At 40.4% G+C, this 72,089-nt stretch overlaps 3 protein-coding genes and 1 long non-coding RNA gene across 5 annotated transcripts; 3 read left to right on the top strand and 1 right to left on the bottom strand.

The window, feature by feature from the left end:
- Positions 1 to 24,688: 24,688 nt before the first annotated feature.
- NPVF (neuropeptide VF precursor) lies at positions 24,689 to 28,240 on the top strand. The gene is made up of 3 exons (XM_040548549.1): positions 24,689 to 24,860; positions 26,608 to 26,980; positions 27,889 to 28,240. The coding sequence occupies exons 1-3, from the start codon at positions 24,720 to 24,722 to the stop codon at positions 27,894 to 27,896; spliced, it is 522 nt and encodes a 173-aa protein (XP_040404483.1). The 5' UTR covers positions 24,689 to 24,719; the 3' UTR covers positions 27,897 to 28,240.
- Positions 28,241 to 39,268: 11,028 nt separating this feature from the next.
- On the top strand, positions 39,269 to 63,275 carry C2H7orf31 (chromosome 2 C7orf31 homolog). The gene is given in 11 exon segments (XM_040550420.1): positions 39,269 to 39,402; positions 47,075 to 47,250; positions 48,656 to 48,658; positions 49,130 to 49,199; positions 54,069 to 54,098; positions 56,129 to 56,313; positions 57,497 to 57,527; positions 58,668 to 58,846; positions 59,068 to 59,159; positions 62,545 to 62,758; positions 62,809 to 63,275. Coding segments are annotated over 11 exon segments (1,581 nt in total).
- Positions 63,276 to 65,976: 2,701 nt separating this feature from the next.
- Positions 65,977 to 69,687, bottom strand: LOC121065815. The gene is made up of 4 exons (XR_005817335.1): positions 69,326 to 69,687; positions 68,382 to 68,503; positions 67,715 to 67,887; positions 65,977 to 67,235 (listed from the first exon to the last, which is right to left on the bottom strand). It is a non-coding gene; the product is annotated as an uncharacterized LOC121065815 (long non-coding RNA).
- A 148-nt stretch (positions 69,688 to 69,835) lies between these two features.
- On the top strand, positions 69,836 to 71,882 carry LOC121065814 (cytochrome c). Of its 2 annotated transcripts, none has more exons than XM_040548905.1 (3): positions 69,836 to 69,855; positions 70,305 to 70,481; positions 70,664 to 71,882. In XM_040548905.1, exons 2-3 carry the CDS (start codon positions 70,313 to 70,315, stop codon positions 70,810 to 70,812), a joined length of 318 nt encoding a protein of 105 aa, XP_040404839.1. In that variant the 5' UTR covers positions 69,836 to 69,855; positions 70,305 to 70,312; the 3' UTR covers positions 70,813 to 71,882. The 2 variants fall into 2 exon arrangements, with proteins under 2 accessions (XP_040404839.1, XP_040404838.1); XM_040548904.1 differs by having other exon boundaries at positions 69,836 to 69,973.
- The last annotated feature ends 207 nt before the right edge of the window (positions 71,883 to 72,089 follow it).

The raw sequence follows: 72,089 nt of genomic DNA, 5'->3' as shown, positions 1-72,089 counted from the left end.
TAATAATATTTGAGACTAAAATCAACAAGCAGCACGCCTGTAAAATGTATCCAAAATGAAAGAGGCAGGAAGCGTCCATTTTCTATAAGCAGCTAACATTTCCCTGTCTAAACAACCAACGCCATCACTTCAATTTCCTTCTCCAGTTTAAAAGAAAGACACATTTCCATACACATGACAGAGTAAGTAGGATTTCTACTATTAAGAAAAATAAAAGTCTTCAGACTATTCCAGTTGAACTCTGACCCTACATTTAATTATATTCTTTTTTTTAAGGAACATACTTTCCCAACAGAAGGCAGAATTGCACGAAATTCCATTCTCCTTCACGGCAGTATGAACATGGACTAACCCCGTCACTACTAAGGGGACAGAGAAAGTGCAGTAGCAGAAATTTACATGAAGAGATAAAAGTCACTAAAATTATTGTCACTCAGTTTCCTACTTAAGACCTGGTTCCCAAATTCAAAAACAATTTTGCTCAGTCTTAGACCCATTATGCACTTCTGTACTTTACTTATCAGAGCCCTGGAATAAATATTCCTGTTCTCAGGGAGTACAAGACATGAGGATACAGAGAGCTGTAAGCTAAAATGGTTCACAGATGACATTCCCCTCCACTTCTGTGTTTCTTTCACATAGTCAAACCCACAACAGCTGTATGTAACCCATAGCTGTTAGGTGTATCATTTCTGAAAAAGTCATGGCATGTTATTGCTGACACCCAAAACTACAATTTACTGAGTTAATTTTCTCCAGCATCAATAGCAGATTAATAGTTTATTGGGAAGAAGCAAGAAGCCCCAAAATTCAGTTATCCTCCTCATCAGACATAAAGCCACAAAAAAAAATCCTTTATTATCTTTCTAGGGACTTTTGAGGGTGAACTATGTAAAACATATTGAAAATATAAGACTTGTGGCCAAATCTTCGGTTGCATGGAATTCAGCCTTGGAGCAGCTCAGGGGAAGAGGAAAGAAGGCAGCTTTGTGCCAATTTCCACCTCTTTTTTCCTACAACGTCCTGGACTGTTTTGTATTACACTGTTGGCAGAGCTCCTTGCAGGGACTGCCAACCTGGTGGAGCACCAGGGTATGTTTTATGCTCCAGTCCTGCCTCTGTCCTTGAAAGCCACACTTCTCACGCACCTCTTTTAACCTCTGCCCTGCCTCTCTGTGGGAAAGCAGTGAGCAGACAGCAGACAAGTGCCACTGCTGGCCTTTTGCCGCCTACACATACTTCTGCACTAGGGCCCAGGATCTGAGCTCTTCTTGAAAACTCTGTCCTTTAGGCGTACCCTGTAGATGTAGGAATACCAACACACTCTCAGAAAGGTGTTAGTGGATCTTCTAGCATTGGAAAGGCTCCTGAGAAGTCTTCTTTTAGGCTTTGCTATCAGCCTGCTGTCTTTTAATGCTGCATCTTTCCATAGTAAGGGACTTCAGCAGCAAGAAAGTAAAGAAGTGAACCTGGATTTTTAAAATTTCACTTCAGTTCTCCATCCGAGCTGGGCTCCATGAGCCACAATACCATGGTGCAGTGAAACAGCCTCTGAAGTTGGCAGGCTTCCACCACCAGCCCACGTATGTGCAAGTGTTTTTTCAGGCTTGTTTAACAAAAGTTGCAATTTCTCATTTCTTTCCTCTTCCACTGGATCATAATTTAAGATCTATCATTCAGGACTGCCTGATCTTGAGCCATGTGCATATATCACACAGAACATTAAAACCTGACCTTTATACACAGGATAATAAATACCTGTGAGTCACTTACAAGGTAGTAACTCACTCTCACAGTTCAGCAGAGAGTAAAGGCTGAATCTCTATATGAAAACCTTCAGTTGTTGCCAAATACGAAGGGGCTTATAATGCTCACTACTTTTCATGGGGAAGCCAATAAAGAAGGTTAAATGTATTTCAAAAGTGTGGTGATACATTAGCAAATAGAAATGGAGCCGTGTAGTTGCCAAAACAACTGGAAAATCCAAGCTGCTCTAATCGACACCTGCATAATGCAAGGAATTGCTGGATTTGTGTGGGAAGCCAGGAGCATCTTCAGCCAGCTGGGTTGGTCTGACTTCAACACAACAGGCAGTATGTCAGCCAACATAGTCATCTGCCAGCTGCTTTGTTTTTACCATCTGAATCAGCAGCCTACGCAGTGACATTGCTGCTGCTAGACGGAGAGGGGGTTTGCAGGGCTTCTTGTCTCTCAAGATCTGCTCTTTGACACCTGAAGCACTCCAGCTCTCCTGAGGGGATGGCTGATCCAAAGCTTGTGAGCAGCCAGTGGGAGTCACGGGCAGGCTTAGCATCTGCACATGTAGCCCTCAGACCAAAAGGAATGGCAAGACTTGCATTTTTTAGGCTTCCATCAGACAACACTCTGTGTGGGGTGAGCACAGGCATAACCTTCAGAACACAGGGCAAGAAGAAATATTAGCATGATTTAAAGGGACAGTCTCCGATGGCCAGGTCTCTTGAAACTTTCCTCCGCCTCTTGATAGCTATTGTTAATATTTACACAGTGAGCTCCTGAATCAAAGAAGAGGAAGGAAAAAAGAAACCCCAGTGATGTAAAATCAGTAACCAGGAACACCCAGAACAGTATTTTGTGCACTCATCAGCACACAAATTCTATACAACATTAATATTCCTCGCTTCACATGTTAAAATGGACCGAGAAGCAAAAGAGTACAGCCAGTGCTTCTTTGCTCTTCCATGCATTTTTCCCTGTTGGAAGCAAGGCAGTGGCAACAATGGGTGCTGGTCTTTTGTGCCACCTGAGCCATCATTCTTCTGTCTTGCTCTTGTTCGTGCCATGCAAATATGAGCTGAGATCACCAACTATTCTCCCATAATTTTGGCAGGAAAGTGGTAGAGGGGGAGTTACTGCTGCTCGCTTAGCAGTGAATTACAGGCTTTTGCCTCATAATTTATGCTATCCTGAGAGGAGACTCAAGAAAAATTAATTTACACAGCCTAGAGAAAAGACTGATAAGGCGCCCCTGTCATGGGTCATGTGTTGATTTCATTTACACTGGTGTAAATCCTACAAACCTTGACTGAAATCAGGGACATTATGAAAGGCTTATAAGGAAAAGGAGACTTTGGTTCACAGTCCCTAAATACTAGCAGTGAACAAATTTGGAAGTCCAGGAGATCAATATTTTCAGTATTCAGGATGGGAGCGAGGAAAAGAAATAGCACAAAGTGAACAGAAGAAACCTTGAAGTAAAATAAAGGGATCCTCCTTTGAGAAGGGTCAAGGAGATATTGATATCACCTGCTGAGGGAGGAGACAAAACCACTTCTATTTTGTTCACACCATTACTAGCCAGGTAACCTTGGAGGGTTTTAGAGAATTCAATATTGACTAAGCCCCGTGAGGCAGGCCATAACACCAGCCTCCCCTGTGACTCACAACAATCCTCTTCTACCTGCACACAGGGCGCTCGAGGTCCTTGCTCATAGATGCTACCTGATTGCTGAGCCATAGCTGGCATGCAGCAGGGATGGCATGCTGGCTGCTCATCTATTGTGCCAGGGGTGTCAGGACTGAGAATGAGCGCATGAGCCATCTCCTCTCAGACTGTTAACCTGCATTGCCTTTGTGCACAACATAACGGGCAGAGTCTCCACAAAGAGCTATACAGTTTGTTTTCCACATCAAGGTACAAAATGTACCTTTTCTTCCTGGAGGCTTGAGCTGTTTGTTTCCTTCTGTGAGTGCCTTGCCTTCACCTGTCAACAGAATGGGATCCTTTGGTCCAGGCAAGCATCAGTTTGAAAAGACAGCCCTTGGCATTAAGAGGTAAAGACATTTTAAAAACTAATGGGGAATTTTGCTTCGTTAAGTAGCCCATAAAATTAAGAATCATTGAGCACCAGGGAGAAGACACCAGAATTAGTCAACGTTATAAATGCCTGGTTTCACAGAGGAGCACATAAAGGTTTTATACAGCTCTACCTGCTGATCTGCTGGCAGATATTGCTGGATGCAAACTACTCTCTCTGGTCTCTGGAAAGACTCTTCATTCCTTTCAATACCACTGTAGCCAGCCTCTTTGTATTTGGAAGGGCTTATTCTGCATCTCAGTGATAGTGCTGAAGTTACTTATTAAACAGTAATATAAGAAAGCCTTCGACACTACCAAGCTGGTGTCTTGCGAGGTACAGAGGATTTTACATGAAGCTGTGCTTATAATCTCCTGTCTTAAGAAATTCCATAAAATCCACAAATGTATGCAGTACAACTTGTTTCTCTCAGACTGAAAATAGAAGCACCATGAAACAGAATCAAACCATTAGCAAGACTATTACGCACATGTTTTTCAGACTGCAAAAGTCAACTCTTTCGGTGGTCCCGTAGGTAGCTCTGCATGATGCTTTCAGCAACAATGCTGAGGGAGGGAAAAATATTTAATTAGGAATAATCCTTTTTTTTTTTTTTTTCCTTTTTGTTTTATAAGGACTTTCCTTTACTCAATTTCACCCAGAGAGCATATGGGTCCTACTCTGCCCTGCTGGAACATATGTATATGTATAAGTTCCAGCCATTGCAACACAAAACAGCTTTTCTGAAACAACTGTAATACCTATTATTCTTTTATGGCATGCACTCAGTACTTAAATAAACAACCAAAAAAAAAAAAGTCATTACCATTCATAATTCATTCACTATTTATTCAAACTCTGTTGTAGTCTTGCTGGGCTACCATCTCTTTAAAATGACTCTTTTGTAAGCTGGAATGCACTATCTGCTGGCACCCCTGCTTTCTTTTAAGCATCTAATGCAAAATAATAATGATCTTGTGAGCACAAATAACATTTACAGCATCCGAGAAATAGTTATAAAGCAGTTAAGAGAAAATGCAGACATTCCTGTTCTAACCATGTTAGCCCTTTACTATTCTTCTCTTCATTCTGTAAATTAACATTTTTTGGAGATAAAAAAGACAAATTCATAAATTACTGCATTTGGCAGTGGAATCTAGCAATGGTGGCAAGGCACAGCTGGAGAGTTTGAAATGTGGCAGCTTTCTTCTAGGCCATCATTTTTGTGCTCCTTTGGGAATCGCTGCTAAATGTGGCTACTGCTAATGTAATGAATATGAATCCATGTAAATCTCAAATGCAGACCTGGGATCTGTCCCCCTGTGGGCAAAAAGGAAAATGTATTGTTTTCCTATGCAGATTTTTGAGGGTGTATGTGTGCAGGACTCAGACCTCACCTCGGCAGCTCACCTGCTCTTAGGTATCATCCAGGTACTATCGAACTTCTCATTTTTCATTCTGCAGCAAACGAACAATGCACACTCCCTCTCTTTTGAAGATCCCTGGCAGAATAATACACCACCTGTTCAGCCCCCCTTCCTACCCCCCTCCTTACTAATTAAGCTCTGAAACTGTTTCCAAACAAAATTGGATTTCTTTTCTTCTGCTCTCCCTGCCTTCATTCCCTGACTGCACCTTTGTAAACATTTTTGATCGGGTGTGAAAGGCACAGAAACAGCCACAAAGAAGAGGACCTGTCACTGCAGCCAAAGCCATTAGTGCTGCCTGGTCAAAGCTGTCTGGGCTCATACTGAGTGACTATGTGACATGCCCAAAGGTAGAGAGCAACAGAGAGCATCCCTTACTGGTGTCCCAAGGAGTCTCAAAAATAACGGGGTGGACAGGACAAAGCTTCTTGGCTCTTCTTCTGACCTGTGAAGGCTACTGGTTGACTCACTTTGAAAGTAGGACATACAAACAGCTGACAGACATTTTCCAAAGAGGGGGTGGCCGTGTTAAGTGTGTGTATTCTGAGTTTGTTTCCACGAAGGAAAAGGCAGTTGGAATTTTAATCCATGCAACTTCTTCTCTGTAGTCGTACAGTGCCTTGCACAATGGGTCTTTGTCCGTTGCCAGGGTACTACTGCAATACATACCATAAATAATCATTGTAATAACAGTTATAAAGCTAAGATTCTTTTAATGGTCTCTAGAGCTGGAAGTTTTTCTGGGTAATTGGCATTTTTGAAAATCAGGTCACCTAGTTAGGTGCCTAATTCTGAATGCAGAGTCTTATTTTACCATTCATTTCCTTTAAAGCATAAGCCTCCAACTTGGCTCATGTAGATAAATATTAAGTGAAGGGGAAGCAATGGAAACACTTGTCAAAATAAACCAAGCATAATTATTGGATTCCATTCACAAGTTTTTGGAGAGGAAAGACTAGGCGAGCCATCAAATAAGAACAGCTTCAGCCAAGATCTACAAGTAGAGGGACATTGTTCTGCTTGACAGTTCTTCACTGAGGTGATTAGAAAGCCTGAATGATGACCCTTTGGGCTCAGATATACAGTTAGGGTATTGCACATCAGCTGAGCTATCAGCACACTTCCTGTGTGCGTGGCCTTGCAAATACAAAATAATGTGACTTGGCTTCACTGCCTTCATTGGGGCTAATCAAAGTCACGTTGTCTTATATTTGCTGTCACTAAAACCATACATGTAGATACCAAAGGGCTTAGACAGACAATACTGGCAACTACTGCAAGCAACAGATTGATTGCAGTTGGGATGCATATAACCAAAAGCAGAGCTATTTCTGAGACAGCTTGGGTGCCGTCCACCTTTCCATAAAGTACAAGTCTCGAAGTAAGCAGAATTGCACCTGAAAAGTGCTGTTTTTCTCTCCTGGTTATGAAGGGAGCCAACTCAGTCACCTCAGATGGATAGATGGACTCAGAGCAAATAACTTTACCCTGTACGAGTCCTATTCTGTGCATCTTAAGCTCTCAGATGATCACTTATCCTCTAACCTGAAAGTTCAAGTTTGGACTCCTACATCCAAGTTCATCCAAGCAGAGCAGAATATAAAAGAATGTAATTAAATTGAACTTTGGTTCAGTCCAAAAAGGAAGTGCTATCTGGGTTCAGACCCTTTCAGGCAACCCCAGATCATATTTCTTTTCTGGGGTACCTCCAGGGCAGAATTGAACTAGTGACCAAAGGACAGGCCATGCAAAGGGAGCCTGCATTCGTCTGTCAAATATATTCCACAAAAATGTTTATTAACCTAGCTAGGCTCTTGCTCTGCTGAACTTCCAAGCACACTAAATCACAATTCTGTCACATCCTGATGCAGGAGCCAATGCAATCAATTGCAGCTAATTATACATCCAACTTGTGAGTTTTTAAAAGAGTTGTATGGAGCTGATCACAATGTATAGCTGGAACATTGCTGGAAAGCAGGGTTTTGGCAGGGTTTTTGTGTGAAGACGTGGTTTGAAACTAATGAAGAAGTGCAAATATAGTTTCAAAGCAGAAATTTGGTTTCAATATTTGTGGTTCTACTCCTACTGAAATTAATAGCAAACCTGCCACTGACTTCAGCAGAACAGCCAAGGTCTTTGTTCCATTGAAACTCCAGCAGCAAAATACAAGAAATTCATTTTAGCTATTATATTTTGGAAGGCTGACAACAGCCTCATGAAGAACTGAACCTACATCTCCCAGGGAGACACATAACACTTAAATCACTAAGCCATTCCCTTTGATATCCTTGCAGTATTATAAAATTAATCTTTTGTAGCAATTAATTAGAGTAGTTATGAGGAAAGTCATGCAGTCTGAGACTCACATTTATTGCTCAGTGTGGCCTTGTTTGTTTAGTCAGATTCCCTTAAGCCATTAATAGAGCTTTATGTTAATTTCCTTAATGCTTCCAATCAGTATGTTCAGAGTTACAGCTCCACTAGGGCTTCACAGATTATCCCAACATATAGCACAAATAAACAATAGATACTATTTCCCCATGCATGTCAATCTTCCCTGATACACTAATGAGATTACATCTATGCCAGTCAAAAATGGTGGCAATGAGTAACTGAAACTTCTCAGATTGTGACTGAATTTTCTTACTCATTCAGCCCTGAAGAGGTTAAAAATCAAGAGCTGCCTGGTTTTATTGCTGAAACTGCAAATAAGTAAAGAAATCAAGTACATTCTTCAGCCAGATTTCTTTTCTCCAAAGGTATTTCTCTGGAAATGCTTGAAAAGCTGGGTAAAGCACAGTCCCAATTTTGCTGAAAGGAAGTGAGCTAAGGGTAGATCCTGAAAATGCCAGACCTAAATACTGAACCGGAATTTATTCAAATGCCTTTCATGTCTAATGTATAAAGCCTGGTTATTCCATCAAAGTCGCTTTGAATCAATCCTAGGTGCTTAAATAAGAAAAACCCTAAGCTCATGCAGGAGATTTTGAGCTTATGTATGTAACCCAACAACTGCCCCAAATCTCCACTGGTCTCACATTCCAGTATTGATATGGAAACAGCCTGTCATTTGTCTCAGGATGCCAGAATATGATTACTACATTTGTTACATCTTCCTAAAGAAGTCAGCTAATGGAAAATTAATGTGCCAAAAATAAATTACTGCACTCCTAAAAAAAACAATCCAACAAACAAAAATCCCTGATCCAAAACCGTGACAATCATTACACAGCGGCTGCTTAGTGCTCTTTGTGTTGTGTGTTTTCTTCTTCACACTCCAGAGTGGTGACTAACAGCTGCAGAGCTGGAGCAGTGATCCTCGAGCCCTTCATTTCTTCAACCTTAACTGGCAAAAACAGGAGTTTGAGGCTTTTTCAAAAAGCCAGGAAGCCCTTGGAACTGCCTGTAAATGGCAGACTGAAAGCTGTAAATCTCACGTACAAAGAGACGAGACGCTCCACCCCATGGGAGGAAGAAGCTCCTGCATGCACACAACAGGTCTGAGCAGAGCAAGCAAAACCTCCAAGCTGCTTCAGGCACCAGGAGAATGGACCCCAGCATGGGGTATCTGACCTTCCCACCCAGACATTTAGCCACTGGATCTGTATGTCTCTCCCCATCTCCTCAAAACCTGCTAACCACCCACCATTGATCAATCTCAATGTCCACTGATGTATTTGGCACTGAGAGTTTAAACTTGGACGTGTCAGCATTACTTGTAAGAAGAAGTTTGATCCTTAAATCTCTCTTCTTTGCTGAGTAGAGAACAGACTATTTTAACAGATTTTTGTCTTGGCCCTGAATAGCAAAAGCAATCAGCAGTCAGCCAGTACCTACATTTACATCCTGGCTTCTCTTATTATTTACAATATGGTGGGGTTTTTTTTGTTGTTTTTTTTTTTTTTCCCTTAAATCTTGAAAAAATAGTTTTACAGCCTCGTTTCATTTTTCTTCCTACTCAACTTCCTACTTGTAACCAAACCTTATACACTGCAGATATGCCCACTGCAGTTCAAAGGCACTGCCTTTCCATCAACTTTTTGGAAGAAGCTGTGCTAAAGAAAAGCTGTGGGATACAGAACCTACCATTAGAGCTCATTGAACTCTGAGATCTTTGCTCTAGAGATGAACCTAGAGAAAAAAGATGAGACATATATTCTGAGAGAAATGGATATGCGAATGTCAGTGGTATATCAGTTTCTAATCAATATTAAGCCTCTAAATGCCAAGATCAATAACAGCTGCAGGATTATTGCTGTCGCATAGTTTCTCAAACAAATCAGCTAATAATGACTTTTGCTGTGTGTTTTTTATGTCTAGTGGATGAGGAATCTCTACTTTCATCTTTGATATTTTCAATATTGAAATTCAAATATTCTCTCATGATCAGATGTCAGGGCCATGAGTAAGCTTACCCCCTAGCTGCACAGACAATAAACACACCACAAAAATCCTACACTCTTTTCAAAATGTAGTTCTGCAATGTTGAGTTGATGTGGTGTCAGAGGCTCTTTTCAGTAATGTAAGTGGTCAAGAGCTGTTGGTTTGGGGAAATGTCTGCCAGCAACCAAAGCAATACCACAACAGTTCAGCATGATACCTAAATGGGAAGAGTTGTTCTGTATCATATTGCCTCCTGTACCTTAAAGAATAGCTGGCAAATTGCCAGTGCCTACAGATCCTCAAAAATATGACAGCTGTATCTGTCTGATTGAATCAATTACTTAAGCATGCTGTTCTCCTGTGTTTTTCCATAGGGAGATGCTGACTTCGTGCATCTCACAGATATGTAAAACAATTGCATCGTCTGGTGAAGTTGTATCTTTGTTGTAGTTGGCATGGTATAGAAGTGGGCAGGGTTTAAGCAAAAGCGTAATATATTTTATAAGACTAGCCACTGATGTAGGAAAAAAATTATACACTTCTAGGCACATGATTTTTTCTTTAGGTCTGAATAAAAGCAGCTGTATTTTTTTTAAGCTAAATGCATATTGAGAATAACTAGCTTTAACTGGATAATTGCAATTGTTAGGCTGTCTGAGTGAAAGAGCAATTAGTTCCACTGGAAAAGGGATGGATCATGAAGCTTCCAGTTTTTCAGCTGTAGAAACTTGGTACAGGAAATTTTAAGTGTTGCATGGTTTTGCTCCTTTGGTGTACCATTCCTTGCAGTCTAGGTAGGTATAGGAATGTGGAGTTGCAGTGTGCCCTGGCTAAGAAGTGACAAGGGTTTTTGTAGTGCTCCCAAAGCAGAAAAGGAAATGAATTTTATGTATTTCTTTCCCGTCTCATCTCTCATTCTGATAATGGTGCAGCTGAATGTGGGCTCTGTTCATCCAGTGTGTATGGTCTCCGTTGTCACAGGAGCTGGAGGAAAAGCCCCACACAGTAAACTCTCTTTACCTAATTATCACCCACAATGCCACTGCTACACAGTGGAGAAGGTAAAATTTCCTTTATTCCCCTGTGTCCTATCATGAGGGAAGAGCAAAGATTTTGTTTAAATTAATCACATTAAAATTTGGATTAAGGAATGAGCTTTTTTTTTTTTCAGAGAACAATACGTTCGTATCCACAGTCTATAGCTGATGTACACATGGTGAGAGCAAAGACACTTTCTTTTCTTGTTTCATTTAATAAATGTATAACAGGAAAACAGACATGACCACAATAAAAAGTGGGCAAGATCTTTAAAAATGAACTGAATTTATAATGCAATCCCCCTTTCTCTCTCACTTATTATATATGAGTTTTTGTGACAATCAAAGCCTGTAAGTGATTGGGTTTTGCTCTGTTTGGAAAGTGTTTTCCTTTGTTGGCATTGAATGGTTTTACAAGAGAAAATAATGAAAGCAAATACAACCTGTAACCATCCCCAGTGGGGCAGAAGTCAAACAAAGAGAAAGCTGATGTCTTTGAGCTGACTGAGCCACAAAAGACAGGTCTTAACAGAGTAAGGCATTCCAGAGACTGCGTTAGGGACTGTCAAACCTACCTCACTAACACCAATTAACTGGGAGATAGGGGGATCTTAGAGTTTGGATCAAAGCCTTTCTTGTCCAGATGAAAGATCACATCAGCTTTGAAAGAAAGCTCCAGATGTCTATGGAAAAAAAAAAAAAAAATCTCTCTTCCATTCAGCTTGTTTTTCAGTGAATTTTGAATCACTTTGTCAAGAGGAAGAAAATAACATCCCAGCTGGAGAATGCGTCAGATGTTTCATTTAAAAACAATATGAAGTCAGGAAGGTGGTAGCCAATTTAGGGGGACTGTTTGATCCTTTCCCAAGATTCCATTGCTTTTGAGGCAAAGCAATATTAAATCATTCTCCCTAATCAGTTCTCTATTTATGAACAAGAAATCGTCAAAAAAAAAAAAAAAAAAAAAAAAAAGAACCACCTCAAATCACCAAACTGCATTCTCCTCCTTCATACAGGGATGTCATGGTAAAAGCGCGTAGTATAAGATACAGCAAGCCACATCCAGGAATAATGACCTCACTGTGCTGTAACTTACTAAAAAGGTTACAGTGGTTATCAAGCAAATTGGCTTAATAGCGTTCCATAAAAAGTTATGTGAATAGTAAATTCAAATATATTTGATGCATTAGTGGATCAGAAAAACTTACGGGAAAACAGTATCTGACACCATATTCATTGCCTCATCCATTCCAGGGAGCATATAGATGAACTGATAGCCTCAGAGATTAAAACATGCCAGGGCTTCATTGCTAGCAGGGAACAGGCATACTAGGGAAAATAAAGGAAACAAACAAACGTACTACATGACTTTACTTTGGGGACAGAAATTGCACGCTTGGTATCAGTGGGCATTTTGCCAGAGTAAGGCTGCAATATGGACTCATCCTCTGCTTACTGGTCGTAATTCCCTGCATACATTTCTGTTTTAATTCTGAGGAAGAACATGGTAAGGAGACACGCAAATTTCTTTGTTATGCAAGAGGAGCAACAGTCTCAGGTTATTTTAACGTTTGTTAGGAGGGATTTTCCCGCAAGATTTCACAGAGCACTTATAAAAGGCAAGATGTCAAGAAGAAATCGTTGGAGCAATCAAATTGGATATATAGGTATTGAAATAAGAAGGTTTTGTAGCTTTGGAAAAAATATCCAACAGTTGTTTTCTGGTAGTTCAGGAATTAGTTTCACTGTGCTATACCAGCTACATTATGCTCAGAAATAATTTTGCCTCTGCCTGCTATGAATCTGGGCATTATTTTGACTCCCTGCAAAAATGTATTTACAACAAAGATGGCTTTATACCAAAGCCAAAGAACAAATTACGCTGGGTTTCGGTGATGTACGGGTTGAATTCAGAAATGCCTTTCTCAACTTACTCTCTCTGAGAGGAACAGGAGGACAGTGCTCCCTGTTAGAATTCACCTGTGTGCAGTAATCTTGCTTGGATAGGGGTCAGTATGTCAGAGGCACATGCTAAAAACTGCAGAGTGGAAAGCACACAATAGCTCCAAATAAAAGACCTAAATTTATGGCTCCTTTGAGCTGGGTGAGCATTAAATATTTGGATCAGAAATGTGAGGAACAAAATCCTGATATTCAGCTTATTTTGAAAAGAAACAAACTTTCAGGTACTGTGAACACTGGTTTATATGGTGTTACTGCTGCTCATTTTACTTTGAGAAGCAGAAGTAAAAATATTCCATGCTCTTAAATACCAATAAAATGCAAGAATTATCTTATAAATAAAAAAGTGCGTAAAATAACAGACTTGGAAATATTCATATAAATATTCAGCTTTAAACAAACCAGTTGACTGAGCAAAATAAATTTATAAATTTAGGGGAGAATAACAGCAGGAAACAATGAGCATTCATTCCCTTTGGAAACCAAAGTGGATAAATAGGTTTAGTCATCTCTGTCCCAGGAGAGTCCCATGGTATGCATTGTTTTCAATGTAAAGTGCAAAGAATTGCATTGCATTTTGAATTCAATTTTAAAACTAATTAAAGGTTTGATTGTGCCACTTTCTCTGTGCTGGAATGCACTTCAATATGTACTCAGCTTAAGGCATGTGCTCAAGGAGAACTATTCCAGTACTTAATATCATTAACTATGATTTTATGTGCTTTGCTGGATCTGGGCCTAAATGTATAGAGCATATTACTCATCTTGCAAGTGAATGACAAAAATTAATGTCATCTAAGCAATTAATGAAATGGATTTACTCCAGATTGAGGTCATTATATCTCAGAGTTGCCTCCTTTTCATTCAATTTAAATGTTCAGGTTATTTAAGTCAGATATGTAAGGTTATATGGAGGATTTCAGATTTTGTTTACAGAGCCACCAGAATTCAAAATAGCGTCATAAAAATATATTTAAAGGCCAAGTTAACTAATGGGGATATTTAAAATCTGTTTTCATATTCTCTCCTGTCCACACTGTATTTTTTTATTATTATTATATTTTAGGTTAATGTCATTTGCAATAATTATTTGCTAAGTATTTCTGAAGGCAAGCAAAAAAGCTAACAAGCAAGTGACAGTTCTGACCCTTTTATCAGTAAGGCTTCCTATCTTCATATATTTCCCAATTACTGAAAAGCTCTCTTAAATAAATATCTCATGCCCCCGTGTGGATAAATTGGGAGAATGCTGAATAAATCCTTTAAAGTTGCTTTTCTGTCTCTTTTTATTTCCATACAGCACTTCTTTTGCATAGCAAAGGAAGAATGAAAACCAAACTGCATAATAGCCTAATTTAGATATTTTAGCAACAATAAAGGTCTGCACATAAGTAAAATCTAGAAAACGCAGCACTGTTTTAGGCACTACCATGACCTAACATGGGAGAGAGTGCACAAAAATCTGATAAAAAATTACTCATTTGAAACTGCAATATGTATTGCATTGACCAGTGATTGGGAAGGCATTAGCTAAAACCCATCTGTTAATGACTAGTCACCTTAGGCTTTTAGGTATAATTTAATTAAAAATACAGCCTGAATATACCAAATTATGATCAAAATCATAGATTTAATATCAAGGAGGGGATATGTGTTGTTGTGTTTTTCTAAACCAAAGTCTGGCTTTTAGTGTCTTGGCAAAGCAGAGATGTATCAAGAGGGATCTATTATCACATTTCTTCACATCCCACACTGAAAAAAAAAAAAAAAGAAAAAAGAAAAGAAACAAAAGACTTCCTACATCTGACAGATCCTACGGCTCTGCAATGGTAATTTTCTGGATTAGAACTGAAGATAACTCAGTATTCACAACAGAAGTCCATTCTGATAATTTGTGATCATCTAGAATCACAGGCCTGCAGACATGTCCATTATACACCCATTAGTCTGCATGTGGAGACAGAGGTTCCATTCCTTTTGGCCACAGACATACTTTTTGACCTGCAGTAAAATCACTGCAAGTTTTACCGAAAGATGTAAGTAGGGGCATCATGAGTTTTTCTAAATGCCAAGGTCAGTTACTTCCATCAAAATCGAAGGCTTCTGGGCATCCCCTACCTCTCAATTCAAATCCTTTTAACTCTCATAAATAGTTCCCCAGCTTTGCTGCCAAATTTGTGCTGTCCCCTCTCCAAGTTCTCGAGGTACAGTGGGTAGATGTCCAATTGAGCTTATTGTTAGACGCAACTTATTTATTTATTTGCACTAAATAATTGGCAAAATTAACTGTGGAGCAGAACATGGCTGTGATGCTGCAGCAGGCTACAGCATGACACTTAAATTAGCTACCTGCCGTGCTCTTCCTTTTTTGCTGTGATTACCTCCCTGCCACACTCACAACTAATCAAATTAACTGTACATCCATCTGTTCTGAACAAAAATCCATGGGACTGCTTCTGTGTAGGGTCAAGCCCAAGCCCTGTTTCTGCACGCGATATACCATGCTGACCTCCCCTCAGCCTTCTCTTATGGCCCCATCCTGTGCAGCAGACTGGTGAGATGAACCTTAATTGAGAAATTAATATACAGCAGGGGGCAAGAAAGAGAAAACGAAATATGTGAAAGTGGGAGTCATACAGCTGTTTGTCATACCGTGATGTGAAATTGGTCGTCATTATGCCCTCCTGTGTCTGGACAAATAGTTGCTAAATTAAGCAGTCTTTAAAGAGACAAAGAGAGGCAGATGATGTAGATGATGTAGCGCCCTCCTCCCTTCCTCTCCCCTCCACCCTCCCAGCTCGTAAAGAATGGCTTTAATTTTTTCTACAAAAACAAATGCAAGAGTATATGGAACTACATGACAGAACTAGGTGACTGTTATCAGTATCTCCAGTGATGTACTGTTGTAAATAGAAAAATAAACAGCTCACTATTGTAAAAAATTACAGTGCTGTAAATCCACCCAGGGATTGTGGTGATATCATAAACTATAAGAGCAAAGCTCAAGTGGCCTTATACAGTCACCACAATCCAGTGATGGAATTATAGCCCTATAACTCAAAATTTACTTAGTTCTTACACTTTATAGAGAGAGGATCTGTGCTTTGGATCGACACCCTGCACAGACTTTCCAGGTTTGCTGTTCCCCTTATGCTCTATCTGCATCTGCCTCTTGCTCTAACTCCTTCACAGGCCCCACACATGGCTCTCACTGCTCCTAGTGCTTCCCCTACCATGCAGCACCTGCCATCACAGCTCCTTTCCTACCAGGACTAAAACTCCTTGATTTTTGTCTCTGAGAAAGTTAGCACAACGTGCAGGGAACTGAATGGCCAACAAGCTGGCTTGGCATCTGATGAGGTTTTTGAGGGATGGTGTGGTCTTAAACCTTTCTCCACTACGTGCTTATCTGCTGCCCAAGCCAATACATCGAGAATTAAAATGTGACTCTTCAGGCCACTGCCAGCCCATCACAGAAATGTTGGGGATTACTGGTAACTCCAAGCAGCACTGACAAATATTCTTAACTCATAAATTTGGGACACATTGTGCAATGATTTTGAAATGCTACAGAACAGATAGTGCATGAGCTCCAGTACTCACTTGCACCTTACCACTTGCAGTTTTCCCATTAGAAACCGATTGTTCCTGTGGTCACACCACAGAGACCAGTGGATCAGACCTTCACAAAGATCTCTCCTCTGTATTTCAGATTAACAGGGATGCACAGACCATTAAAAAATAAATAAATAAATAAGGAAGTAGTGTAGAAGAGTGACTCTTTTTTCACAAGAACATAAAAATGTTGGTGCTAAAGCAGCCAAACTCTCCAGCTAACCTACCATGCTATCTCAAGCAGTATCCAGCAGCACGTTTCAAAGAAAGTTGCACAAAATCTGCAATAATGGAACAACTTTCTGCATTGTTAATCTTGTCTGTTTTCAGTCAGTTGGTACCCCTCTCCCCAGGCCTCACTTCAGTCAGCTGAGAAACCCTTTACCCTCTTCTGGGAGGTGGCCTTGACAGGAAGCTTGTTTGATGGCTTTCTGGCTCCTGGCAGGTTTAATTTCCTTCCCAGGTGAGAAAGAAAAAAAGAGAAGTCTGCCCAGAAGACTTTTTCTGGCTCCATCTTATTTGATCATCAGCAGAAGGAGCTGGCAGGCCTCTAGAGCATCAGATGGCCTCTTGGTGGCCTGGTTTGTCAGAGGTGAGCCCAGCCCTGCCCTGAGGCAGGGAGATGCATGCCTGAAATGAAGCATGAGTGCATCCCACCTCTCTCCATGTTCGAAATGGTGGCATGGAGACTTCTTGGCCTTTTGAGTTAAGTTTGCGAACGAATATTTCTATGTAAACAACAAAAATAACTGCCAGTCACGGACCATGACCCCAGTGTGATGGCTGTGCTGCTTCACCTTCCCTGTCATTTTTTCACAATGTAAAGAGATGTTACAGACCTCATGGCTAACACTCAACTCAAGGTTAACTGATGGCACAGTCATCTCCTTCGCCACGACATGCAGAGCTCAGTACTTCCCAGTGAGATGCTACTTCCCATCTCAGGATACTGTCTGACATAACTCTCATAAAACAGCAAGGATGAAAAGAACAGATTTTTCTCTCCCCCTTTCCCTTTGAAAAGCTACAATAAGAAAAAGAAAGACAGAGAAGCTTTATTTCAAACAAGCTAGACCTTCTGCTTCCCCAGCTTTGTCAGCAAAATGCTTGCAGCCTATGTCTCACTCCAGGAAACTGGGTGTTTTCCTTTAACTTTTTTTCTCTCCTAACTTGCCTACATTTTTTCCTAAAGTGAAAATCAGACATTGCAACCACAATTCAGATAATAAATAGTGTAATCTTCATGCTCATCAGTGCTTATGTACAAGGCATAGGGGAACCATTAAATGAGCACCATATTTCTAGGGGGAAAAAAAAAGTCATTCTGAAAAAGGGAAGAATGCGGAGTAAGGGCATCTATATCTGTAACTAACACAGGTTCCAAACTGCAAAAGGAAAGGGGGAACTTAGAATAATAAATCTATTAAAAGTTTCTTGGTTAATAGTTAACTTGAATAAAAGCTATTAATTATTTTTTAAAGTCTTGAAAGAGTTTTTAAGACATAGTTTAATGTTGTTGGCTTTTTTTTTTCTCATGTACTTTCCATTGCTGCCTGTGGACCATAGACTTAATCAGATTTCTCTTTCTTCTAAGACTTTATGAAGTCTTTCTTGATTTGCAGCCAACCAAAGCACTTTTAATAATGTATGGTAAGAGAGTTTAATTTTTAATAGACAAGAATGGGCTAGAGCTGCTACACACTGTAGTAGATTGGTAAGTACAGTATTATACTCTGCAGAGTAGTTAGTAAAAAAGAAGAATGCATTTATATCCCAAATGCTATTTGAATACATGTTTATTTTATTACTAACACCAATGTATAATTGAAGAACCTGTCTAACCTTAAATTATCGTTCACACCTTTTTTTTAACAAGAAGATAAAGTTGTTTTCAGCTTGCTACCTTAATAACTCAAGCCTGTTATTGTTTTCTGTCTCCCATGCTGTTCTGCTGCTCCAAAAGCTCAAGGAAAATAAAAACATTAAAATGTGAAGTTACACACTCATATTTCAGATTTAGCTAATCAAGGTGTGAAATATCTTCTGACACTATAGAATGATTCATAAGGCTTTACCTTAAAATAAGATTATTTGTACCATGATGTTTGCATGCATTTGCCTTTTGGCTACTACTACCCAGATAACAGGAAAGCTCAGAGCGACATGAAGTTGAACATTTAGTTTAAAATCAAAGGTCTGATTCTGCAAATCAGGGAGGGCAGTTTCACAAAGGATTTTTTTTTCTTACCAAGTCATACTTCACAAAAAAGGGGTCTTTCACAGAAGAGTAAATTCCCCTATTTTCCTGCAAAATCCCAAAAGCTAAACTAATGCCTCATTAATAAAGATAGAAACTATCACTGTGCCCACAGTAATTGTACAGATTTTGAGTCTTTACACCTGTGGTATTTTACCAGTCATTTCTGATTTAGTACTGGTTTCCTAATGAAATGAGGCAAATCTGTTTCTCTGTGCAGAAGTGTGTGTCTGTCAGTGACCCTTGATAACTTTCAAATCTGAAGCCAAGTTCAGTTTGGCAGGGCAGAAGTCTCACTGAAATTCTTCTTCATGATAACATGCAAGGCAAGAGAGGACAGACATGCAGCTCATGCAGGGATCCTGAAGTAAGGCTAATCCTTACTGCACCTTGGAGAATTCACGCTAACATTTGCTCTTTAGTCACAAAGTCAAGGGAAAACAAGCTTCACTGGTTACACTGATCAGTGAAATATTTATTCTCAGTATGAGGGAGAAGCCAGGCCTGTATACATATACAATGTCAGGATACTGACTGCAGTGAGGTATGACTACCTGCTTAGATCCATAAATATTATGGGCAAATACACCTCGGATTGCATGCCAGAACTGAAGCACAGCACAGCAACGCCTACACAAACCCATCATTGCATGCCATAGGATGGGTGAAAAACGAATGGAATTGTTTGCCAATTAAAAAATGTATATATTTTTAAATCTTATTAATTCAAAATGAGCCATAGAATAGGTCATATAATACATAACGGCAAAATGAATATATTATGAATGATTTATCATTATGGAAATGTGCAGATGCATATTGGTGGCATGAGTCATATAACATGCAATTTTCACACAATATGTTTTTAATAATAGATAAGGATTTATCAGTATATTATTATATGAAACAGAAGGAGCAATATTAAAACTTGTTCTTTCACTGGAATCAAATAACTTACAGTACATTGAGTTGCTTATGACGTTGAGCTACTCATACCATTACTACTAATTACATTTTAATGTCAAATTTTTAAAGTAGATATACATCAAGTCACTGTAGTAACTCATCACAGACCAAATTGAAATTACTGTTGTACCACTAAGCCAAAATAAATGCCCTTTCCCATGCCTACCTACACTAAACAGAGAAAAGAAAAGAAGCAAGCACTACCTTGTCCTAGTTTGTAACACAAACCTGTAGGAGAACTCTTTAAATTAGCCCTGTGAGGCTTATTTCACATGCAGATGGGAGGGCTCATTCCTATTTAACTGTCTGGGGAATTTTCAAAAGTTCAGTTATGGTCAGGTCCTCTGAACAGCTTGGTTGATGAGTGACATAAGATAGCAAGACAAAACAAGTCTGGGACAAGAGGCTAGGAACACTAAAGTTGTTTTCAACAGTACTCAGAGATTCCCATATGCCTTAACCAGACGTTTTTGTGGATCAAGCTGGAGCAATTCAAGTACAGACAGACCTCTTCCTCAACATAATTTGTTACCACCAACAAATGTGTCTTCCCTCCCCAAATAAATCATTTTAATAGATCATGCCAGGATGCTTCAGCTGCCTCTGCTCCAAGTCAGCTTGGTCAGTTTATGCCACTACTGCAGGTGGTCTAAATATAGCAGAATTTGTAGTCGCAACGATGAGGAGTGCTCCTATTACCTTTTCCAGTACTTGAGCTCTAGAGTCTGATAATTCCTACCTCAGGAAAGATAATGATCAATCATCATAGCTGCTCAACTTGAAATTTCCAAAGAGCTCCTGTCATAGTGCCATCAAAGGCAAATTAACCCATGAGAAAGTACAGGGGATGTACACCTCTCTGACTGCCTGGCATGCAAAATACCTGAAAAACTTCACTTTACATTGTCTTAGAAAATCAATTTACATAGAAGACAAACTGAATGTCACGAAAGCCCGATACAGCTTAGACAACAGCAATAAATTTTCCTATTCTGTCTAGGGAAAACAGAATTTGTATTTGTGCCAAACAATGCAGACGAGTTTTTGGATCGTGCCAATTCCATTTATTTTAGAGATCAAATATTTCCACACAGTTAATTGAAAAGACGTTGATCAAGAGAGGTTCATAATCCAGCAGCAAGTTAAAGGAAAACCCAATGGTAAATGACCACATGTTCAATAGATATTAGCACAGGAATTGCATGCATTATTGTTTTTATTGTTACCATTAAAAAAAGGAATTTGGAAAATCCATCTGTTCCCACAGATGGAAGCCCCATGACATGAGGCTCCAGAGAGTCAGGAACCCACCACACTCGGCCTTGGTGAAAAGAGACAACTGCTGCACCTGACCTGCCAGAGCACTAAGAGGATGTGGGCTCTTTTTAAGGTATTCTGCATTAAAATCTTCCTTTTATTCCCTCTGTTTTCCAATGAATTTGGCCTGGATTTGCAAATAGTTCAGGCACCCCCAAAACTCCATTTCCCCACCCCTACAATATTTGTTATTTTCCAGACAGAAGAGGTCACTTACTCTGAGAGGGCTATCACCATGGAACTCTGAGGGGAGATGATGCTTTCTTACTTCCTACATAAATTTGTTTATGTACCCACATACAACTACACCTCATGAATCATTACTGGTCCAGTATCCTTTTCCCTCCATCTACCACACCACACTCCAAAACAACATCTTGTACAACAGGCTCGGAGAATGCAAGGGGAAGCATTGCCCCTGTGCAGAACTGTGCTTAGTTTCTCATCATACTCCATTTTTTCTGACAGTTTTCTGAAGGAAGTCCCAGATCTTTGAACCCAACCTTTTCTGCTGTCAGCCAGGGCCAGAAGGATTACATACAGCAAAGAAACAAAGAGGAAATGAATGCAAATAATGTCTCTAACAACAAGGGAAAGCTGAACACAAAAGCCAGTGACTAATTAAAATGTACTCTTCTCTCACATAAGCTCCTAATTAGCTTACTAATAACATTCTCATACGTTTTAACAATGTAATGGTCTCCTGCCACATAAAAAAAAAATGGGCAGAATCTTTCACACCTTCTCCACCTGAGAAAATCTGCTTCCTTTTCACTTGCAGCTCTGTCAATGGTATTTCCCTCTCCCCTGGGAAAGGGGATACTTCCCCACACACGGTGTCTGGCAGGTTCACCTCTGATACCGGTAGCAAGCCACAGGGCCCCATACACAGCTCACCTCATACAGCTATGTTTACAGATGTTATCTCTACATCTGGCTCCCAGGTCAGCACTCTCATCTGGTTCATTCTGTAGTCTCAGTCCTACTGGAGGAATGGGTGGCACAGCAAAGCATAGTTTGGCATGGCATAGCAAAACATAGACTTCCAGGCGAAGTCTAGTGGTCCTTATCTTAGGGATAGGATTACTCCCAATCCCTGAACTCATCCCTCAGAATTCAGAGAGAACTCAAGACAGGAAATCCAGGCACACCATTTATCTGGAACAAACATGAAAATTATGGCAGATGGACTAGCACTGAGGCCAAACTGAAAGAGAAGTGTTTCACAGGAATTACCAGGTAAGACCAGTCACACAGCCTGTCTGGTCCGTTGTTTACTGCTCTCTCATGGTAACGTGCCAGATGCTTCACTAGAAAGTACAAGAGTCTGGTAGCAGGCATTGTGTAGCATGTCCCAAGCCCCATCATGTTATCACAAAATCACAGAACGGTTGAGGTTGGAAGGAACCTCTGTAGGTCATCAGGTCTAATGCTCCTACTCAAGCAGGGCCACCACCAGCAGATTGCCCAGGACCATGTCCAGAAGACATATCCTCTTCCCAAGAAGGCTTCAAATTCCCTCTAAAACTGCTTACTCTTAACATCTTCAAGGAGACACACCCAACACATTGTCATCCTACCCTAGATGTTCCCCAGTACCAGGAGGAGCTTACTGTTCCTTGTGCTATTGGATAAGGATTAAAGTGTGGGAAAGGAAAAGATGTCATTTCTCCTAAGGAGATCAGCCATTGGAATTTTTTCTTTTTTTTTTTTCTTTTTTTTTTTTCACTTTAAGTGGCTCTACTACAGAGTTTAGGTGGTACGGTTAGTGTTCCCTGTTATGTCAGTCAAGTTACAGTAACAATCATGTCAGAGAAGTTTCCAACACTTGACCTGCAGTCCGAAGGGAGGTTTGAGTACCTTTTTAGCTCTAATACAAAGCAGTTTAAGGCCTCTAGGATCTTAGTCTCAGAGAAGCTAAAACAGAAATTACTCCGTGCATGTCACACAGCTTTAAACCCATGAAAACAGCCAACTTAATTCTAAAATGAGGTTATTCACAAATGCTTCAGCTTTACAGTGCAGTAAATGCTATCAACTTGTCTAGAGTCCAGTTTTCCAGCATGAATATTTATCATGAGCAGATTTCTCATTATGCAGCTGATTTTAAATATTAGCATATGAGATTTAGGCAGTTTTTAAGAATTTAAGAATAACAAATGGAAGAGCAACAATATGCTTTCTTATGGCAGCTTGGCTCACCAGCCTATCTAGCAATCAACTCAGTGTGTGCCTTAAGGGCACATTTAACATGCAGCCTGAATCACCTTCCAGGACAGAGCATGCACAGGTGGTCCAGTGCTTTCACTGCATGCAGCAAAGTGGCAGATGCCTTTTTTAAAACTACTGTTGGAAATTTTGCCCTAAGAATATAAATCTAACACAGCCTTTGAAATTTCTAAAACCTTAAATGATGGACAGGGTTTTAAAAACACATTCCTAATTCAGTCTGAATGCAAATTAACATGTTTAATTTAGAGCAGAGACACTATGTATATCAATAGATCTCATTCATGTATAATGTCTCTTATGTCTCTCTTGGGAGACTCCGTCAAGGGTGGAGAGGCCTTGCAGAGAGATCTTGACAAATTAGAGGGCTGGGCAATCACCAACAATGTGAAGTTTAACAAGAGCAAGTGCCAGATTCTGCACCTGGGAAGGGGCAACCCTGGCTATACGTACAGACTGGAGCATGAGAGGCTGGAAAGCAGCCCTGTGGAAAGGGATCTGGGGGTCCTGGTCGATGGCAAGTTGAATGTGAGCCAGCAGTGTGCCCTGGCAGCCAGGAGGGCCAACTGCACCTTGGGGTGCTTCAGGCACAGCACTGCCAGCCAGGTGAGGGAAGGGATTGTCCCACTGTGCTCAGTGCTGGTGCGGCCTCACTTCGAGCACTGTGTGTGGTTTTGGGCACCACAGTGTAAAAAGGACATAAAACTATTACAGAATGTCCAAAGGAGGGCTACAAAGATGGTGAAGGGCCTGGAAGGCAAGATCTATGAGGAGCGGATGAGGTCCCTGCGTTTGTTCAGCCCAGAGCAGAGCAGTCTGAGGAGAGGCCTCATGGCGGCCTGCAGCTCCCTCATGAGGGGAGCAGAGGGGCAGGCGCTGAGCTCTGCTCTCTGGGGGCAGCAACAGGACCCTAGGGAACGGCATGGATCTGGGACAGGGGAGGGTCAGGCTGGGTGTTAGGAAAAGGTTCTGCACCCAGAGGGTGGTCGGGCACTGGGACAGGCTCCCCAAGGCAATGGTCACGGCACCAAGCCTGCTGGAGTTCAGGATGCATTTGGACAACACTCTCAGATATATGGTCTGATTTTTAGGTGGTCCTGTGCAGACCCAGGATTTGGACCTGATGATCCTTGCTGGTCCCTTCCAATTCAGGATGTTCTGTAATTTGATGATTATATAACCTGATCAACAATGTCAATATATAGCACTTGTTTTAAATGGGCCAAATGTCCCCATATCTAAAAACGAGAATTATATGCTCCAAAAGGACCACTGAAGCAGAAGAATGCATACATGGAGAAAGGTTCCTTTCATAGTCTTTCTGAGGACACTGATACAAAAGAAAGAGGTGTTTTTTGTCTACAAATAGAGATAGAACATTGTGACTGTTGTCTCTACTGTCATGGCTCTCAAATTTAGCTAATTAAGACATATTTCATGCAAAGAAAATAATTGTAAAGTCAGCGTGTCCCTAACAAGAAGCTATGTTGATTAAAAAGGTTCGCACAAAAAAATTCCCAACATTCTTCAAATATATTCAAATTACTTCATTAATTAATATTAAGAATTGAAGCTTTTGAGATTGATGTCATAGGAAACAATGTCTTTTTGTTTTCTGATGATATAAAATGATGGCAGTTTGCTTTTCTGTACAGATTCTGAGCTTTCTAACTGAGCTCAATTTGAGAAAATGGAAGTCATTTCAACCCAGAAGTTTATTCTACTTACTTTAGCTATGGTGGTCTTTCTAACATCGAATAGTATGTGCCTAGATGAACTGATGAAGTCCAGTCTGCAGAGCAGAGAAGATGATGATGATAAATATTACAAGGTAAGATTCGTATTACTAAGACAGTATTCGGAGGAACTGTAGGTCAAATCCTGAGTACTTTGAATTTTTTGACAATGGCTCTCCTAACCTCTTTGCACAGTATTTGGCATTACAGCACTAGCAGTATGAAAGAAGCTTGTTGAGAAAATTTTCGGGAAATTCATTTGCTCTGACATACATACTGTGTAAATCAATTCGTGTTTCAATTTTCTTGCAGTACAGCCCTGCGATTAGGTTGAGACTTTTTCTGAAATGTTTCTTACTTACACAGTGGGGCCTCAATTAACATTCCTGTCAGGCATTTTATGCACATAATATAACAAATATATTATTAATCCAGAATTAATAAAGGCATGCTTGTAATACTCAAAGAATAATGATAAACAGAGAACATTATAAATCTAATATAGTTAATGTTCTTAAATTCTGCTCTGGAAATTGACTATAAAAATATCTTTGCAGGGTTGCACATTTATTATATCTCAATAGATGCCAAATCAAATTTGCACAGCTCATCTGTATTTTTTTTTTCTTCTTGTCTGTCCTGCAAATACTCCCTGGGAAGTGAGAGCCAACTTCTCTTTTTGTCTTATTGTCATTGGTGTAATAAAGATCCCTCAAAGCAAAATACACCTTTAATTATTTTAGTGAAATCCCCTGGTGTTCAGATCTCTCTTCAGGTTCACAGGTGCAATCAGAGGCATAGTTTATTTGACATTTTAATCATGGAGTATGAACTAGAATGGTTCGTTCCTTGGTGGTGGAGAAACCACCAAATGTGGATAAGAAACTGAAATTAGGATTAGTAGCATTTGTGTCTTTAACTGGAGTGGAAAATCATATTTGTACATGTTTGCTGCTAAGGCAGAGAAATTTATTTTTGTCACAAAAATCAGAATGAGTGATTTTCAATACACCCAGGGAAAGAACACCGATATATAGGAAAGGGTCAGGTTGATATAGTTATTTTGCAGGTAAAAGCTGCACTTTACATCGTAAGAGAAGTAACATACTGAGGTCAATTATTTACTGTAGCCACAGAAGTTAGATTTTGTACTGGTTGGCTCTGACAGCCCAGGAGCAACTCATGAATCTTGTGTATTAGTGGAGGATTAAAGTAATTTAAAGCTCAGGGCAACCTCTGTGCTACAAGGCCAGAACAGGTTTGAGGTGGACTTGACCCAAATACTTTCCATTCATTTTGCTGGCTGTTAGCACATTATAATCTTGGGTCAAAAGCACCCACACAGTGCTTAGGAAGAAGTGAGACATACCTCCAGGTGGCTTGGCCCATCCTCCTGTTCATCTGGACCAGATGAGTTGTGTCTGTATCAAGTCACTAAATATAGCCAGCATCTTCTCCCCAAGATCATCTTCCCCTTCAGCCAGTGATATTAGCAAATGTGGACCTGACAACACCTGTCCACACAAAACTGATGGCAGAGTTACCAACACCTATGCCCAGAATATTTCCAATTTACTCCATTTGAACAGTTGCAGAAGCTGATGTGAAGTGCTCTTGCAGTCAGAGGACTGAAAAGGTATGCAGGACAATGTCTCCAAATGAAGTAATCCACACTAGAATGGAGTTCAGCAAATACAGTTAGAAAGCATTAGATAACAGAAAAAGAGAAAAAGAATGTTACACAGCAGCTTTCTAGGGAGATATGAAAATGAATACTTTGTCTGATTGGTAGCTGAAATAATACGCTATACAGATGCTCGTATCCTTTTACTTTTTCTTCAGATTAAAGACAGTATCTTGGAAGAAAAACAGAGGAGTCTGAATTTTGAAGAAATGAAAGACTGGGGATCAAAAAATATCATTAAAATGAACACTCCTACAGTAAATAAAGTGCCAAATTCAGTTGCTAATTTACCTCTTAGGTTTGGAAGAAACTACCCAGAAGAAAGAAGCATTAAACCAATTGCTAATTTGCCTCTGAGATTTGGAAGAGCTTTTGGAGAGAATCTACCTAGGCATGCTCCAAATTTATCACAGAGGCTTGGGAGATCTCCACTTGTTAGAAGTTCCATTCAATCACTTCTAAATTTGCCACAGAGATTTGGGAAGTCACTGCCTGTCAGTCTGTCTCAAGGTGTCCAGGAATCTGAACGAGGTAACAATAAACAAGTATTCAAGCCATTTATTAAAATGTATATTAAATCACAAGTTAGCAATGATCAAGCACAACCAGCCTTCCTCAAGGGATATTCTCTAAACATTTCAATATGAGACCAATTTGCCAAAAGAAAGATTTGCAGTTCATGAAATCAAAAACCTTCATCACAAGAACTAGTAGAGAATCTCTATGAAATTTTTGCTAATGAGAAAGTACCAAATAGTCAAAGCCAAAAAGCTCATATGAGAAGATTAGGTTTGGCAACACTTTTTTAGATCAGGTTTCATTTTGAAAAGTTTAAAGCTTTGGTGAAAAAGGTTCAGAATCATTAAAATATCCCATTTCAGCACTATAAAATGACCAACGAAAATTACCTAAAAATTACTCTTTCATTTTCTAAATTTATGCAAATTAGAGGGGAAAAAATGAACACTCAATTGCAGCATTTTGAAATGGTCAGAAAAACTTGTTTTTTGATTTTTTTTATTTTTTTTCCTGATCCAAACCTATTTTTTCAGATTCTCTTACTGAGGTAATGTTTGAGATTTTGATTTTTCATTCCAAGTTAAGATGAGAAGTTTTTGTGATGTCTCAAAAATTTTTTCAAGTTAGGAAAATATTTCCTGCCCTTTCTAAGAATAATTTTAAACAGTTCTTCAATAACAGTCCTTCTTTTCATAGCTGCTGTTTTAAATCTGAACTGTCTATTTGTTTTGGAACCACGTTTCAGTTGGCTAACCCTGACTTGCATCTGCCACATGCATAAAGTGGAAGTTTAAGCCAGGAAAGATACCTGATCTATCAGAAGCCAATATTCCTTCCTATTTAATTGGATTTCTTTTATTCTTTACTCACCATCTAACCTGACTATTATAGATTTTGTTTTATTTTTCTGATATTTTTAGGGATATGAATTTAAACAACTACGTTAATATTGGAATCAGAAGACTGAAAGTGAAAGACTTGGAGAAGATGCAATGTGTATTCAAAACTAAAAGTCATGCGAAGAAAACATATGAGAACTGAAATGCAAACCTGTCTTCATGTTTTAATGTATTCTGTACAAATGATTGATGTATAAGGCAACGATTGTAGTGAGTGTTGTACTAGTTTACTTCAGTGGCAGTACAGTATAAATTCTATTTACTTCTGTGCAACTGATATCTTGTTGGTTGTAAAAACTAATTTCAAAACAATAGCTGTATAATTGAAAGCATTTTAAACAAAATTAAAAGAAACAGTAAAAATAAAGAAGCATGGTACAGATAAAAAGAATCCTACTGTGTGAATAACAAACAGATGCAGGACCAAAACCACTGGTACCTTTTTGTCATATGTAGCTGAAGAAAATCAAGTAAAATGTAGAGAAAGCACTTTTCCTGTTGTTTATAAGTCCTGCAAGATATAAATCTGAAAGGCGACTAGTCAGGAAAAAAACAAGCTTCTTGGACCCCCACGGAGGAATAACATCTAACCAAAGTCATACTGTAATGCAATTACCTTGTTTTTTATGTGTGAGATAATGTCATCCCTAATGTCCTACAAGATCTGCCCTGTGGGTGTCCTGATTCCTCTGTTAATGTGAACAACATTACAGTTACCAGACACACATGCAGAAGGGGCTCCTCCATTATAAGCCCGTATTTCCATTTCATATTTCTTATCAAAACATTCTCTTATAAGTGGAATATTGTTTCTTTAGGCTTCCTCCAAAATTTCAGTAAGTTTTGAAAAGAAACTGAATTTGTACCGTTAAAGGGAAGCCAAATCTGTTGGAGTACACCCAAGATCTATGGGATTCTTCCTTCTAGTCCCCAGAGGCCTCAGCTAACCTGATGCCAGGTCCAGCCAGTGGTGGCACTGGGCATCCCCAAAAAAACACACAACACGTATACACTATCTATACAGCCACAGCTAACTGTCAGACCAGACAGCAATGCCTTTGCAGACACCACATACACACCAACAGGACTCACACAAACTTGCAAATGGCATGATCCTGTTTTCACTCACAGGTTAATCAAACTCATTGTTTGCTAGCAGGTCTGTGAGCAGAATCTCCCTCCAGCAGCTGTTCCAGACCTGTGGTCCCTCCAGCAGCTGGTTCACAAACCCCTGGTCCACCCCAGTGTCCTGACCTATGCTCTGTCTGGTAGCCAGCTGCCATACCTATTCTGCTGCTCACCAGCTAGTCCAGCTTTAAGTTCATATTAGGACTGCACACACACATAAAAATGGGTCCCATTAGATGTTCAGACTGTCTAATAGCCAGTGCCCAATCAGTCTCTCCCATTGGTAGCCCTCAGGCCTGCAAGTCCCTTTGAGCCCCAGTCTCCATCTCAAGAAGCTGGCACTCAGAACACTCTACTCACCAGTTAGCCTAGCTTGAAACTTGCTAGTCATGCATACACAAACACATGCATGCATGCACACAGACCAGAGAGCACACTCATACAGGAAAACATACAGATATTAACACAAGGATAGGACAAACCATGATGATCAGGCACAAGACATGACCAGACAAGCACAGTAGATTGCTTGTATGCAGCCAAATTCCTTTATCCTCCCTCTTCTCCATTTTCCCATGCATGTTCTTCCGCCATCTATCTTGACCCCTCCCCTTGACTGTCTTTGGCCCTCCCCCAAACCATCCCCAAATAAGTTCAGCACTTTCCCACATCCCTTTAAAACATCCCATAGTAAGTTTTATGTGATCCCCCAAGCCCTTTCAAAAACCCCATCTTAAGTTTGCTCTTTCCCATGAGATCCATGATAACCAGCTACAAAGCTCTGGCTGAACCTCCATGAGGCGTTGAGTGGTTCTTTAAGGCCCCATCAATCACTGATCTAAAAGTTCTGCTCTTTGTTACTGTTTTGTTATCTCCTCTTCCTCAGGGTTTGGATACTGAGAGTTTAATTTATTACTTCTCCTGTCTCTTGTTTTAGCCTTTTATGCTGTATAACCAGTAACCAGATATCCTTACATTCCACGTATCTTTAGAAGACACACCCCCGAAAGAAAAAAAAAAAAAAAAAAAAGGAAAAAAAAAAAAACATGATGAAATTCATCTTTTTTAATAGAAAAATTCATAGTTGGGACGTGGCCTGAGCTCTGCCATTCCTCTACGACGTTAATATGGCTACTTGAAAGACAATACTAATCAACTGGTGGCTGATGAATCTTATTCAATCCAAAGTAGTGAGACTACAGTCCTTAGAATATCTAGTCTTGATATTCATTCAGACTTGAAACATCAAAGAGAGCGGGAGACCCAAAAAGATTATGAAGGGAATTGTGCCTTTTGAAAGTAGAGGCCCAAAGCAATCTTTGGGCTTCTCTCCAAGTCTCAGAAAATACTTTACCTAAGAAGTATTGGTGAAACACCAGTTTTGCAGTGTGACACGTTGACACTTGGGCACTGCTGCCAGTTCCATGCTGAAGGATACTGGTTAACACATTGTCTGTATGGGGGAAAATCCAGGCCCCAGCCTATGAAGTAGAAGTTTTTTCATCGCCTGCCACCAGGACAGGACATTATTCTTTCTGTAATCAGGAAAACTGCGGAATTTCTTAGTGATTTATGGACAAATGAACAGCAGAAGGAAATTCCCCGAACTTTGTGTTCTGGTCCTGCAAACCTCACTGCGTACCATGTGAACCGAGAGCAAACAAGATTTGTGAGAATCCCTGAGCAGCAATAGGAGCTGTTTTTTTAAGGCACATATCACCTAGCAACAGGGAAGGGCTACACATCAACTAGCATTAATGATGGCTGCTATGGGACGAAAGCAGGAGCCCAAACATTGGCCCAGCAGCAAGTACAGCTAGGTTGCCCTCTTATTGCAAGCTCCACAGCATGGACACAGGAGATGGCTTTTGATTTATTTTCCTTCAGCAGAGGAAGAGCTAGGTGAAAAGTACATAAAGGAGGAATTATGCTACGCTGTGCAAAATTTCTGTTTGGTTTGAGAGCATGTGAGCCAAGAAAACAATCACTGGATAGTGCAATGGGAAGCAAAGGGGTACAACAGGCAACATACATTGCTATAGCTATTACTCACCAGATTATTTATTATCCAAATACAGATATTATTCATGAATTGGGAAAAAGCAAGGAAAGGACTAAAGTAAATCAAGTGACAGACTATCAAGGCTTACCGGCATGAATTCTAGCAGGGTTCAGGAGCTCCCAGCCTTCCCTGCCATACACATAATATTTATGTCTGTTATTAAAGCCTCCATGCAAAAACAACACCGGGCTTATTTTAGATTCTGACTTAAGCTTATAGAGAGGACAGCTGACAATCTACTGATTAATTTAAAAGTCTGAGTGCTCATCATGGGGTTGATTGCAATAAATCATTTGGACAGATGTAGTGGAATGTAAAGAGACACTGTTTTACTCTCAGATGGAGCTGAAGACTTGGGCATGTGGCATTACAAACTCCTATTCCTCTGTCAATTTTCCTTCACAGGGGCAGGAAATCAGTCTCTTGCACTTCCAAAGACCTAAGGTGGCAGGCTAGGCTGGTCAGTGGAACTGAGACCATTTCTGTCTTTATACTAAGAATCTGGCACCCAGGTACACGATCGGTTTGATCAGCTCTGACTGCAGGCTCTTGGCAATAGGAGCAGCCCTGCGTCTCTCCACCCTATGACTGCAATATGCTGCCACATCTCTAGTGCCAGTATGAGCCATCATGAAACTGCATGGATGGAAACTAACCCTACAAAATCCCCAGTGCTTTGTTTTTAGCTAGCTCAGCTTGCATTGCCCCATAATCACCAGTGCCAATCCAAAGGAAAGGGGAAGGTTGAGCTTAACACAGGCAATTTTTCAATCTTAGTTTCGCTTCAACTGCTTTTGCAGCTGCCCACTGCATTTTCTTCAAAAGATGACAAGTGTGATGGCCTTGGTCCAAGTGCTTACAAAATGACAGGCTACTAGAAATTTCCAGACACTGAACAAGACATTTTGAAAATTACCCCCTCTTGAAAAGTAACCATTAATAGGAGTTGGAAATGTTTTCACTAGTGACAGTCACTGAATTAGATCTAGCACAGATGCATGGGCATCCATAGATATCCAATTTGCACTTGTGGATGTAAAGTATAGAGGGGCGTCAGAATACTTATGAAAAAAAAATCCGTACCATTAGCGAGAGGAATAGAGGCTTACAGGATCCTTATGTGTGTTTTAACTCAAAGAACCATGGACAGTGTAATTTTTTTTTCTTCTTTTCATATCTGTGCATGTGAATCCTATGAAGTAATTAGCTAGAAGTTCGGTTGTATGACCATAGGAAAGCATAATCAAAATTACAGGAAGAGCTACATAGCCCAATGCTTCTTGGGCAGTGAAAGAAATGATCGACAGGGGAAAAAATAAAGAACTATAAAATCATGATTCATGCATAGAAGAAGAATAGAAAACTATTTTATTTCTGACAACACAAGAACTAAGTGAATGAAAAGAAATTATGAATCAGAAGCTTTAGTCTAAACTAAAGGAAGAGCTTTTGCAAACAGAACACAGATATGATGGACTTCATTGCCACAGTATGCTGTGCACTGCCAGTATCTGCCACGGGTTTCTGCCAAAGATAAGGTGCTTGGCTCAGAGGAACTTCTGTCTTGGCCAGTAAGACCATTCTGGTTTTGGAGGCAGTCTGACAGCAGCTCCTGAATAAGCTTTTGTCTGAGTTGGAAACGAAACTATTGATATATCCAGGTCTGATGCAATCAGCTGTACCTTTTGGCAGGCTCTGAGCTTAAACCCTGTCCTTTTAGAGCTGCTGTCAGGCAAGGGTTTAGGTAATCTCAAAAGAAGTTTTGCCTTGTTTAGGTGATACACCCCTACCTTTTGTCCCATCCACAATATGTACCTTTTTCACTCACACAGCATGTGATGGAGAAATACTGAAAGATGGAGATATTGATTGCTTTGGAAGGTGGATCCTACTTGTGCAAGAAATATAGGAAGGGCTGTTACGGAAAATAGAAGGAGGACTTCATGTGAGATCCTCAAGTCTGCTTGTTCTGTAACAGATTAAATGGATGTGTAAATGCTGCTTCTAGTACTAAGTAATGGTCCAAGAAAGAGAACATTGGCTAAATTGTGATTTCTGATGGTACTACTACATTTAAATCCTAAATCAGCAGTATTTTCCTTATTGAGATGAGTCTTTCAAAAATGCATTACATTTCTCATGGGGAAAAGCAGCAGTACCTGGAACCAGTTGATGACACTCTAATACAGCTAATAAATGAACTTCAGTGGGACTTAAGTGAAGGAACAAACTCTTTTGATGTCAGCAAAACCTGAAGAGTGAGCTGGACTTTAATTTTCCTTCTAAAAATCTAGCAGAAATGCTTATCAAACTAAGAATTTTGATTCTCTTCCGTAGTCACAGAATCACAGAATCGTCTAGGTTGGAAGAGACCTCCAAGATCATCTAGTCCAACCTCTGCCCTAACACTAACAAGTCCTCCACTAAACCATATCACTAAGGGCTACATCTAAACGTCTTTTAAAGACCTCCAGGGATGGCAACTCAACCACTTCCCTGGGCAGCCCATTCCAATGCCTAATAACCCTTTCGGTAAAGAAGTTCTTCCTAATATCCAACCTAAACCTCCCCTGGCGCAACTTTAGCCCGTTCCCCCTCGTCCTGCCACCAGGCACATGGGAGAATAGACCAACCCCCACCTCTCTACAGCCTCCTTTAAGGTACCTATAGAGAGCGATGAGGTCTCCCCTGAGCCTCCTCTTCTCCAGGCTAAACAACCCCAGCTCCCTCAGCCGCTCCTCGTAAGACTTGTTCTCCAGACCCCTCACCAGCTTCGTTGCCCTTCTCTGGACTCTCTCGAGCACCTCCATGTCCTTCTTGTAGCGAGGGGCCCAAAACTGAACACAGTACTCAAGGTGCGGCCTCACCAGAGCCGAGTACAGGGGGACAATCACCTCCTTAGACCTGCTGGCCACACTGCTTCTTATGCAAGCCAGGATGCTGTTGGCCTTCTTGGCCACCTGAGCACACTGCTGGCAGTAGTATTATAGAGAATATCTTGATTTTCCCAAGAATAGCTCCTATCTGTTAGTGCTACTCAATTCCCATCCTTGCTGTTCTTTTCAGGGACTTTGGGTCTTGGTAATATATGAATTTGGCATTACTCAGGGATATATGTTGCCTAAAGCGTCAAAATTATGAAATGGTGGATAGAAAAGTGTAGAATATTCATATAGAGTACAGTCACGCTTTCATTATTAGGATTATTCAATGACTTGTTTTGTTTTACTTTTACATTTTCAGGATTACCAATAACAAAGGGAAAGCATGCAGTAGGTGATATGTGCACAGAATCACAAAGATGGCAGCTTTAGATTCTTGTTTCTTTCTGCTGTAGAGCAAAAAAGCCAGTATTTTGTGTTATCGGATTATGGTATAGAATCAGATATCTGCAGGAGGATGTTTATGTGATGACTGGTACAGACCACATTCTTCTGCCTTACCTGAAACCATATTCAATTAAAATAGAAGTCAGTTTATGGTTCAACAGAGTTGAAAGCAAAGCACATATCAGACACTTCCTGCTTTAATTTTTATCAGATTTCCTGCACTTCAGGCAGATGTGGGGGGTTGATCTTACATATATTGCTAGAGATAGTCAATAACTAATCAAGAAATATTACCAATCCTTTCAATTACTGCTTCACATTCTACCTATTGCAAAACATGTATTCTCTTTTTCCTCAAATATATTTGATACCTCAGCCATAATGAATGAATAAATGGTTAAATATGAAAAACGGGAGTTAAATTTTATACACTGTATATCACAGGACAGATGCATAAATATGCACAGTGCAATATTTATATTGTAGGGCACATTAAGTCTTTGTATCTGACTGCAAATACCACATTTATACATATACAGGTAAAAAGTGATAGATGAGCAGTGGTTCAAAACCAGAGGCAACTACTAGGCATATTCTAACTCAAATCTCTGCTTGGGTTTTGACCCTTAGTTCCTAAAACCACCCTGCCTCACATCAAAGAGAACACATTAAATTACTTTGCATCACTGAGATTCAAAGTATACAACAGGTCAACTTATATCTCTGAGGAGCTTTATTCTGATTTTTTCAGTTGAAAACAAGTAGATTTACAACTTGTAGAGATGCTGAACAGAGCCAGTATTTTCTGATGAGCTCCATGTGCTGTTGATTCCCAGCAGGGCTTAGCTGGTCTGTTTGCATGAATTTGTGAGGGAGAACAGAGAGGAACTTTGTAAAATCAGCTGCTTCTCTTAGCTGTTCAATTCTGTGAGTACATAAAGTACATCTGCATCTTGAGGTAATAAAATTACATTATAGGCCCAATATGTAGAATTTTATTTATAAAATAATGGAGAGGAACTTTCCCTGAACCCTGCTGTTGAAGAGAGAGGATCAAATTAAAAATAAAAACGTATGTTGGGTGCTGTGCTTGTCTTTGAATGTGGTTACCTTTTTGACTAAGTGCCTAGTTGCCCTTAGAGATCATCATCAATTCTGAGAGGTGCAAGTTTGCTCTGTCTCTCAAGAGGCATTTCAAATGAAATGGTACATCCTAATTGAGCAGCTGATTTCTTTCGGCAGCTAGGAACGAAAACGCAGCAATTTAATTTAGATGCCTACAAAAAAATTAAATACCAGGGAAGGTACACCTGGGTACCTATCATGCTTTTACCCAGGGCTCACATATGGCTTGAAATAGGAAAGTGTGAATGCAGCTGTTTCTGAATTGGTTTTGAACTAGAAATGTCAGTTGTGTGTGAAAAAAGCAGGTGGGGGGAAATAAGAGACCACTGTCAGAAGATACTTCCCCCACTGGCTCAGCCACTACTGCATGCTTCCCCAGGCTCCATACCAGGAGACATTTCCTAACAAATCTGTGCTTACGCTTATTTATACTCCACATGAATTTATGCATCCCCAAGGGTAGCCTGGAGGGTTGCAGAGTCCACCCCCATTTGAAATTTATAACCAGTGGTAAATGTTTTCTGGGTCTTATTTCCCTCTCATGCTAAGTGCAGCTGGTGCATGGTGGAATTGGCACAACAGCAGCACAGGCTGTGCTTGTGCAGTAGTCCTCAGTGGGGATTTTCCTAGTAACCTCAGAAATCTGAGAGATAAGGGTGTGGGAACTTGGGCTGACTGTGCAAAGTGACAGGTAGGAGAAAGTCTGAAGGTAATGTACAAAGTAAAGGCTTTTTTTTTTTTCCATTTTCCAATATATGTGTTATTAAAACAGCAAAATACTCTCACCTCTTTAGTTTAATCTTGACAGTGAATAATCTATTCTGTTCTCATTTTATATAATACTGTTCTCTTAAATAACTGTGTTATAGGCTCTATATTTTTATTGTCTGCTACAGAATTTCTCATTCAGAACCTTACCAGCTAACAAGCATTAGAGCTACCACTGTGCATGTATATGTACCTATTCTTAGTGTGTATACTTGATCATCAGAAAAGCTGATAAGCAGCAGTAGCAGCTCACTTTGGCCTTAAATGAAACTGTACAACCCTCTATAAGCCTGTATTTGATATCATTATACATACAAGGGATACATGATAACCCTTAAACTGCAGGGGGTCTTTGTAAAATATGGTCTGATCCTGTCCTCACTCTGGGATAAGTCTAAAGGAACTCCACTGGGATTGGCTTACGTATTGATTGATTGACTTGACATGGAAACTTTGAGCAGGATTTTTATAAATAATCACTGAAATGAAGAAACTGCATATGTGAATATGTGATGTCTGTCAGGTGAACAGGCCAAAAGTGAGACGCAGGTCCTTGGACTAAAATGTGCTTAGTGGCTAGAAAAGAAATTCATACACACTTCTTTTAACATGCAAGTCACATCTTCAGACACTGTGTTATAAGGTAAAACTAAGAAAATGGTATGTAATCAATTTGACAGTCTACGTAGTCAACTTCTGTGCTCAAATAAAAGATATTAATAAATACAGTGTATACAGAAAAACTTGCTTGGGGATACAAAATTTTATGTTTGTTCTGTAAAGTAAAAGCGAAATATTAGGAGCATCGAAATGCAATGCAGGCATTTGAAATTCCCACCGTGGTAAAACTGCAGCACAGGCGTGTGGCCACGAGAGGGCAGAGAGAACATTCATTTTACAGCACAGTTTTGGAGAGAATAATTTATTCCCTTAAATAACCTGTGCTGTGGATTACCCTAAAAGCCTGCCGGAGGAGTCAGAAAATGTAAACTACAAAGTTAGTTTTACAAAAGCTGTTTCACGAATTTTCAACGTTAACAAAGTTTAGTCACACTGAACTTTAAACTTTTAAATAAATCGTTCTAGAAAAACTAAATTAAAAAAAAATCACAATGGTATTTGATGTAAAGCCTGAAAAGAACATTTCCTGAAGTGTGTATTAAACAATCAATGTTATTACTGCTTTATATCTTTTGCCTTTTAGCACTGACATAAGGATAACAATATAAATCATTTCTCACTTCAGTAAACACCTTGCCTAGGCTCTTTTTGGATCTGGATGCATCTGTAATTCACACAAAATCAGGGCCGTCAAAATCAGTGAGAAGTTCAGAGAATGGCATTGCAGTCCTCTTCACTTAAATACTCATATCCCTCTGTTTTCCCTACCGCAATCTGGGGGATAATGTGAATTAGAGAAATGACTTTCCTTCCTGCTTCACTGAGCTGGCCTCAAGTTTTCTAAGCCCACTGTCATTTAGGTAACAGAAATAGAGATTTAACCACTCAGAAATGATCCTTCTATTTTCTGTTTCCTCTGGCTAAATTACATTACACCATATTCAGTTTATTCAGAAGCATATTCAGTTTCAGTGTGGAGAGGTACTGGTTTAATAACTGCCTCTGCAAATCTTCATCTTTTCTGTATTAATCAATGGGAAGTTTGAAAGAGTTCTGACATCAGGTCATATATCTGCCAGAGTCAAACACAAATGACTATTTTATGTGTCTGTCAGAGCCATCAAGTGACTATCCTTTGGGAGCTGAATGTTTTGCTTAAGAAGGCAGACTATGCCTCCAATTCAAGAGGTGCCTTGTTGCAGGACTCCTTCTCTTTGCCCCCATCAAAAGGGGTAGTTTTCTTTTTCCCACTTTCCACATAGCTGCCTCCAGCATAGGGACACCTTTGACAGTCCTTGATTGTAAGACTGTGGGAGCAAGTAGTTAATAGGCCACTGAGGTAAGAAATGAAAACTGTGGGCAAGATCTCAAGAGTCAAAGACAAGTAAAAAGGGAAGGAACTCATGGGGAACTCATGACACAACACCTTCATATGCTTAACTAGATACCTTAGTGAAGTTGTCAGCCTGTAACTGACATTTTTAAGACTGGGTTGAGGTCAATTTCTCTTAGGTCTCCTACATAAGCCAGGAAGAATTCTTAAATGATCATATGCTTCTTAATGTCACTTCATTTCATCTTTTGCTTTCTGACTTCCACGGCATTTTAGAAGTAGATCTGGTTGTAACAAGTTTGTTCTCCACACATTCTTCAGGATAAAAGATGAGACCCAAAACATAGCAGTGTTTTCCTCAGCAGTCTTTGAAAATCCTTTCAAATACACACTTTACATACACAAGTCCATGGGCCATGATGGTATGAGTGCTAAGGGAGTTGGCTGATGTCATTTCGAGGCCACTTTCAACCATGATCAATTATGGTAGTAGGGAGAGGTGCCTGAGGACTAGAGGAAAGCAAATGACATTCCTATCTTCAAAAAAAAGGCAGGAAGGAAATTCCAGGCTGGTCAGCTTCATCTTAATCCCTGGGAAGATATAGGAGCAGCTAATCCTGGAAAACATTTTCAGGCACTTGAGGGACAAGAAGGTGATTGGGAGTAGTCAGCATGGATTCACAAAGGGGAAGTCATGCTTTTGACCAACTTGATAATGTTCTGCTAATGAATTACATAGTCTGGATGGGGACACTGAAAATTGGCTGAATGGCTGGGCCCGGAGGTCGGTGATCAATGGTACAAAGTCTAGTTGGAGGCCAGTAACCAGTGGTGTACCCCAGGGGTCAATACTGGGACCAGTCATGTTCAATGTCTTCGGTAATGATCTAGACAATGAGGCAGAATACACCCTCAGCAAGTTTGCTGAAGACACAAAATAGGAAGAAGTAGCTGATACTTCAGTGTTGTGCTGCCATCCAGAGGGACCTTGACAAGCTGGAGAAATGGCTTGGCAGGAACCTCATGCAGTTCAACATGGAGAAGTGTAGAGTCCTGCACCTGGGGATGAAAAACCTCAAGCACCAGTACATGCTGGGGGTACATCTGGAAAGGAGCTTTGCAGATGAAGAGCTAGGGGTCCTGGTGAACACCGTGTTGAACATGAGGCAGTGATGTGCCATTGTCACAAAGAATGCCGACTGTATCCTGGACTGCATGAGAAAGATTGTTGACAGCAGGTCATCTCTCCTTTAAGGAAAGGCTGAGAGAGGTAGCACTGTTTAGCTGAGAGAAAAGAAGACTTAATTGGGGATCTCATCAATGTGTACAAATATCTGAAGGGAGGGTGCAAGGAAGGCAGAGCCAGACTCTTTTCAAGTGGTGTCCAGTGACAGGTCAAGAGGCAATGGGCACAAACTGAAACATGGGAAGCTCCATCAGAACATCAGGAAACATTTTTTTACTGTGAAAATGATGGAGCACTGGCACAGGTTGCCCAGAGAGCTTGTGGAATTTCTCTCCTTGGAGATATTCTAAAGATGTCTGAACATGGTCCTGGACAGCCTGCTCTGGGTGACTCTGCTTGAGCAGAGTTTGGTCAAGATGACCTACAGAGGTCCCTTCCAATCTAATCATTCTGTGATTCTGTGTTCTTGTGGTATCCATCTTTCCCTAACTCTTTCATCACATCAGTGCAGAACAACCACTGTGGCCTGGTAAGGGGGAAATACAGAGAGGTATTATGGACCTTACTCCTTCCAGCCAGCTGTTTACCAAAGAAACTTACTAACCTGGAGATACAGGTGAGAGATGATCATATAGCAGAGATACATCCAGATTCTTGGCAGACAGTGATAGATTTACATGTGGGGAGATCTCTTCTGTGTTAGGATTTGGAGGGTACAAGTGATGACCTAAGATTTTTCCCCCCCGGTCAGCACACCCTCTATAATAACAAATAATGAATGTCATTCCCATGGTATCTTAAAACCACAACTCCAAATCTTCCATGGTGTTTTTGGAAGGAAATAATAGCATTTTTTAACAGTAGAGTAATTAATTAAATGAAGGAAAAGATTCTTCTGAGTCTTTCCATACATTTGGCTCTAGACTAAGATGAAGCTTGAAAATGAAACACTGAAAATATTATTTTTCGGAATATATTGAACTTGTGAACTCTGGGAATTACTGACAGAGCTATAGCACTTGTACATGGCACAAACATTAAAGTGTAGTTCACTTTAATGTGATGGCCAAGTCACCCATGTTAAAAACAAACCAGTGGTCCAAAACCATAATAAACCAATTACCAGCTCTCCTGGATGATAACACAACAGTCCATTTAATCGGTATTCGGAAAAGCTATTTATGTATTATCACTTGCCAAAAGACTTGCTTCCAGCTTTCTTCCTACTTCTTTTCCAAGAAAAGTAGGATCTCCAGCTAATTTTACCCTGCTTGGTGAAAGATACAGCATAACAAAAACATTCTCTTCAAACGCATCCATTTATTTTGACATTAATTCATCTCAAACAAAAACCACATTGAGAGGAAAGAAAAGGTCAGCAGAATAAAGTAAAACAGATCGAAATCTATCACCATGTCTGTCAAACATGCGGGCAGAAACATCCAGCAAACCAACTAACCAGAATCCAAATTCCACCAGTGCCAGGTCCAACTATTTTGAAGGATGGTGTGAATCCCCCTACACACACACACACACGCACACAAGACATAAGCAAAGAATATTTCTGTCTCTGAGAATGGGAAAAAGAAGTTGCAGTTCACAGAAGCCCTGATGTTGTGCTGTCTGGCTTATTGGAAATGTTCTTGTCTCAGCCAGTTTGTGAAGAATTCAGTAACACCCCCATGACTTCACTCAGTTCTTCCCAATTATATTTGACATGGTCAGAATTTCTGTAGTGAACTGGCTATATTTTTGGTTTGTTTCTGTGACTATATTTACTGCTTTATTCAGGAGAGGTATGTCGTGGTTTTGGCTGGAATAGAGCTAATTTTCTTCACAGAGGCTTTGTATGATGCTGTGTTTTGGATTTTTGATGAAACTAGCAGTGATAACACCAATATTTTAGTTGCTGGAGGAAGAGGGGGGGACGTTCAAAGTGATGGCGTTTGTCTTCCCAAGAAACCATTACATGTGATGGGCCTGCTTTCCTGGGAGTGGCTGAACACCTGTCTGCCGATGGGAAGCAGCAAGTGGATTCCTTGGTTTGCTTTGCTTGCACACATGGCTTTTGGGCTTTTGCTTTACCTAGTAAACTATCTTTATCTCAAGCCGTGACGTCTCACACTTTTACCTTTCCATCTCTCCCCCATCCCACCTGGGGAGAGTGAGTGAGCAGCTGGGTAGTGCTCAGCTGCCCACCGGGTTAAACCACAACAGGCGAAGCAAACCATCAGCTACCTGATCTCAGACCCATGCTTCTAAGCGTGCTGTAACATCCTCCTCCTTCATGCACTAGGCAGCCATCTGCTAACATCACCAGCTGCCTCGTTCTGTATATCACCCTAAATGATCCCCAGCACTCTGTCACTGTGGTGTCAAATACTACCAGAACCCAGGCAGATGCATGCTCACGGTGTGCTGCACTAAACAAGAAGGTAGGCTCAGTTTGTCATTTTGCTCTGTATTGTTTCTGACTAAACTTTTCTGCAGAAGACAGGCAGACAGTAAAGCTTGGGAATAGAGGGGCTAATCCCCAAATATTTCCTCTGCTTTGAAATAAGATCTCTCTAGCATTTGGTAAACACCGCATTCGAAAGTTCATTACATTCAGAAATCAATTTTTATATAGGTTTGATTCCTCAGGACATTATAGTTTTTCTGTATATTCCTGCCTTCCCCCATTGGAAGTTTTTCCTAACCGAAAGGCTCATAGTGAGATAATTTATTGTCTTAACCACGGATTTCTGAAAGCTCTGGGGCTGAAATGTGAAGGATTGTGTTTCCTGCTTTGGAAAGACATCATCCTGGAAAGTAGTGATTTCCTTTGGAGCTAAACTATGTGAGTAATTTCCCCTGGATCAGGAAGGACTTGGGACTTGGGTCCTGCCACTAACTGGCTCCACCTGGCTTATTATTCCATCATCTCTCTCCTAGAGTTATTCTCCCCTATCTATTGCCAGCTCTCTAGCCTGAGTGGCCTCGCTGAGCTATAAAAATCTTAGTTTCTGCTGCAGAAGAGTTGAGCCAGTTTCCCAGGGAACAGCACTGGATAGAGAGTGGATTGCTTCCACACACATTGGACTGTGTCTAGAGAGTGGTGTTCCCAGCATAGGGATACCTCAGTCATTCGTCTGAATCCTGCTGCTAACAGTAGTCGTCAAGGGCTGTGAAATTCTGATTCCCAACCCAGCCATATGGAAATACTGTATGTACAATGAACTGCGTTTCTGGAGCTGATGGCAGGTTTGAGGATTTGGGTGGTGGCATTGGACAAGTGTAGCTGCAAGGACATGAGGTGTATAGATACAGAACCCTATTGATGAGGGCTTTATTATTGACTGCTGCTTCTCAGTGGGGCTGGTGTTGGTATAATGGGTCAAACTGCAGATGGGTGTAAGTACATTTTGGAGCTGAATGCAGTGAGATCAGGATCTGGTTCTATGGACGATGGTTGAAGTGCCAGGAGACTGATGAAGTAAAACTGGGGCACAGATCCCTGCCTCAGCAGACAGCTACTGTCATGGAGCTCCAGAGAAAGAAGCTGAGAACTGTGGCAGCTCCCTACATACACAACAGGCAGGGACAAAAGAGCTGCTAGTCATACGCCTCACCTGAAATTCTGTAAGCCAGGAACACATTTCCCAGAAAGGTTAGTAAATCTGGACAGAGAGGAAATTCACCCAGGCTCTGAAAACTGGACTCAGGACTGTGTTACATTACAGAACCACAGCAGTTGTGCTGGAAGGAAAGTTTGGCTTCCATTTTTTTTTGCACACATACAGACTGTGAATCAACAACTCTGAACATTTTTCTCTTTGCACAACGGTAGTTCTTGAATCTGAGTAATCAGTATGAGATTCCATAGCAGACCACCCAATGCTCTAGAAACTGCCAGCATGACAGAATTAATTTTAATTTTTTCACTTGAACATACTATATTGGCTTTTTTTCTCACGACACATCTGGCCCAAATGCCCAGATGTCCTAGAAGAATAATATTTCAAATATTTTCAAATTTGTTTCCTGTTTTAGTAAGTGGAAGTGAAATCTTTTGCATTTCGCTGGCATGTTCCTGAAGAGAGCTTGATGAAAATATCCCATTTGTCAAAAGTCAAGATCACAAACATGTACCACTGAGATGAATTTATATTGCTCCTTTCTCCCTGAGTCTCTCCTCAGACTCCTGTTGCCTTTGTAAGCTCCATATCCAAAAAATAGCAGACCATAAAATGCAGAGCAAGGTGATTGAAGGTACAAGTCAAAATGTATGGAGGTAGAGCAAAGGTCTCTCAGCCTTCTTCACATGATGAGCCATTGGTCATTAGTCAAAACGAGCCTTGTCACCACTTGTGGAGAGCAGAGTGAAGGCAGTGCTTCCCTTTGTACCCATAAACTTATACTAAAAGTTATTACATAACCCTACTGGGTATGTCATATGGGGACAGTGCTTCCTCTGGAAAACCTAGGATTCTCCCGTAAAAAGCAGGAAAGAGATGCAAGGGAATGCTCAGCTGGTTCCTGTTAGAGGAAGAGGAAACAGTAGTGCTTCTTCACATATACTTTATTTAAGAAGTTCCTGGTGTTTTTTGAGAGAAGACTCCGAGTGCTGTGAACCAAAGTTTCAACAAATGGAAAGGACAAGTCCCAGTGCTTTTCTCTTGCACACCTAAGCAGTTCAGAACAGAGGCAAGTTGTTCAGATACAAACACCTGCATAAGGTTCTAGACAGCAGAACATTGAACCTGGCAGTATATTTGTGCTGACCTAGTATAGCACCTCTCCTCACAAAGAGCTAACCCTCAGAATAACCAGAGGTATGTATATTTGTAAAACCCTATAAGTTTTTATATATATATATATATATATATATATACACAACAAAGGTAATCCAAGATTTTTTTCTGTGATTAGACAATCAGATTCAGGTTGATATACTAAAATGATGTATGTAGTTATTTGTGTGCTAATTGGACAAGAGAAAATAAAACAAGGTTCATCTCTTTCCAGTCTCCCCCTCCCTCCAATTCACTGAATCCCAAATCAATCTGTTACTCAGTGACTACGTCATAGACTACATCTATGTTGGCAAGTACAGTGGAGTATGGGAGAAGACCATGACATAGTTGGTGTTGGAGACCTGAGGTCCAGAACAAAATGCATTTCAGGTGCTTTCTACTTCAGATTACCTCTAGTGTGATTCCAGGGACTAAATGCTGCAGTACACTCCCACTGCATTTCTGGAGCACGTCTTCCAGTTAACTTCATCCAGAAGGAACCCAGTTTATGTGCTCCAAGCCAAGGCACTGCTGAATACAGACCATTGGAAAATTCACGTCAAAAGTGTATTCCTGATCCAAATTAAAATGCCAGTGTGAAGGCATCCTATGTGAACTCATATAGAATCAGGTCTTAAGCCTCTCTCTCTACAAACACACTTTCCACAGACCTTCTAGAAGCTGTCAGCAACACACTCTCAGATGCAGTCTAAGACACGTTATTCTTTTCCTTTTTTTTTTTTTTTTTTTTTTTCAGAACAAAAGAGCTAGAAAGTTAGAAGTCAGCTGTCAGCATTCAGAATAAATCTAGATCACGGAATTCAGAAATGGAAAATCTTTATTAAGTCATTGACTATATTGCTAAGACTCTGAAATTCACAATATACTCTTTAAAACTCTGTCCACCTGAGGCCTCATTTGATATTCTCTGGACAGAAGCAGTCATCTTTAATATCACTCGATCAATATCAGCTGCTTTTTTTTTTTTTATGAGAATGAAACTTTGAGACATTTTAAGCTTAATAGAGTCCTGTTTGGACTGAATGGGTGATCAGCCCCAGAAATCTGTGTGTGCAGTGTTCTTCCTTACTGCCTAAGGGAGAGTGATTGTTATGCTACTTAGTAACCTGGAGATAGCAAACAACAGGAATGATTTATTAATGTTTCCAGCGTGAGTCCACTTAATGAATACAAATACCACATCCATGCAAATGACACAATATCTGCCTACCTACGTTCATAAAGGGGAAATGAGGATTTAGAAAGAATTTAAGAAATGGATGCTTGTGTTCCTTCAGAAACTTAAGCCTTCTGATAATCCTCAGAACATCAGATTTTTATTTTCGTTCATCCTACAATACAAATGAAGAAGTACAAATGTACAAATTTTTATTTTAGTTCACCTTACAATACAAATGTATTGTCCCTTGCATCATGGCAGAATGGATAAAGGAACAGCATTAGGTAGCTGTAGAGTGGTCCTGATGCCCAAAGAAGAAACTAAATGACAGGATGGCACTGTACTGCCAAGAAACCACAGAGAACAAACCACCATACAGCAGCACTGTGTCTGTATCTCATAGATCATCATCTCTCATGGCAGAGAAGTCCAAGCTAGCTGGGAGCAAGCTGGGATATCTGTGTGGTTCACCTTGTCCTGTGTTGTGATAGCAGAGCAGTGGCTGCACCACAGTCAACAAATGCTCTCCTACTGGTATGCAACCATGTCTAGATGCTTCACTCATCAGTAAAGAAATACATAGCATCAGCAAGAGGAGGTAGCAGAGATGAGGCCTAGCTACACACAAGAATCAGAGCCATGCATGATGGAATTGCTGACAACAGACACAGATCTGGCTGCTAGCTCCCAACCCAGTAACATAAATATCACTCTCTCTGGTTTCATATGAATGAATACAGCACATGAATAAAAGATCCTGAGGGTGACCATGCCTATCACATATCACAGCAGTTCATTAACTCCTTCACAGTGTTTTCAGAAAATCCTGCACAACTAAGTCAAATTTATAACACTTATTTTTGCTCTTATCTCTTGAATATGAGAGCATGTATGTACCCGTGACTGGAAAACTACTGCAGTCCAAAAGAAAATGAAGTTTCAAATTTTCTGTGAGTTTGGTGCTGATCTTTAGAACACTTTTAACCAAAACTATGCGAGGTGATAATGCACCTAAACACATTGAACTGCTTGATTTCAAATGACACAGGTGTTTGAAAATGTGTTGCATATACTTAGCCGCTAGCACATCCATGTGAAGTATCTGATACAGCTTGCATTCAGTGTGAATTAGAGCTACTAATGAATGGAATGGAATGGAATGGAATAGGTTTAGTTCAGTTGGAAGGGACCTACAAAAATCATTGAGTCCAACTGCTTGACCACTTCAGGGCTAAAAAGTAACATTTCTCACCCCTCTCTAGAGACTGAGAAAGTTTTTGAAGGCACAAATAACAAATTCTGAAATCAGTGGAAATTAGATGCTAAAGCTTCCACCTGTGACATTGCATATGTTCACTGTCCATATGCCACTCAGTAGTATTTACTGAAGGAACAATGCAGGTATTTGTGTGCAGGCAGCTAAGATTTATATTGTGAGATGCACATGCTGCACATAACAGCTTCTTTCTTCTCTTGCTGATCAAAACATAATAGACTTGATTCAACCTTCATTAAAGAATTGACAGTCACTGTTCTACTTACTTCTCCTAGTGCCAGTTCACCAAAATAGCATTATCCAGAATAAGGGTGGGTAACTCAGAGCCAAGAAGATAAAGCCAAGTTTTCACTGTTTAAAATACTTCAAGGAACCATCACCTTTGCTGCTGTTAAAGGGTGTTTTGGGGGATTCTTTCTTTCAGATATAAAAAGTTCAGGGAATCCCTTTCCTGCTTCAAGCTTCCTGGGGGAATACAAAGTGTGCATGGGGGAACTGCATTACCTGTATTACCAGAAGACTAGAGGGCAAAGGGCAAGTCTCCATGCACATTTGTTAGAGGACATCAACGTTTTGGTAGTGCTGTTGACCCTCGTCCAAGTTAAGTTAGACAAATAATACAATCAAAATGTTTAAGTGAAGGGATTTTAACAAGAATAGCAATAGACACATATTGGGTTAGACAGCAATCTAGACTGAGACATGCAAATATCTGTGTTCTAGAAATGCAGCAATTTAAGCTTCTACCCTTTTCACAATGCCTGAAATATTAATGTGTGAACATATTGGTACCCACAAATCTCCACAGAGTGTTTCGTTGAAACACTTAAAATTCCAAATTTCCATACTTCATTTATTTTTTGCCCATCATTTGACAATGATTTACTGTTGGCTGTTGTCCCAAACACCCTTCCTGGCCTTTAAAATGTCATTACTGGCCTAATTTACACGAATGCTTAGCATCCACAAATCCCATAGGCATAAAAAATGAAAAGCAGGCACCCAGCTTTTTCAGAAAGCTGTTGTAAAAGCCAAGATCTGTCTTCATCAGACAACAGATGAGGAGAAGAGATCTGGAGTGTGCTTTCTGAGCCAGGGCTCCTTCTCTTGGCCTCTTTGCACACATGGTTTCCTCTTTAACAGCTCCACTGTCACGTCAGCTTTCTGGATGCTCTTTTGCTGCTACTTTTTCAGAAAACCACCACTCAGCCACACATGATCCAGTCAGACCCAGCTCAGCAGTGTGTCTCTCACCATTACTAGCTCTGCACCCACTACACAGCCACCGCCCAAGCCCAGCTGAGTTCCAGGCCTGTCTGCCTCCACCGGCCTTGCTCTGTCCAGGCCCTGTTCTTGACTCCAGGTCTGAACACCAAACATGATCCTTGCAGAGAGAAGTTTCACTGAAGACAATAACAGTTCCCATGGGCCCATTGGAGGCCTGAAGCTTCAATTTCACCAGGCACGTGGAGTGCCCACCAGCTTAGGGTTGATACATAATCAGAACATATGGCACCTTGCACACCAAGTCATATTCCCCACCCTTCCCTGCCAGGTCAAACCCTAGCCCAGTGCTTTCTGCCTGTAAATACATAAACGAGCTCTCTGGTCCCAAATTGCACTTGAGTTTAGCTTCTCCTTTCTCTTTTCCTGACCTCAACCTTGACCGTAGCCCAGAAGTCTCTGTTGGCCCAGATAAGCTGAATGACTATTGCAGTTATCAGGGGAAAATGTCAACAGACACCCTAAGAGGCCCAGCCTCAAATTCAGTTCATCAGCTTGTCAGTTAAAAACCAAATCCCAGCTCTGACCCTAATCCATGGTCTCTGCCAAGAGATCTAACATAACCAGCTGGCCTTTGCTTGAGTCAACCCCTCAGCCTTGCCTGGTAACCTCTTTGAAAAGGACAACTATAAGTTTGGCTCATTGGCCCTTATAATTTTAAGCCTGCTCATATCCTAAATAACCCTTTCTAGACCTGTAAAACAAACTCTCTAGATACAAGGGAGTACAGTTCCTCAAGACAATACACAAGTCTACACTCCTGCAGCTGCAATTCTGTTTCTCTGTGAGATGGACACACAGCATATCTTTGCTTCTTCCTCTAGGAGTTCAAAATATAATAGGGTTGATGCCACTTACAGTGAAAACAGTTCCCACAGCTCCTATTGAGTGTTAGGGGTGCATGGTTGGGGGCTATAGGGGCCAAGCTTTCACAGATGGAGATACTCGGCGTTCTCAGGAACTTCAGATTCTGGCACAGGTGCTTGACATCTCTCAAAATTCAGCCCTGCATAATTTAGATGTTGAAACTGTGAACAGATTTCCACACAGGTAGCGTCTATGAGTTTTGGTATTAAGAATTACCTGAAAAATCAAGACACAAACATATACATTGATTTGAACTTTTATGAGCATATAAATATATGAGCATATAAAGCATAAGCATTTTACATTTACATTTTCTCCTTGCACAGAGACCTTCCCATTGAGCAGTACTATGATGTCATCCTGCTGAAAAAAAGTGATGTGCGTATGAATGACGATCTGTAATTTTAAACTGCGTGTTACCCAGATTGTGAATTTAGTGAATTTAACAGCAAACTGAATATTCATTCCACTCTGGTGATACTATGCATATGTGATATGAAGTGCACATATGATTTGTGAAATCTGAAGGAACACGTTCTGTAAAAAGGGATAAGCTAATAAATAAAAAACAACAGCAAACACAGCTAGAAAAGAAATTCAGAATATGGCATTGTGCCCCTTCAGTTTGGTGTCTTTTCAACAAGGGTCTCTGAATTGGTTTTACAGATCTTCCATATTTATCAACTTGTAATACTCAAAAATACTGTCCTTTCTGCTAGTTAGAATCTAGATTAAATTGAAGTAACTGCAGTAACCATGACACCGTGTGTATTTCAGTCCATTTTTCTGGTATACGTATATATATATAGATGCGTTTTAGGAGGAGGGTTGGCAAGGATTGTTTTCCTCGCTGCTACTGCTTAAGAGAAAGATTGAGTGAATTTGGATGGGGCTGCACTTCTGCAATCCAACATTTTGCCACTTGATGGCACCAGCAAAACATTTAACATTGCTCAAACCACTGAGATTAATTTAGCTTAAAGTAATTTAAAGTTTAAATGTAAATTCTTCAAATGCAGAAAATGAAAGAAGCTACACCTCTCATGTCAGCATTAATAGCTACAGCACATTAGAAACCTGAGAATAATTCTGTGATTTTTTTTTTCAATTATCTTTATAGGGCTGTGAGGGGTATTGTTTGACCCCCACCAGTCTCCATTTAGCCCCCTTGCATGTGCGGTACCTGCTCCCCATTTTGTGCAGACTCAACACACTCCAGAAAAGTGGGAGAGCTAATTGTAAACAAGCCACAGAAGCTACACAAGGAAACCTCCCACCCTGCTCTTTGTAGTCAACTGCTCTTTGCAGTCAACTGCTCTTTGCAGGCTCTTCTTTTTACTACCTCATTACAGTAAGCAGGACAAGAAGAGTTGAATTTGGTTACCTACAAGAGTGCACAGGCCAAGACTCCTTCATACTGGGATATAGCATATGGCCTTTCACCAGCAATGCACATTAGAGGTATTGGCTGTGCTGCTTTTGCATAATTTGATTACAAGCTACAAGGAAGTAGCAAGTTTCCTTGCAGGTTTCTTCCTGCATATCTCCCAAGCACTTAGTGACAAGAACTGGCCCATGACCTTTTGAAATTGTGCATACACTCCAAGTTTGAGATATACAACAGATGCAGAAACAGGCTCACTCATCCTTTAACACTGATCACTTACATGGGTGTTTGTTTCTTTTACGTTGCGTAGCAAAACTGGTTGATTCTGGTTTATTTCCTAATCCATCCCAGAATGGGATGGAATACCAGAAAACAATTTGGCCCACTGTGACTTGCTAGTCAAATAATTGTCCTGTTACATCACATGTATATTGGTATCCATGAAACAGCAGAAGCACAGGCAGATTGTGGAGTAAAATTTAAAACTGTTCTTTGCACAGGGTAGGAGTGTTTTCAGTAATTCCTAGGCTGCTCAACCTGAAATGCATCTTAGTAAAGGATGCTCTGAGACCTGTTCACTTCACAGCAAGAGTTTTCATCATGCCAGTTGCTTACCATAATGGAATATCCACATACTCAGGACAGGCACATTTCTGGGGATTTGATTCAGTAAGAGGAAGTAACCAGGAACTGCTCTAACTATATGGCCTTGTGCTGACTATATAAGGAACAAGGAGGTTTTATATAAGCATAGGTTAGACTCTGCCCCCACACATACTCAAAAGTACACAACCTTGGACACATTATTAGCACACTGATGTACTTTCTCCATTATTTTGCACTCACATCTTCATCTGAAACATGCTGGGTCTCTAAAATATGTTATGGTTTATGTTTTGTTCTGGTTTAAACATTTGTTTCCATTTAAGATTATATTTTCTTTGTCTTTTAAAGATCTTTAAATTGAAGGAAAGAGTGTATCCTTTAAAATGAAAAGTGAAACACATGAAAAAAAATCTGTCATGTGCATAGTTCAAGGTCTTTCAGAGCAAATATTCTTCCTGCTGTCAGAGACTATTAAGCGGTGACAGCCACATAGAACCTTTCCTGAAAAATGACCATTGAGTACTGCTCTGCAGGTCTACTTGGGAGCTGTTAATACTCAGTTTATTTACCTTATAGCCTGTGAGGGCTCCTTTGAGCCATGACTGTCTTTTGCGGGAAATGAATTACCAGACATTTGCAGTAACTCTGTACACCTTCATGAGACAACTATGCTTTTGCCTTAAATATGCACCCTACATATCCTTGTGCAGTCCTGCATTAGAATGAATCACTTGGTTTGCACAGATGTATTTTTGCAAGTGCATTAGCAGTGGGCTACATGTGCCATCCCTGTCAAATGTACTGGAGAAAAGTAGTTGCCTCCTTCCATCTAAAGGTGTTATGAGTCCTCAAGTTCACATCAAACAAGACCATAAAAATTCTGAAAGGCCTTGAAAAACATCCTTGAGCCATTGCTAGAACCTTAGCAACACACACACACTGCATCAGTGCATTTACAACTGTCCTTCCAAAGACAATACACACCAACAAAGTTTTGGGTGCATTCAGCAGCACCACAGAATGAATCAAAACTGTGTTTTCTCCACGTGGGTTTTAATCTGCTTTCACTGCATATCATGCCACACAGCAGTTCCATTCCTCTGCTTTTGCCCCAGCTCCCTGAGCCCTGGTGGTTCCCTGACGTGCAGCTCAAAGTGCCCAAAGCGCACTCATTGCTAGGAAAATGGGACAGCGTCCAACGGGACCACTCCCTGGACTTGTTCTGGGGCTTTCTGAACTGGCAGCATAAGTCCCTCCATCTTGAGCCTGACTTCTTTGACCGTGATAGACTCCATATTCTTTGTGGACTGAGCATAAAGGGGCAGATAATGATTACTGAGCAACTGCATTTTGTGTGACACCAGCAGACTCCAGTCTACTAGAAGTTCACTGAAAGCCTCTCAGACCCAAGTCTGGAAAAATTACTACTACTTTCTTCCTTTCCTGTTGGAGCTCAACCTTTCTATAGTGCCATCCATTCTGAGTGGCTTCAGGACTGATAACCCAGTCTGAGTTTTAAAAATGTAAGGGACACTCTAAATAACTGGACACCTTTGAAAATGTAAAGCCTTGCTGGCTGTTACAACCTGAGCTCACAAAGCTTCTCTGAATCACAGCAGTCATGAAAATGCATAGTTATCCTTATTTTATTGGTGCCTCGTGTTACAATGAGAAGTGATCTACAAAGGTATTTAAACAGTTCTGCCATGATAGAGCACAAAGCAGGCTTATTCTCCTTATACTTGCATATTTGTATCAGGAATATGTCCAATGAATGCAATGAAAAATGTAACAATTCACACTGTAACATAATGTGAAGGGAGAATAAACACTAAGAATTTTCCTCGATGTCTAAAGCACCGAGCAATTTCTGTTCTAATTGTAGAAATGGAAAACCAATTAGAAGTATCTATGGAAAAAGCATTTAAAGATTGTTTTTCTGTAAGTGTGGCTATTTATGTAAAAGCTTTCATTTTTCAAGACAAAGTTTGAATCAGAGTCCCAGACCATTATAACAGTATACAAATGGTTGTCAAAATCCAACACGTAATATTTAAATGCTGTTATCTTTGTAGCATCACGCACTAAAAGGGAAGCAGATCTTTTGCTTAGCTCAGCTGAGGCATGAGTTATGTTGGCATGGTAATTTGGGAGATGTAGCACTTCTTGGTGATCACACTGAGTCCCATAGAACCACAGCAGAGACGTCACAATGAAATGCACAAATACTGCTTGTTGTATCAGAACAACATGTGAACAAAATTATCTGGCACATGGAAGTTTATCTTCAAAAGAACCATTTCAGTGTGGAAAGAAATGAGCACAGGATTGTACTGAACTTCTTTAGGCACCTTCTGCTAGGGAATGAATCCTGGACATCTCTCTCCTCACTGAGAAATATGAGGGGGTTTGGCAATATGAAGATTTTGGTATATGGCCTGTAGAATCAAGAAAGTTCAGATGAACACCATGCAAATAATAAAGCTTAAGAAAAGATTATCATCAGACAATTTCTCCTACCCATATAAAGACCCTTTCAAGCAAGATCAGGTAATTTAGGCTTCCTCATGAAAAATGTGAGGATTTTACAGCTCTAGGTGAGCCACTTAGATTTTTTACTAGATGATAAGTCCAGTAATAAAATTGTCTTTTTGTTTGTTTGTTTGTTTTTCATTATACCACACAGAACCATTAAGCAAAGTAATTATTTTTTTTTTTAATCTTAGACATTTTTCTGTCTTGGTACAATCACCAAGAGACTCTTAGCTAGCCTCAGTGATGAAATTCTTGCCCTTTAAATTTAGTGTTTTCTTTTGATTGCTTTTTAAATATTCATTTGAAGCATAAAATAAGTCTCCATAGTAAAATATAAATAATTTATCAGCATGGAATTAATAAGTACTTTCCCTGCAAGTGTGAATAGGATACGTTTTGTGTTTTGCATTACTGATTTATTTTTACTAATAGCACATGCAGTTGTTAATTAATATGGAGTTTATTACACAGAAGTATAAGAGGCTAGATTTTTTCCCTCACTCCTTTTAAGAAGACATTCTGCATACCACTTGTTCCAGGCACTGTTTCAGCCTTTGGCACCTAGCAACACCAAACATTTCTCGTGGAATGAGTGATACCAGTAAGAATATTGCCTGCGCTGCTTACACATTGATTTGTCCCTAATGTATATTGATTGCACTGATTCAGATAAAGTATGGGAGGTGCAAATGAAAGTGGGTCATTTCAAGTAACTCACTCTTTTTCTTCCCTAATACAGGCTTCGTAAGCCACCAAGCAGTTTGGCTAAGTAAGTACATTTCACCTTTATTGTACCTTATCACTTCCTTAATGAAATAAAACGACAAGACCTTTCTCTTATAGCCATAATTGCACAGTGTAAGTTCCTTGGCAGTAAGCAGCAGCAAAAAGCTCTCTCTCAAATGAAGCATATAATGATAGGTTTAGCAGGTTAGCAGTGTTTGCCCAGCACACCCACTCTCCTAACAAATACTGATCTTGCTGACTTGCCTATGGGCTAATTGGGTTTTCTTGGCTGTGTTGTTCATGGCCTCTTTACCCAACGAGAATGAAAGTATGCAAATCTAATGTATGTATAAAGCAGATTTGGGAGAGGGAAGCCTAGGAAGAGCTCAGTTTGGTAAAACAACTTGTTACCTCATGATGGACTGACTCAGGAATGGATGAATTTGGCTCCTAATTAAGGTCAAGACTTTGCTTTCAGCAGCACCTGGGGAAAGGCATTTGCTCTCAGTAAGCTGCTGCATGCAGTTGTGGTAGAATTTAGAAAAATCCAAAAGGGGTGCTATTCTCTCTTAATGGAATAAACCTCATTTAAACCTTTCATTTTCCTCAGAAGCCTTTTATTTTCCTCAGAAGATTCCTGTTATTTCAGGATTTTATTTTTTTTAATTAGTCTGTCATGAAAAACTGAAAGCTGAAAACAACAGCCACAGCAACCTTAGAACTCTCTGTGAAGTCCTGGTTCTCAGTACCCCATAAAGCTCTCCAGTTTAGCTTTATCCTTCTTACTCTCATAAATAAATACCTCCTTATACACAAATTTTGATTTCGCATGCTCAAACTCAGCTACTATTAATTTCAATTGCAGCTGCGCAAGAATTGGAAGTTCACATTTCCCTTCCCTTAAGCCACATAACAGTAAACGTGAATTGGTCTGACTGTTTACATACAAAGTTGTGGTTCTTTTCTTGCTGAGGAACAGCATAGGCAATAAAGAAGCAACTCCTGATTCCTTCTTTCTTTAAGCTACTCATGGGAATGCTCTTTCATGCAACACCCCATTAAAAGTGATATTTGTAAGGATGCACCATTTGATTGTGATTATTTTATGGCAATAAATGGTTGGCAACTAACAAAGCCACTGAAGTCATCTGCAGAGCTAACAAGAGTATTAATTATTCTGGTTTTACATCAGTGCCCTAGCCCAATAGTCCTAGTCCTAGTCCAAATGGCAGATGACACTGCTTCCGTTGTGATGGGTTTTCTTCACTCATTACTCTGCCCCCCCCCCCCCCCATCTCTTTTCACACTGTTCCTCATGACAGTCTTTCTTTGCTTACCCCTTTCACCTCTGCCGTTTTTGGAGTATACAGGGAATAAATTTCCCCTGGAAAGATTTCTCATCAATTCTTCAGTCATTTATGATTTCTGGAGTGGGCACCTCCCTCTGCAGAGCAATCCTGCCCTGCATTCTATCAAGGGCAGAGTAAATTCCTGAATATGATGATCTCTGATATGGTTTGTGATAGAGTCACGACAATTGTGTTGTTCTGAAAGACTTATTCATACATAATTGTAGCTAACAGGAAGACTATAATGATAGAAGCAAACATTTTTACTTGTATTTGGGGTCTGACAGAGGCATCCTTTCTCCATTTTGACTGGGTCCATCTTTAAGCATCAGGGAGAAATTGCTATAACCAACAGACCCACTTCACTGTTGGACTTCACTGTTGAGAGGCATAGCCACTGCGCCTTCGACTGGGGAGTGTCAGTGGCCCGGGTATGCAGTTCTGTAACTTGCAAATATAAATTTAATGATTCTCTTTCATGTAAGCAGACAATATAGGAGCAGGCAAGGGAATGATCATTGTGAATTCATGGTAGGGTACAAGCAAAAGAGGATTAAAGAACAAAGATGTCACCTTCCTGCTTCTTACTTCTCTCCCAGTTCTTGCGAAGTGTCATATTTAATGCTAAAGCTCTGTGAAATGTGAAATAAGGAAATGTGAAATGTGAAATAAGGAAATTTTCTTTCTTTCCATTCATCCTCCTGCCAACTGAAACCAATCCAAGACCGCTGTGACTGCCATTTCCCACTTCTCATCCCTACCAGACACACATCTCTACGTATGCCATGTTCCCAAACTTCAGATCACCTGAGGATCGAGACACTGGGATCGATGCAAGCAATCATCAGCCTTTCCACCCCAATATCCCTAGCAATCCTTATGATGTGGTTGTTCTAAGGAAGACCAAAGGTAAGACTGCTCTCTGAGGATTTATCATTTATTCTCTGAGGATTTATCATTTATTCTTGAATCTTATTTAGAAACTCTGCTTAAGTCTTGTGACTCCTTTCTAATGAAGCTCCATACAGCCAGGATCTGAGAATATCAGTGACCAAACTAAGCATCTTGCCTTAAATTGGAGCTCTGCATGCTGATTGTTGCATTCTCCATGGGAGATACCTCAGCACTGAGACTGATGAATTAACCTCTGTCTCATATGAAGACCTTGTAGCCTCAGAAGTCAACAGAGCTCTTAAAGATCTTAAGTGTTATTCCCCATAAATATGTATCATTCAGTGTATCTGATACCTTCTGTCAGGCAAATGATTCTTCACAGTCTGAGGGAGTGGTGGGGAAAGGAAAAAAATGCATCAAGAGGGATCAAAAACTAACAAATTCTGGGCAAACGCCATGTCTGCCACACCTTTGCTGAGGACAAAAGTTACCCCTGAAAGAAGTTCTGAATGATTTAAAATATTTTACCACCATACAGATGGTGGAATGAGGTCTAGAATGACATAGTAACTGATTTTTACAGAACACCATGTAAGCCGTTGTGACGTTATTTTTTATCCCCAGCAGAATTTTGTCCTGGGAGTGGCTTACATAATGCATCAGATGAAAAATTTTGCTTTTCCTTGGGGACAGTCTACTGCATTGGGATTCTGACAGGTAGCTCATTCTGGATGACTCTGCTGATCACTGGCATAAACTGATGACCAGTCTTTAGCAGCTGTTGACCACAGAGGCTCGGGGGAATTTGGGACAGCAGAAAGCCAGCACCACGGCACTGCTCCTCAGAAGGGGTTTGGCAGTAACTGTGTGGAACAGAAGAAGCACACACTGGTGTGTCTAAGAAGCTCTTCAGTACTGTAAAAGATGATAACGTTAAGTAGTAGGTTAATTTGCACTAATGAGCTGCCATTCCCAGTCACTGCCAGTACTGTACAATTACGTATATAATTGGATATATGAGCCATTTTTTTTGTGGGGTACTTGTACACCCAAACCAAGTATCTCTCCACAGAACATATAACGCCAGGAGTAGTCATTTTCAGTCGCTTTTCAATGATCATTTTTCAATGTAAGAAACATTAATCACATATGCGGAGGTGGGTTTATTGTGACTACAAAGCCTATTTTTGCACAACAGAAAGATCATTGGAGGCCAACATCTATTTCCAGTAAAGCTTAGCAGGTTCGGAATTACTAGCTAAGGAGGCAGCTACTGCTGGCACTCAGAAAAAACTTTAACTGCATTTGCTGTTCCCTCCGTATGGTTTGGTTTCCTTAAAGATCAGGATGCTCCACTCCTCACTGACTGAAGCAGAAATCTCTGGTTAAGTACAGATGGCGCAGATCACATGTGGGTGACTTTTACCACTGGAAGGTTATGTTTAAAAATTTTCACAGCAAGGTTATGTTTAATTTTTTTTTGCCCATTCTACATCTTGCTTCTACAAAACTCAGTAATTATTATGTAGTCAATGACAGAACCAGGGTTGGAAACAAAGCTCTTGCAAGCATACACTGCAGTTTCATTTTTATCAGACATCTAGAATAATTCAGTTATTCTGCTGAAGGTGACAATATGAGTACAAAACCAGCCTCACAATTCATCAAACTTTATTGTTTGCTGTTGTTGTTTGTAAAAATCATGCACAGAAAATGCAGTATGAATCTGCTGGTGTGTGAATTAATCCAAAGCTCCTACAGTTGGTCATGGGCATGTGTCAGTCAGCTCTATCAGGGGTATAAGATCCAGCCCTCAGCAACTTGTCACCACCATCCCCTCTGCCTGAGACAACTATCTGGTGGTGAAGATGGTTTCTACTGTCCTTCAGCCTAAACAGTTGTTAAACAGCTGTTCTCTTCCTACAGGGATATAGCCTGAAGTTTGATGACAGATAAAAGCCGTGAAGAATGTAGGAAAAGACAGTGGTAAACAAAGAAAGATACAGCCTTTGGAGACACACAGTCTTATGAATGTGGCAGGGGAAAATCAAAGTGGCAGTCCATTTTCAGGCTGTTATTGTGACTGCAAAAGAAACTTTATATAGCATGTAATGTTCTGCCTTGGTGTGGCTACCATGCATAAGTTGATTCCAAGTTCTTTGAACTGAATTCAGATGAATTATGTGCCTGTTAAATCTTCCTATTTGAGCAGAAATACTGTACTGAAGATTTTTATTAGCATTTTCTAATATGCTAACTTAGCATACAAAGCATACTATGGGAGGGATATTTTAAACTTTTAAAACATTATTTTTCTATGCATTTGGTTTATGCCTTACCTGTTTCTTCTTATCCTTCACCTTCCTAAGTTTGCTGAGGAAAAGGGTCAAATATACTATCCAAATCCAATATACTATCCAATCCAAGATGGTGGCCCCTAATTCCACTTTTAAAGAGCTAGAACATAACCTCTCTCCAAGAACAACCAACATGCTACGAAACACTCAAAGGGCTCAGGGGATCACAACCTACAGTCGGAACTTCACAGGTAAGCAATTTTTTTTTTTTCATTTACTTGGAATAGCAACGAAAGACCACAAGATGTCACCCTCTAATTCTCTCTAAAAAAAATAAAATAATTTTTTTGTCATTTAGTAACAAAGGTCACAAAGACTGTAAATTATCTGAGATTTTTCAGGGGTGCTGAGTGCTAATTTTCATTTTCCTAACTGATAAAAACATGTGACAATAAAATATGTCTCCATTAAGGAAGAGGTCCTATGAATCCCCTTATACTGCATGACTATATCGTGAAAGCAGTTGGCAGACTAACTGGAGAACTAGGTACAGACGTGGAACTTGTAAGTACTGCCTTTACTAAAAATCTGATGCTTTCACCACAGTAATATTGACAAGAGTATTACCAGATTCAACTAAAAGAATTAAGCCTTCCCTTTAATAACACTTAAATGCAAGGCAAGAATCATTCTAAGAGAAAGGCTAAAGTTCAGTATACTAAATCACTCCTGACAGAGCTGCCTGACAGAACTTATGTAATGGATTAGTGATTTGTTCAGGGTATGAGGTGCTGGGGGTAGGTTACGGTGATATCTGCATATTTTTTTTATCTTATCATTTAAAGTTGCCACCAACTCATGACAGCAATTCAAAGGACCTTTTGCCTTGGAAAGTAGAAGTAATAGCCTCCATAAAATGAGTTGGCAGCTCTTATGAACCATGCAGTACTGCAGAGACTGAAACATACTGGCTAGACATTTAGCTGGTGTTAATCAGCACAGCTCCACAGCTCCACATCAGCTTATTGTCTTTATTGCACGTTGCTTTATTTGATAAGTGACTTAGTATCTATCATTGCAGACTCCTATGTCCTTACTAACTATACCAGTTTAAGTTTGGCAGAGTTCCTGTGATTCATCCTTCTCCATTTATGTGAGTGGTTTGCTTTTTTTTGTCCCTAAGGATGCATCAGTAACATTGCCAAATTCTATTTCATTGCAAATACTTACTTTTAAGAACATAGGCATGAACATAGATAGGGAAACTCCATGCTTATTGTCTTCAAAAATTTTGATAGTCACTGTGGCCTGTATGAAAGTCTAAAAATACTATTTTATTAAATGCTACCCATGCAAACAAAGCATAACATTGTAGATATGAATAGCAAATCAACTTGTTTTGCTTTTTGCTAATGCATCATTACCTGTAATGGCTTAAGCCCTTTCAGTGACACCTGCACATTGTCATGCTGAGTACGTACACAGTTATAATTGTTACCAACTAAGCGATTTTGCATGTAAAACAGATTCCTGCTCACCCTTTCACAGCACTGCTGGCTTTACAGTACTTGCAGTTTCAAACTTCTTTGTCTCTAATGCCTTCATATGTGATTGCACAAATATATGAGAAGCAGGGCAGCCATCGTAAGATGCTGTCATTTTCTTTTTTTATAGTCAAAAAATTGCCCTGGATAAAAAGTCCCCAAATTGTTGTGCTTTTTTTCTATTTTTTTTTAATTCCAAGAAATTAAACCCCTTCTGAAATGGTATTTACAAGTCTTTGATAACTGAATCGGAAAAGTTGTCTGGCTTTTTCTCCAGCATGATGAAGAAACAAATGTTTTGCTTTGTAATGATGAAAACTTCAAAGAACACCTTCAACAGCTTGTCTCTGGAAATGAAAATCCAAAGAAGCAGCTTACATTAATTCAAAACAGAGCAGTTTTATTGTCCTCTGGCTTCCAAAGTGTGATCAGTAGAGGCCATGCTGATTTATCTGAGCAACATTATCCCACTTAAAAGATACATACATTAAATATCAAAAATTCGGACTGTTCAGCACAGTAGTTGCTGAAGTCCACTCTTTGGGTACAGGACTCAAACATACTTTGTATGAACAGTCCCTATACAATGTAGCTTTGACTCTGCACTCATATCTGAAGCCTGGACATGGTAAATGACAGATACAGGGTAACAACATTCAAGCAGTGGTGCATTGCCTATGTCATTGATGAAGACATTGAAAAGCACCAGTCCCAAGACAGACCCCTGAGCAACACCACTCGTCACTGGCCTCCACATGGACATAGAACCACTGACCACTACTCTCTGGGTGCAGCCATCAAGCCAACTCCATATCCACTGGATGATCCACCCTTCAAATCCATACCTTTCCAATTTAGAGATAAGGGTGTTGTGTGGGACCACGTCAAAAGCCTTACAGAAGTCCAAGTAGATGGCATCAGTTGGTCTTCCCTTGTCAACTGATGCAGTCACTCCATCATAGAAGGCCATCAGATTGGTCAGGCTTAATTTGCCCTTGGTGAAGCCACTCTGGCTGTCTCCGATCACCTCCTTGTCCTGCATGTGTCTTAAAATTGACTCCAGGAGGATTCATTCCATGATCTTGCCAGGCACAGAAATAAGGCTCACCGGTCTGTAGTTCCCCGCGTCTTCCTTTCTACCCTTTTTAAAAATAGGAGTGATGTTTCCCTTTTTCCAGTCACCAGGGAAATCATGGGACTGCCATAATTTTTCAAATATAATGGAGAGTGGCTACATCAGCCAATTCCCTCAGGACCCTGGGATGCATGTCATCAGGTCCCATAGACTTCTAGTTGTTAAGTTGCGTCAGGAGGTCCCGAACTGGCTCTTCACTTACAGTGGGAAGGACTCTGCTCCCCAAGCCCCTGCCTAGAGGTTTGGGGACTCAAGAGACATTGGAAGCCTGACCACTAGTGAAGACTGAGGCAAAGAAGTTGTTAAGTACCTCTGCCTTCTCAATATCTGTTGTTAGAAGTTCTCTGTCTTCATTTGTCGGAGGCAATATGCTCTCCTTAGTCTTTCTTTTGCGGCCAATGTACCAGTAGAGCCCCTTCTTGTTATTCTTTGCATCTCTCACCAAGTTAGGTTCTGTCAGTGCTTTGGCTTTCCTGATCCCATCCCTACACATCCGGAAAGTGTTTCTGTACTCTTCCCAGGACACATGGCCCTGTTTCCAAAGTCTATGCATTTCCTTCATTTGCCTAAGTTTGACCAGCAGGTCCTTTTTCAGCCATGCCAGTTTCCTACCTTCCCTGCTTGATTTATTGCATATGGGAATAGAGAGCTCTTGTGCTCTAAGGAAACTACCCTTAAAGAGTTGCCAGCTCTGATCAGATCCTCCGTCCCTAAGGACTGTGTCCCAGGGGATCTTGTCCACTAATTCTTTGAACAGCTGGAAGTTGGATCTTCTGAAGTTCAGGGTGCTGACTTTGCTCTTAGCCAGGCCCATTTCAGTCACTGTTTATACTATCATACTGTTTAGAAGACCACAAACTGGAAAACAGATGCTTACAGAAAAAAACGAGATGACAGCACAATCTAATTATATCCATTTGCATCTTGTGCATAGGGATGGAGCAGAATTATTTTGTCTTTTCCAAAGCATAAAGACCAACTCTAATCTCTCTATATGGCAGGGCAGTAATGACTGTCTGGACTGATTCCCTTTGCCAGCCTGTTTTGCATACTGTCAGTGAAGTAGTGGCCAAGAGTGACAAAGTTCTCACACCTGGCACAGTACTCCAAGTTCCTAGGAATAATGCTTCCCTCATTTTCCACAATGTGAGGCAGTAAAGATAGACACATAACTGAGTAAATTTCACTAGTCCCAGAAAATGGTTACACCAATCCCTGCTAAAACAAGAGACTTAAATTACAGTGTTAATTCTGTTCCTTCCTCCATTAGAAAGAAACATTTCTGTCTAGTCTCTCTCAAGTGAGACCTCTTGAAGGCCGCACTGCACGTTTACTTCAAGGCCGATGTCCCCACGAATCTATTCTGCAAGAACAGTGCTCCTGCCAGGAGCAGGCCCAACTGCCTCGCCGGTGTTACCAGAAAGATCATTATCTGGATACAGGGCTGCCAATAAACGAATTTCAGAAAATCGCTGACACGATTTTTTTTTTATTGATAGTCACTGTCACTGTCACTGTCACTGATAGTCACTGAGGCAAACAGAAGCACTGTACAAGAGGCAGTTTTCAGGAATGTCTGAACTTGAATCCCTTCCAAAATCTGCACATTCCCTTTTCTGTGAAGATTTCAAGCCCAAACATTTGGACCAACATACAGTATGGGAAAACCCAGTTAGCCTAAATAAACCAGTCTTACCACAGGATGTAAACAGCGAGGGAAGAAGAATTGAATTGCACGACCTCTGGTATGAAGAAGCAAGTTAGCCTGCATGGAGACCAGAGAGGCAAATAGAGACAGCACTGCCTGAATGGATCCCTGGCTATGAGGTTCTTGAGCGCCAGACAGCACTGCTGGAGCTGCAGGATTCCTTCTCTAAGACAGCAGCACTAAAGCATTTTCATGATTCTATAAATGGAGAGACAAAAGATCTCAGAGATAACATTATTGAGGGAAGGAGACACAAATTCTATGGATTCAATGCTTTTTATTTCCATAACTGACACATTCCCTGGTCTTTTAAAAATACTAACAAATAAAAAGTAATTCAATATAACATGTCTATTCTTGTGTACTGGTTATGGCTGAGATAATTTATTGTCTTCATAGTAGCTCACGTGGTGCTATGTTTTGCATTTGTGATGAAAATACTGTTGATAACACATCAATGTTTTAGTTGTTGCTGTGCAGTGCTTGCACAGAAGTAAAGGATTGTTCTGCTTCTCATGCTGCTGTGCCAATGAGGAGGCCAGGGCTGCACAAGCTGGTAGGGGACACATGAACGACAACAACAACAACAACAAAATCACCAAACGCATTATTTTTAAACATCTTAAGTCCTGTTTGCAAAGCCTTTCAAAAATAAGAACAGTGCAGTGAAAAGTTTACTGGAAAACCACCTCATGGATTACCAGCTGGTTTTGCAAAAGGGATGCAAACAATAAGTTTAAACTGCTGTTTTCTGTGAGCTAGGAGATCAGTATCACTGTTACCAAAAATTCAGTAACATAATTAATATTGGTTCAACGAATACCTTAAGGAGCTAGAAGCCAGGTGGTGACTAGGAAAGCAGAAACAGCACATGTGCATTTCTTTTTGTTTGTTTGTTTGTTTGTTTTAACTGGTTAATTAAAAGAGGGATTATTCAATTGTTTCCCAGAGAGGACCTGAAGAAGGAGCACAGTACCTTTCTACTTTTATCAAGACTTTCTTCATTGCAGCCTTCTAAGTTGTCCCATTGAGAGATCAGATATATTCCCCACTCCCTTCAAGCAAATTTTCAGCGTTTAGGGTTATTAAAATCAGGGTTTGGGATTATTAAAATCAGGGAATTTGTTACATAACAAGAAAGACATGAGAAACTGAGCTTCTTCTTTCTGGAAAACAAACAAACAAACAAAAACCAACCAACCAACCAACAAAGAAACAAATAAAATAGAAACTACAACTTAGTGACAAGTATATAAAATATACTTGCTACAGAAAAGTCCTATCAGTCCTATCAGTCATTTATATCATATGTCTATAAGTACCATAACGAAAATTTTTGTTTGATCAAACTCATAAGATCAAAATAAGGAACTTGGGAAGCACATTCTAATTTACTTGTTTAATTTTCTGCTTGGTATATGTGGAAGGCAAAGAGCTTAGTATCATTTAAAAAAAAGGCTTAGAGGCAAATTCTTGGAGCATAAGAAAAACATTCGCAATGCTAATAGATTTGGTAAGTGTTCTCAGTGCTATGAGACCATGCTTTAGGATAACAGGCCCATCTTCACAGAATCACAGAATTGAAGGGGTTGGAAGGGACCTCAAGAGACCATCGGGTCCAACCCCCCTGCCAAAGCAGGTTCCTTAGAGCAGGCTGCCCAGGTAGGCGTCCAGATGGGCCTTGAATATCTCCAGAGAAGGAGACTCCACAACCTCCCTGGGCAGCCTGTTCCAGTGCTCCGTCACCCTCACCGTGAAGAAGTTCTTTCGCATGTTGGTGTGGAACTTCCTGTGCTCCATTTTGTGGCCATTGCCCCTTGTTCTGTCCCCACAAACCACTGAAAAGAGGTTGGCCAAATCCCTGTGTCTCCCACACTTCAGGTATTTATAAACATTGATAAGATCCCTTCTCAGTCTTCTTTTCTTCAGGCTGAACAGACCCAGGTCTCTCAGCCTTTCCTCATAGGGGAGATGCTCCAGGCCCCTGCTACAGATGAAATTCTTCAAACCATTTGATTCATTAAAATGAAAAGTCATTCAAAAATAAATTAAAAATGTGGTAATTTGACTGATTTCTTGCCATCTATAAACAGAAATTGAGGCCACTGGATATTAGTGCTCTTGTAGTATGTTTTTGTCAAATGGAATCAGACTCTCTCAGACAATGCTCAAGGACATTTATTATACCTCTTTTAGTCTAAGCTTTCCAGTAAACCCTATCAAACTACACAATAACATGAGATTACATTTAAAGTTAAAACATAATAGACTTCAAAAAAAGGACACCCTTTCATTTGTCTTTTAATTCGGTAGCCCTTAATTTTAAAGTTATTTTCCAAAACCTACAAAAAAAAACCAAACATCTGTTTTTAAGAAAAGCTAAACTTCTGACAAATTGCTAGGTCCTGAATCTCTGATATTTGAAAGTCCCTGTGAGTTAAATTAAGTAATTTTGGACTTGAGTCCAGAAATATTCTTTTTTTTTCCTTTTTTTTTTTTCTAATCACTATCTTAAATCATCTACGTTTTTATGCTACTTTCACTATGTGAACTGGTTTGCAATGATTTTGGATGACTTTTCTCATACTATAACAGAAATTGATTCAGTCCTATCCTGTGACAACTCTTGCATCTGGAAGTCCTCTCCTGCTGTTCCATGCTCCATTACAAATTACCTGACTTTATGCATTTATGTTTTGTACCCGCTACTCCTCTATGCTCATCCTGACCAGACATCACTGCTGTTTTTCTTGCTTCAAACTAAAAACTGATAACAGAGCAGTTGTATTCCATGCTTCTGCCTACGTTATGTTGAGGTTCAAGACCTCGTTATACTCTTCAGTCACTCTATAGGTAATTCAACCTCTATCAGTGTATAAGCAAGTACTAGAAAAAATGCTTGAGTGAAGCAGTCTACTTGAGTTAACGTTCACAGTCAGAGCTCTGTAACCATTTTAAGTTGATGAAGAGTGACTCTTTATCCTGGATCTTCTTAATCTACCCAGCTCCCCACAGGCCAGCTATTGGGAATGGCACAGAGATTTCTACCTGCCCCAGTCCTGGAGATTCTACTAAATGGCTATAAAATGCATACCCATGTTTGTAATATAAATCTGCGGCGTGAAAGAGAGGACAAAGTACTTCAATATTTTCACACCTGTTAAACTCATCAGTAAATTTAACAGTCAGTAAGTCATTGCATTATAATGGTTGTGCGATTGATTCAGCTAGGAAATATGTTGGCAATTTTCCAGCTGCCCGCTCTGCTTTGCACGTTGCCTGGATTGGCTGGCCTCTCTGCCTGCGTTACCTGTTTTCTGCCCCGCGGTCAGAACTGTGCTATGTCCCACTTTAAAGGTGTATTAGTTTAAATGTTAATTCAATCACACTTGGCCCATTCGGTTTTTTGACAACTTATCACAGTGGTGTGCACGGTGGCCTGCGCTTAACTGGATTCGAAAACAATACCCTGGCTTGGCAATTTTCAGCCTCTCTGTACACCTGAAAGCTCTTATAGTGGGATACTCCTTCTCTCTCCCCTAATGTCACATAGTTGCATCTAGAAAATTGACTCTATAAAACCAGAGGAACAGCAGATATAAAAAGAACTCTAAGCTCTGCCTTCATCTGCTAAGATCAAATCCATCAACTGCACTCTGCATCCTTAGGTGCAGAAAACATTTCTACATACCGCTCCCAAACATTTTTATCTTCATAGCATAGGCATGTGACAATACAGCAGCAGTTATTTTTATTTTGACAATACTTTTTGTCTTTCCAATAATGGAAAATATGCATCGAATGCAATCCAGACATTCAGTTAAATAATGCACGTCATTTACAACAAAAAAAAAAAAAAAGAAAACATCACAATGTTAGGACAACTGCACAAAGCAAAAATACGCTGCCACAAGAAATGACTATAACCAGAACTTAAAATACAACCAGGACTCATTTGATAAAAATGTTACACAATAGAATATATTATGCACATATTTAGCTTTGTCTTAAGAAGGAGCCTAATACGTAGACCTTTAGCAATTGCAGTATCTCAGAGATGACACTGCCTTTCCAGCTGGTCCAAACAGTAGTTCATTTGCCCTCTACATCTCAGACTGTGTACAACACAGCAAGCAACAAACATTACAGGCACAGCCTTTATCAGGAGTTTTCACTCACTCTATGTCTTCCATCTTTGTCCCTCACCCGTATGGGGTACAGCTGAACAGGTTCCTGTCTTCCATCCGAATTTCCTGTGAAAGACACAATAAATATAAGGTCATCAGTATATTTCAAATGACAGGACTTGTACCCTAACAGTGTTGAAAAGTAACCCTCAGAGCACACGTTGGCCACTGCAGAATATTTTTGAAGAATTTTTCAAGCCCGGGCCAGATTTGCTTTTTCATGTTGTTAAACCAGGCTTTGGCAAATTATGCAGAGAGATACTCTGAATGATTTAAAAAGCAAAGACAAAACAATCCAGGTCCTCTGAACAGCCTAAAATAATAATAAATCCTAACAGTACAAAGTAGCCAGTATTGTTTTGTGACCTGGCAAGATTTATGACTCAGGGTACAGATATGTCTTAAAACCAGTGCACACTACTGTGACGATAGCACAAATCGCTGACCCACCAACACTGAATGATGTCAATACAAGGAACTGGTTATAACATATTTATCGAAGACCACACAAGAAGTTTATCACAAAACTGAAAAATAAACCATACTTTCCCAAGTTCCAGCCTAGTCCTGTAAGGCCTTCTTTCTTCTATTATCTGCAGTGTACCTCTTAAGAGAACCGGTTGGCTGTTTTGCTACATTTTCTTTAATACTGGACTTCAGTGCATATTTGGTTTATCTTTCTTTCCTTCAGGACAGAATTTCGTAGCAATAATTTTGGCTGCAAAAGAACCATTGTTCTAGTTTATAATGATCTGAGGTAGTAAAAATACAAAGGCATTTCAGGTGTAACCACAGGGAATAACTGACAGACTAAAACACAAATGTTCCAGGCAAACCACATCAAAGCAAACATTTCAATTAATTTTAATACATGGGAAAGTAATTGTGCATTGAAAATGAGTCAATTTAGTTTACTCCTGCAATGCAAAGCCACAAAAGCCCTGACTTTGTCTTCTGCATTGCCTCTAGATATCCCACAATATATTCTGTCCTACAATATAACTTCTACAAACAATACAGTATGCAAACCCATGAATATTGCATTTTGTAATATTTACACCTTCACAGAATGGTACTGCATCAAAGCAGCTGGCAGTCACTCACACAGCAGCATCTGCGTGGTCAGGTTTAAGGCAGATATTAGAAGATAAGAAATGAACTTTTATAAGAAAATAACAGTTCATTTTACAGACTGATCTTTGGTATATCCACCTTTAGCACTGAAAGCCTCCCAGGTTCAGTATCTTCCCTGAGAGCATTTCATTATTTCATATATTTAACAAAACCAGATTCAACTGTCTTCAATCAAGCCACAGTTTTCAAAAACAGCTTACCTGAGGAAAAAAAAATATATATATATATTAAAAAAAAAAGGAAAGAAAAGAAAATTGCTACAATGTCCTTCCACATGCATCACAAGGGATAACTGTGAAGCTCAACATGCAATGCCTAGTATGGAGTATACATTTTTAGACACCAAAAACTAAAAGAAATGAAGGGAATTAGAGATGCCTGAAGTATGCATTCTATGAAGAAAAGCAAATCTTTTGAATTGATCTCAGTAATTAGCGTACATCAAGTCCTTAAAGAAGCTTGCATCAGACCACATCAAGTGCTTAAAGAAACTTAAGAATTTACACCACTGTGATTTCTTAAAGCAGCTTAAAAGGCACTTTCTGCTCTTTCTCTTTTAAAGATAAAAGAGGCCAGGGGTCATGCCAGGAGTCTTGTGGTATTAAGTTACATACATCTGATACCTGAAGTCATATGAGACACGCAACCCTTATCAAAAAAAATACAGTCTATGGTGCTTGCAACAATGGTAAAAAGTCTAAAAACGTGAGTCAAGTGCAGTATGAAGGTTAAAAACCAAATGGCAAATAAAGTAATGTCTTTATCATCTAAAAGACAGCATCTTTAAATTTAAGTTAGCATATTTTCAGTCAACCTCATAACTCTGGGAGCCTGGTTTGAGGTCTGAGTTTGGCAACAGGAGAAGTCAAGATGCCGTTTTAAGGTGATTCCCTTGCACGTGTAACGTTACCCTGCTCCCCACGAAGCAATGAATTTAACTACATCATAAGCAAATGAGTTTTATTATGGTAAGTTTACAGTTGAGGGCACCGTTAACTGCTAAAGCTTTGCAGCAGACCGACATGGTGTACATGTATTTAGTATGTGCTGAGCGGTAAAACGCTAGAAAGTGGACAAAATTGTGTGTGACGCTCCAGGCATGACAAGTAGCGGATAAAAACGTGCCCCCATCAAACGAGGAGTGATAATGTGCTTATACAATTACTATACGCTCCTGCACGCCCCGCAGCGCCCCTCAGCGCCCTGAGGCACGGCCCAGACCTCTCTTGGGGTCCCTTCCCCCTGGCAACCGAGGGGCGGGGCCGGCCGTTACGTCACGGCCGCCGCCCTGACCACCCGCTCGGGGCGCCGCGCGACCTTTGCTTCGCCTTCCGCTGTGCGCACGCGCCGGGCGCCTGCCCCCTTTCCCCGCGCGTTACGTCACAGCGCTCCGCACGGCGCCTTCCGCAGGAAGCGCGAGGCAGCCCCCCGGCCGCAACCTATCTCGCTAGCCTGCGGCGCCGTGACATTCACATTGACAGACAGGCGTTCTAACCAATCAGAAGTCCGCTAGGGGGGCTCTGATTGGCTAGCGCGCCAGAGTGGGCGGGCGGTAGGTTGCGGCGCGGTTTGGCTGCACCGACACCGGGTTACATAGGGCGGAGTCCGGCGTGTCCTTGGGCAGACGCCGGGCGGTGCGGGGCGGCCGGGGAAAGGCGGCGGCGGGGCAGGTGCGGGGTCCGCGGCCTGCGGGGGAGCTGGGTCTAGGCCTGGCGGGCCTGGGCTCCGCTTCCTGCCGCCGGGGCTGGAGTCTTGGCCCGGGCCTGGGCGCTGCCGTGTCCCGGCGGGACCGTTAAGGACCGTTAGGGCCGGGCCGGGGGGGCTGGCTGTGTGTAACGTTCAAACCCAGCGGGACCGTTTGAATGTAGGCGTTCAGGGCGGTTACTGGGTGCGCGGGCCGCGGATGTGGTGTTGGGAGCCAGCACGGGTCCCGGCAGAGCCCCCGTGAGGGAATTGACCTTGGTGTTGGCGCGCTGACCTCTCCGTGTGTTCCCGCTCTAGCGCTGAAGATGGGGGACGTCGAGAAGGGCAAGAAGATCTTCGTGCAGAAATGCTCCCAGTGCCATACGGTTGAGAAGGGAGGCAAGCACAAGACCGGACCCAACCTACACGGCCTGTTCGGGCGCAAGACTGGGCAGGCTGAGGGCTTCTCGTACACAGATGCTAATAAGAATAAAGGTAAGCGTAAAGCTACTTCTCTGGGTTACTGGGGACAAAAACGTTCAGGTCTTGATGATAGTCTTAGAAGTATCAAAGTTGTAAGTATCTGTCAGAAAGTAAAATAACATGGAGGACAAGGAAAGAAATGTTTCACTTTTGACGGCTCCAACCATCTTTTCTTTTTTTTTTCTTCTTTCCAGGTATCACCTGGGGTGAGGATACTCTGATGGAGTATTTGGAAAATCCAAAGAAGTACATCCCAGGAACAAAGATGATTTTCGCGGGTATTAAGAAGAAGTCCGAGAGAGCAGACTTAATAGCATATCTCAAAGATGCCACTGCAAAGTAGAAGTTATCTGCTGCCTTATTTATTTCACAAAGGAGATGGCAATGGAAATATCTGTGACAAGATTGGTTTTTAAACATTCTATTTTTACATGTACCATGTCTAACCTTAAAATTGGTCTTACCCATCAGATAACGTTGCTCATGGTGGGATGCTGGACTACACGCTTGTTTGGCAGCCACTAACTTATGGAAACTATGTAATTGGATTGATTTAAATGAATATAATGTTCAGTCATTCTTGATCATGGAATTAAAAAAAAAACAAACAAACACTTCTGGCCTCTTCATTGTTTAAAAAAAAAAAAGCATTGAATGAGTAATTGTTAGTAGTATAACAGGTTTGGCAGCCTAACTCTTCCAGATGGAAAAGGAGGATGGGCCTTAGCATCTTCCACCATAAGTCTGTGACATTACTTTAAAGATTTACTTAAAAAAATTAAAAAATATTTTTCTAAGTTTGATCAGTACAAGGTGTTATGGTATATATTAATCTGTCTAAAGCTTGGAATAAGAATACAATTTCACTTTCTTACTAATTGTGAAATGGTAACTGTGCTCAGGCCCTTTTATCTAGGGGAAGCATGTTACTTGATTTATCTGGACTTTGACAGTTGCATGCACCAGTAGAGTATAACTCCAGAAACCTCTTCATTTTTGTGAACGTTGTTGAAACCCTGTGTTCAGTAAGTCTTCAGAAAACAGCAATTTGTAGTGTAATGAAAGAAAAACATGATGTTCTGGAAAGATAATAACTAAAAACCAAGTTGAGAGTTAACAATCTTATTTCAGCAGAAGCGCTAACCTGAAATCTACTGTTAAAAGCAACTTCTGATGAAGAGGTACAGGAATAAATGCAGTGGTAGACTAAAAGGAAACAGTCTTCCTCTGTGCCTGCCTGGAGCCTATATCACTACAGAAGGTTCTGTTTCATGTGTAAAGCAGTATTTTAGCATTTTAACTGGATTTTTTTTCAAATTAAGTGAATTGTTCAGCTGAATGTATTTACTGTGTATCAACAGTAAGGCACAACTTGGAGTGATCAATCTGATAAATTAAAAGTATTGAAAGTTTTGTTCGCTGTATGTGTCTGAAATTAAGTGAGAAACAGTGGGGGAAAGAGGAAAGTTGGGTGTCTGGCTTTGTCATTACAAGACAGGCAAAAGCTCAGCATGAAAAAAGTAAATGCTAATGGAGCTAGTGTGAAAAGTACTCAGTGTGGCAAAGTTAGAAAGTATTTCAAACTAGAACCAGCACAGCTAGGCTATCCTACCTGTTTTT

The sequence above is a fragment of the Cygnus olor genome, chromosome 2 (assembly GCF_009769625.2).
Source record: "Cygnus olor isolate bCygOlo1 chromosome 2, bCygOlo1.pri.v2, whole genome shotgun sequence".
Taxonomy (NCBI): domain Eukaryota; kingdom Metazoa; phylum Chordata; class Aves; order Anseriformes; family Anatidae; genus Cygnus; species Cygnus olor.
The sequence above is the reverse complement of the archived record's forward strand: the minus strand, read 5'-3'. Positions and strand labels throughout refer to the sequence as shown.

What these genes read in the sequence shown, in the direction of transcription:
- NPVF (XM_040548549.1), top strand. Translation starts at nt 24,720, where the DNA reads ATGGAAGTCATTTCAACCCAGAAGTTTATTCTACTTACTTTAGCTATG. An exon ending in ATGATGATAAATATTACAAG is followed by an intron (nt 24,861 to 26,607) that starts GTAAGATTCGTA and finishes CTTTTTCTTCAG; the next exon opens with ATTAAAGACAGTATCTTGGA.
- LOC121065814 (XM_040548905.1), top strand. Translation starts at nt 70,313, where the DNA reads ATGGGGGACGTCGAGAAGGGCAAGAAGATCTTCGTGCAGAAATGCTCC. An exon ending in AGATGCTAATAAGAATAAAG is followed by an intron (nt 70,482 to 70,663) that starts GTAAGCGTAAAG and finishes TCTTCTTTCCAG; the next exon opens with GTATCACCTGGGGTGAGGAT.